The sequence below is a fragment of the Thermobia domestica genome, chromosome 7 (genome assembly GCF_964235325.1).
Source record: "Thermobia domestica chromosome 7, izTheDome1.hap1.1, whole genome shotgun sequence".
Classification (NCBI taxonomy): Eukaryota; Metazoa; Arthropoda; class Insecta; order Zygentoma; family Lepismatidae; genus Thermobia; species Thermobia domestica.
In genome coordinates this window covers 242,127,318-242,189,908 of record NC_137460.1, presented here as the reverse complement: position 1 = coordinate 242,189,908, position 62,591 = coordinate 242,127,318, and the positions used below count along the sequence as shown (strand labels likewise).

Below are 62,591 nucleotides of genomic sequence, written 5' to 3'. Positions count from 1 at the left end.
ATTTTCTAAATGCTATGTTTAGTGAAGTACAAATCTACTTGAACAATAAACTGATTTCATTTCCGTCACATAATCATCCATATCGTTCGTACATGGAAAAACTGCTCAATTATAGTGATGGAGCTAAAAATACACATTTACAAACAGCAATGTGGTTTCAAGATACGGCTGGTCATATGAACGCAACCACAAGTGAGAACAAAGGATTTCAACAACGCTATGAACTGACAAAACAAAGTATGAAATTCGATATGATTGGACATCTTCATTGTGACATTTTTAATCAAGATAAATTTTTAATTCATGGAGTGGAATTACGTGTGAAACTTATTCCTGCAAAACCAAACTTTTGTCTCATGGCCGGTGAAAGTGGTGTCAATGCAAAAATCAATATTCTAGATGCATCGTTGCAGGTGAAAAAAGTCAACATTAGCCCTAGTGTCAAATTGGCACACAATAAAATTTTACAATCTACACCGGCAAAGTATCCTCTGACAAGGGTTCAAATGAAATCATTTACCATCCCGAAGGATATACAATCCAAAACTATTGATAACCTGTTTATGGGAACATTGCCAAATCGTATTATTGTAGGATTTACATCGAATGAAGCATCCAGTGGAACTATTACCAGCAATCCATTTGAATTTCAACATCTAAACATTAATTTCTTTACACTGTACGTGGATGGAAAAGCTGTACCTTCAAAACCATTGCAACCCAACTTTGAAGAAAATCTCTACATTTCATCGTACCACACATTGTTCTCAGGCTCTGGCATACATTTTACCAATACTGGAAATACAATTTCAAGAGCCGACTACAAGAATGGATATACACTGTTTGTATTTGACCTAACTCCCGATTCTTCTGCTGGAGATTGTCACTATTGGAATTTACAACGACATGGAGCCATCCGATTGGAAGTTCATTTCCAAGAGAAATTAGCAGCACCTGCAAACTGTATTGTGTATGGAGAGTTTTCCTCACTCCTAGAGATCGACCACCAGCGCAACATTATCGTGGACTTTTAAATTACAAGGTACGTATACGTTATGTATCATTTCCATTCACGATGTTGAATACATTAAAATTAGCTAGTGCTTTAAACGGTAGTCCATTGTTCAGAAATCATTTTACCGGGGTATTTGTAAGCGATGAGTTGCCCTCACGGATTTCTCTACCTCTGGCAATCATTGTAAATACAGATCCATCTACAAAACTAGGAAGCCATTGGATAGCAATTTATATTGATCATCGCGGTGTTGGAGAATATTTTGACAGCTATGGCCTTCCTCCTTATGTACCACAACATGTTGCATTCTTAAAACTTCATTGTATATACTATAAATATAATAATAGCCAAATGCAAAGTCTTGGTTCATCCGTATGTGGCTATTATGCTTATTTTTATTTGCGCTGTAAAGCCCAAGGAAAATCTCTTCGTGAAATTCAATACTTGTTCACAACAGTACCCACGGTTAATGATCGTAGACTGCTGCAATATACCTTCCAGGTAATTTTATCATATTTATCATTGTAAGTGTATTTGTTTATCATCATCTATTTCTATACTAATCATCTTTTTCCTCGTTCTTTTTTACAGAATTCACAATACGAAGCTTTGCAAACGGGTGCTATGCTGCAAAACATGGAAACAAATCATTACAATCAAGAAGAGGAGGCAGTCTAATGAAGAAACCCAGCTCAATATACAAACATTGTCAATAAGAAAGAAAAAGAAGAAACTAGAAATATGAATAAAATACAATTTATGCTTATTTATGTATTTTATTGTCCATTCCATATACAACGTTATCAGATTCTCCTAAAGAACTGTGCGATATAAGACGAGAACCCTGGGCAAAGTTTCCACCTAATTCCTAGAGAACATTGACCAGGGACCTCGTCGCGCATCAAAACCAAATCATCGATCACGTGACTGTACTACAACCGAAGGGTTATACCAAATTGAAAGGGGATACCCGTCCATACCTTATCAAAGAGGATACATTGAGTCAATAACCGAACACGTGGTTGTACTTAAAAATTTGACAATAGGATCACCGAAACATATTGAGGTCCTGTACTATAATACCAAATGTTTAAATTGAGCATTTTCCAAAATTTAAGGGGTGGGCCAAGGTACCCCTCCCGGGGTGCACCAATGTACCTATGTCTTATGATATGAAATAGATCCCTGTAATCATATAAGGTAATAGGACCTCATCAAAGGGGGATAAAATGTACCAAATACCAAACACGTGGTTGTACTAAAATTTTGGCAAATTTGTACCCCTAAAAGGGAACGAGGTGGACCACCCAAATTTATAGTGATCTATATTAGTGTCCTATACTATAATACCAAATGTTTAAATTGGGCAATTTCCAAAATTAAAGGGGTGGGCCAAAGTACCCCTCCCGGGGTGCACAAATGTACCTATGTCTTATGATAGGTAATGGACCCCTATACATGACCATATAATCATATAAGGTAATAGGACCTCATCCAAGGAGATAAATTAGGTCGAAAACCAAACACGTGGTATAACGTATTGCTTACGTTTATATTTTTGGCAATTTTTTTACCCCTAGAAGGGAACGAGGTGGACCACCCAAATTTATCATAATACATATTAAGGTCCTGTACTATAATACCCAATGTTTAAATTGGGCAATTTCCAAAATTTAAGGGGTGGGCCAAGGCACCCCTCCCAAATTTTTCAAAGGGTGCATTAATATACCCATGTCTTATGAAAGGTAATGGACCCCTGTATACGCCCATATAACTATATAAGGTATTAACACCTCATCCAAGGGGATAAATTAGGTCAAAAAAACCCGAAATTTGAATTTTTGGCAATTTTTTACCCATAAAAGGGAACGACATAGACACCCAATACTAATAGAGGTACATACTGTGGTCCTAGGCTACCACACCCAATTTTTAGATTTGGCAATTTCCAAAATTTAAGGGGGGTGGTCCTATGTACCCCTGCCAAAATTTAGGGGGTGGGCCAAGGTACCCCTGCCAAAATTTAGAGGGGGTGGTCCTATGTACCCCTAGGTCATTGACCCCGGGCCTTGGGTCCCCTCATTAAAAATAATCAAAAGTTCGGCAGAGTGACGCCATTACTACTGAAGCGATTAAAGTGGAATGCCTGATAATTTAAGATTCCTCATAACTCCAGTGAAATTCAGAAAAAAAATCTCTGAATTAAGTAAGAAAAGGAAAACACAAAATACATTTTGAGGGTAACTCTTATAACCATTACGTTATTATAAGATTAATGCTACTTCTGAAACTGATTTGATTGAATATCTATTTGGATAACGAAACCACTTTCATAAATGTTTTTCAAAGTATCAAGTTTGAGAAGAACGAAGTTTGTCTTCCACTGTTGTTCTCTCATTGCTCATAGATACCAGGGATGAAATAATTGGTCGAAAATCACGCGGCCGCTTCTTACATCAATTCATGAAGAAAATTAGTTCCAATATTAGATACTTTAGTTCAGTATTTAAAAAAAAAATAAAAAAACAGCCTCTTGCAACCATGCGTAGCACGTTTTAATACTTACACTTGAAATAAAAATATGACTGGATAAAGGCGATTGCCTTTGTCTTTGAATTTCATATGTGAAAAACAATATAGGGCTTTTCAGATAGAGGAGGGGGAGGGGACAAGTTTTATTAAACAAGATCGTACATCTGATATGTTTTAACTATAGGCAACTTGTACCTGCAGGCTAAACTCAGTCTTCTGAAGTCAAACGACAAATACCATTAAGATGTTCAAGAGAATAACGTATCAGCATTATTACACACTACCGACACAAAGATGCCACTGGGCTCCCAAATTTCAAAATTATATTGTTTGTGAAAGCAGTTAGTAGATTTAATTCTTTATCACATGATGGCTAGACTCTGAGAGAAATTCAAAGCGAGTCCACGGGAAAATTCTTTCGTCATAAATAAACGTTGTACTACTTAGAATTACTATAAAACCAAGATATCAATTGGAAGATGGTTACAAAGAAATAAATTTAATAAAAAAGTTAAGACATGAATAACTAATATTTACCCTCTTTTACGCTCTTGGTTCAATTTAGCTGTATTTATATGCTTTGGACATTTGAGGTAGAAATGAATAAATCGAGAACCGTTACCTACTAACAAACACAATAAGTAAAACCTAAAAATACTGCCCTAGGAGTTATAATTTTTGCCAAATTAACTTCCTGCCATTCCGTCCTTCTGCCATTTCGTCCTCCTGCCATTTCGTCCGCTGCCATTTTGTCCTCCTGCCTTTATTTCCTGCCATTCTGTCCTAAATTCCATTGTCGTGGCTGTTGTTGAGTGGTGAAGTGACGGGCTTGAGCCCTTGCCTTCCATGTTTATTGCGGCAAGACAAGTTTGTGAGTGGTGTAACTGTTCTTCGGGGCCGAACTGTCGCTGGCTCTGTGCTGGTCATCTGGGATGTTCAGGGGCAAGGCATCCTGTACAAATGTCTTCTTGGTTCTTTGGTAGCGATGTTTTCAATGTGTGGGTATGCAGAACATCTGACCAGAAGGAAGCTGATTGTTGTTGTCGGACCTCAGTCAGCATCGGCAGGTTGAGATCTTCATGAAGTTGAGCCAACTTAGTGTCCCACGAGTGGCCTGTGATTGCTCTCGCAGGTTTGTTCTGAACCACTTGCAGCTGGCGGAGATGTGTTTGTGGTATGTGGCCCCAGGCTTGGTGGGTGTACAGTAGTACCGATCTGACGCACATCTTGTAGACGTGAAGCTTGGTTTCATGGGTGATTTGGGGGCTCAGGAAGAGCGGAAGGAGGGCTCGGAAGCGTTGTGTCGCCTTCTTCGCTGTCGTGGAGAGGTGGGGGATGAAGGAAAGTTTCTTGTCGAGGATGACTCCGAGGTACTTTGCTTGGGGGCTGAGTGGAGGTTAGTACCTTGTAGGGAGAGGTTGAAGGGTCTCTGCTTTTGTTTTTTCTAAAGTCCACCAGGGTGGTCTTGTTGGGATTTATCTTTCCTGTACTTCATTTCATTCTCCTGTACTTAATATGTGCCCTTGAGTGGGCAGGCCAGTTTTTTTAAACATTCTTATTTCCGGAGAAAGCCACGAAATTCATGTTCGGGAAATCACTATCTCAAGGAATAATCACGGAGCCACTAAAACATCCTTTGAGTTCAGTTTGAATATTATATTATTTTCTTTTCAATTTTTAATTTGCTGAATTATATCCTGAAACAGAAATGAAAGCAAGTAAATGTCCTGTCCCATATTTTGGCTCACTTCGAACATTGTATGCCACATACTATTAAACATAACTTTATATTTTTAAGCTACCAAGAAGAGTACATAGAAATGTCATAATGTCTTTGTTATTTTTTGATATTTTGTATTATTCTTTATACATGTATATTTTCTTACCTATTTTTTCGTAGACGGAGTCTGCTTTTTTTCAACTCTCTTCCCCCAATTATTATTCAAAATATAAATGATTAGAGCTAGTTGCGTATTTACGATTTTCTTTCGGAGAGGGCTTTGCTAACTTTAGTCCTAGAAATATGAAAATTCTGCAAGATATTTCATTTACTTTAATAAAGTGAATAAAATTTCGGGAGGCTTAAACCCGGAAGCTCTCCAAAATACGTCACTGATTACAGCAAATTGTATACTTTCTCGTTAAAATGAATGTCATCGTCAACACAGTATTTTCTTTCCTGCAAGAACTGTGCAGGACAGCGCATCTGATATATCTCGGAAACTATGTATGTATTAAATCATGACACCGCCACGCCTCTGAAACGAAAGTGAATATTTAATTTAAATCTATAAGTGACTATGCTTTCGTTTAGAAAGAAACTTACAAATTAGGGTCCCAAAATCGGCTGTGCATTAGCTGGGAAACAGATTTACAACCGCTCCCCTCCAAACCCGGTTCACATGCGTCTCATTCTTGGAAATAAAATTCTGGTCACATTGAGGATACGCTCATCTTCCAGGAAGCAAACCTCCCCTAGCAAGCGATCCTTCTGGATCCGCTAGTGGTTAAGAACATTTTATATTACTTCTTTACTGTTCATTTTATAAATAAATTACTTACGGTAGTGGATTCGAGGAGCCTCCTTTGGGATGACCTGCTACCTAAAATAATTTGGGATTCCTAGGGTTAACCTAGTATCTGGAGGTCTTTTCTTACCATTCTTCACAAATTCTGTGTAGATTTGCCCAACAGAACGCATAGAAATGCGAAATTTAAAAACAACTACTACACTGATTATCATAATATTTCAGTTACATTGACAGAATCCATTACCGTATAAAATTACGGGCGTTGTGATATGCAGAAATTTTTTAATACTGTAAAGGCGGATTTTCATGTGTCCTTTACCTCCGTGAGTTGCGAGCGATTGTGCTAAACAGCCAATGAAATCACGCATCGGAGATGGCGCGCTACACTCGCGTCAGAGTAGAAATTTGTTCAATTCTGACGGAAGTAGCGCGCGTACACTATTGTATTCACTGACTAACATGGCGGAGGTAAGAACAACGTTTGAAGAACTGCTCGTAGAACAAGTAAGAGAAAACAAAATTTGGACAACCTTAAGTACCCGAAATACAAGGATTCAGGATTAAGGACAAAAACATGCCATCAAATTGCTGAAAATATTGGTATCGATGGTTAGTACTTTTATATTTGTGTAATTAATTAATCTACCGGGAACAATAGATAGTTCATACAATAACTGGTATGTACAAATTATCAATCCCTATATAAAATATAAGCAATGTAATTTGAAACATGCTTTAGTGTGATTTATAAATATTTTTATTTGTTTTATAAAATTTATCCGGATCGGATTTTAATTCAAAGAAAAGGTTCCTGTATATTCCGTATTCTCGTCGATGCTGGAAAATGGGGTGAACCCACCAGTAGTAGTCCCCCCGTTATGGCGAACCGAGTCAGCAAAAATTTCTCGATTCTGATTGGCTGAGAGAGGTCACGTGACGTTAGGCCCCGCCCACGCGGGAAATTCAAATTTTCAGGTCACGTGGTATAACGTCATGAGTCACCCTGCGGGGAAATCCCTCATTCTCTTTTATGACTAGGATTTTTGAAAATTGTTCCCTTTTACGGGTAAGATGAGTGCTTTGATACCTCATTCTGATTGGTTGACAGCTGTCACGTGATTTTAGACCGGGATATTTGAAATTCGTTCCCTTTTACGGGCAAGATGTGTGATTCTGATTGGTTGACAGATATCACATGATTTTAGACCCTGCGATATTTGAAATTCGTTCCCTTTTATGGGTAACATGAATGCTTTGGTACCACGCTGATGATTGGCTGACAGAGGTCACGTGATCTTAAGCCCTGTGACTTTTGAAATTCGTTCCCTTTTTACGAGTAAGATGAGTGCTTTGATACCTCGATTCTGATTGGTTGACAGAAGTCACGTGATCTTAGACCCATGGATATTTGAAATTTGTTCCCTTTTATGGGTAACATGAATGCTTTGGTACCACGAAGCTGATTGGTTGACAGAGGTCACGTGATCTTAGGCTCTGGATTTTTTAAAAAAAATTCGTTCCCTTTTACGGGTAAGATGAGTGCTCTGATACCTGATTCTGATTGGTTGACAGATGTTACGTGATTTTAGACCCTGGGATATTTGAAATTCGTTCCCTTTTATGGATAACATAAATGCTTTGGTACCACGATGCTGATTGGTTGATAGAGGTCACGTGATCTTAGGCTCTGGGTTTGGTATTACGATACTGATTGGAAGATAGAAGTCACATGATTTTAGACCCGCCACACGGTGAACAGAATACGTGGGAAAACCCCCTCACTCATTTGTTTCCATTTTACGGGTAAGATGATTGCTTTGGTACCACGATGTTGATTGGTTGATAGAAATCGCATAATCTTACACACCACCCCAATGCTAGACATTCAGAGTGCTATGACGACGATCCACCCTAGACCTGGATTTTTTTTAATGGTTATCCTTTTTGGTACCTTAAAGTTCCCATGGAGGGTTCAACCCCATCCTTAAATAACCCTTTTATGGTATCATGATATTGTACTGAAGTTTACATTAAATATTATCGTTCTCTTTGGCAGATAAGATGATTACCAGCTTTTTTACCTTGATGGAGATCCTGTCCTTGAATTAGTAGCCTATGTCTCTGGAAGTAACAATGGTGAAAAAGGGGTGTCGCTTGTAGATTTCTTATAACACATTGTTGTGAGTTTAAGCGATTTATTGCTCAGTAAGCGCTTCATTAATGGAAACAGTGTTGCCAGATTTTTCTTACCTAAACTGCTCCGATTCTTTTCGAAACGGTTCCGCAGAGTACAAGAAATTTTAAACTAAAAAATTTTTCGAACTAAAAAAATTTCAAAACTAAAAAAATTTTAAACAAAAATTTTCAAACAAAAAATTTTCGAACTAAAAATTTTAAAACAAAAATTACAAAATATTTTCGAACTAAAAATTTAAATAATTTTTTTTTAACAAAAAATTTTAAACTAAAAACTTTCGAACTAAATTTTCAGATCAAAAATTTTCGAACAAAAAATTTTCGAACCCAAAAAAATTTCAAAAAATTTCGAACCAATTTTTAAAAACAAAAGTTTCGAACTAAAGATGTAAATCACATCTAAAAATTTTCAAATCAAACTTTTTATCGAACTAAACTTTTAAAATTTTCGAACTAGAAATTTAAATTAAGTTTAAGAAAAAATCCTAAGAAATGTTTTTTCAGGAATCGAACTCAGGTCTTTCAAACCAAAGATGTGTATGCTAACCGCTTAAATGAATTAGGTTTTAATCGATCTTGGTGGGTTTCGAACCATGGTCCTTGAAAAGGATACACATATACTTTAAGAAAATAAATCTGACAGTGTAACGCTTCTCAAATCAAACTTTTTATCGAACTAAACTTTTAAAATTTTCGAACTAGAAATTGAAACCAAGTTTTAGAAAAATCCTAAGAAATGTTTCTCCAGGAATCGAACTCAGGTCTTTCAAACCAAAGATGTGTATCCTAACCGTTTAGCTATGAATGAATTCGGATTTAATCATGCTTGGTGGGTTTCGAACCATGGTCCTTGAAAAGGATACACTTATACTTTAAGAAAATAAATCTGACAGTGTAACGCTTCCGTTCGTGGATTAAAATAAAATGCTGATAGACTTCTTTGTGTGACGACATAGAAGCACATATGATTTAAAAAATGCAAACGTCAGCGGATCGTATTACTTTAGTTTTACTACGAACGTGTCAGCATGATTCATGAAAAAAGCAAACATTGACATTCTCGTATGGAATATGATGAAAATGAAATGTCGTCACAGTTACGACAAGTAGTGACATGTAGAAATCATTTGGGATCGGAATTGCGATACTATTGAGAAACGTGAATGACGTCACGATCGATTGTTACACATCGTTTTGGTTCGTGATTCATGACAAAAGCAGCGAGCGTTTTGATTGGTTCGTTATGACATCATTTTATAAATTTCCTCGTTTCTGATTGGTTGACGGTGACGTCGTTTTCACAGCGACCCAAATAAAAATCTAAATTTCATTTTTCAAATCCTACACCGCTCTCAACTATCGTGTGAGAAGGTCTGTTCTTGAAAAGTGTCTTCATTTAAGAAGCTTTACTGCACCGACTTTTTGTTCATTGAATTTGAGGTAAGTTCAGTGAGATTTTATTTTTCACACAAGATTCGAAAAATCATTTTTATTTTATATTTGTGGGGGTGGATCACGAATACACTGTTTTACTTTTAGTACGAAATATTTAGACTATGAAGAAATTAGTGGAATGGGAAAGTGGAAGTACGAATCAGGAACCCCCACACATTAGAAGTAAGCACGATAAATGATATGGTTTAGCGTCCCTTCAGCGAGCACCCGTCGGGAATTGAACCATGGCCAGAAAATGTGTGCGCTTAGTTTTGAAAAGAATACATTACAAAATTTCAGAAACTATGCCTGAGAACAATATGGTTCGATACCCTTTGAAAGCATTAGCGGCCCCTTCAGCTTAACGTGATATTCGAGCAACCGCCCGGGATTGAACCAAGGCCAGAGGTGTGTACGTCAACCATTTAGCTTAGTTTTGAAAAGAATGTATGATAACGCATGAGAATATTAAATTTCAGAAAAGGCTTGACAACGCTCCGACGTGGGAAAGCAAACCCCACCGAGGATTGAACCAGGGACTTCCACGTTAGAAGCATGTACGCTAACCGCTTAGTCACAATAATAATAAAAAAATACGCTATACAGATTTTGTTTTGACAATTACGTATGTGTAACGTTAATGGTTGGTGAATCTCTTCAACTTGCAAACGCATCATTTAAAGGTCGTTGTGAGTAGAAAAATGCTTACGCGTACTTTATCACATCTCAGTACTGTTGAAACATTCATTCATTCATGCATTCTTTTTATCACTATAGAATGGTAGGTCAGTTACATGCTGATGTAATGGTCTCGAGTTTGACAGCAATAAAACACACATTTCAGTAACATAATTATTTAAAAAAAACTTTGATTTCTAGTACATGTGCTTTCATAATGAGATTCTGAACGTCACCGCCAGGAATCAAACTCAGGACCTTTACATGAATTGCTTAGTTAAGAATTTATCATGAATGTTATGATTTCCTGGGCTAAGCGGTTAGCATACGTGCCTTTGGCGTGGGAGACCAGGGTTCGATTCCCGGCGGGGAGCTCATGTGGTTCGGATTCCACGTTAATCGGTAGGTCCACGTCTCATATAGCCTCGCTGCTGAAAGGGACGCTAAACTAAAAAATCAAAAAATCAACTCAAATTCACACTGCTCAATTCCTTTTTTCCCATTACATATTTGTTTTACCGTACCTGTTTGTTGTTTTCATTTTTTAATCATGGTCGAATCGGGTTTTACTGTTCGTAATGAAATCACTCGACATTATAGACGATTTATGTACGTTTATGTATTATGAGGTGTGTACGTCAACCATTTAGCTTAGTTTTGAAAAGAATGTATGATAACGTGTGAGAATATTAAATTACAGAAAAGGCTTGACATGCCCCGACGTGGAAAGCAAACCCACCGAGGCTTGAACCAGGGACTTCCACGTTAGAAGCATGTACGCTAACTGCTTAGTCACAATAATAATAAAAAAATACGCTATACAGATTTTGTTTCGACAATTACGCATGGGTATCGTTAATGTTTGATGAATCTCTTCAACTTGCAAACGCATCATTTAAAGGTCGTTGTGAGTGGGGGAAAAAAATGCTTACGCGTACTTTCTAACATCTCAGTACTGATGAAACATTCATTCATTTCATGCATTCTTTTTATCACTATAGAATGATAGGTCAGTTAAATGCTGATGTAATGGTCTCGAGTTTGACAGCAATAAAACACTCATTTCAGTAACATAATTATTTTAAAAAAACTGATTTCTAGTACGTGTGCTTTCATAATGAGATTCTGAACGCCCCGCCAGAGAATCAAACTCAGGACCTTTATATGAATTGCTTAGTTAAGAATTTATCATGAATGTTATGATTTCCTGTTTATCAGGTGATTAAGATTTTTTTTCTTCTTTTCTTTTGTAGTAAACTCACGCTGTATAATTCTTTTTTTTCCCATTACATATTTGTTTTACCGTACCTGTTTGTTTGTTTTCTCCTTTTATTAACATGGCCGAATCGGGTTTTACTGTGCGCAATGAAATCACTCGTCATTATAGACGATTTAACATTGAGGGCAGAATGCTCGAAGTTCAATTCAACGCACCGCCCGTAGGAACCGATATCATACAGTATGTACATAACAGTTTCCAAGCAATGCTGGACCATTTGTTATCCAATGTCGACGATGAGGCGATGGTTGGTTTATCGGTAATATCGCCACGGAATACCAATAAACCGTTTTGGGTGAGTTTTCGCCAAGCACGAAACTTGACACTGGAAACGATGTGGGCCTCATTCGAAAGAGTGTTACAAAGTAACAATGCATTTCTCCTGCACGAGCCATTCACCGTTCATTTTCATCGTGTGGATATTCCAAGAGGATACGGATATGGAGATCGTTTAGCACAAGGAATACTTCAAAATGAAGAATTGTTACGTTGCAAGCGTGGGATTGTACGTGTAAAAAATCAAGACTCAAGGTGCCTGGCGTACGCCCTTGTTATTGCTATTGGCCTGAAAAAATACAAGAATGTAGATGTGAAACGACATAAGCAGTATAAAGATCAATCGAAATGTATTGTGGACGATGAAGTCGATGCGTTATGTTCAAATGCAGGAGTCAATTTGGATCATGGTGCCAGTGTAAATGAAATTCGACAATTCCAGGCATACCTCAAAGAATATAAAATTACTGTGTATACTAGTTTCACAGGCCGTGACATCATGTACGAGGGGCCCAACGATGAAAATCGCACTCCCATAAATTTGATTTGTTTGGCTGGCCATTTTGACATCACCCAATCTTTAACTGCTTGTTTTGCAACCAAGTTCTACTGTGAAGTGTGCCATAAAAAGTATAGTAAACGTAATGAGCATGTGAAAAATTGTCCTGTAACATGCTCCAAATGTTTACAGAGACCTCTATGCGACAAGAATCAAACGTCGATATTTTGCAACGACTGCAATCGTCAATTTTACGGCGAAGAATGTTTTAATAATCATCGTAATATTGTATATCATCAAGGGGAACCTGTATGCAAAATGGTGAAGCAATGTACTAGATGTTACAGAGTATATTCTTTTGTGCATACAGGACAACGACTTCATGATTGCAATGAGATCTTTTGCAATGTTTGTAAGAAGATTGTTCCAGGATCCCATCAATGTTTTATGCTTCCCGATCGCCAATGCTTGAAACCTGGTGTTCCTTCACTCATGCACGCAAAGAAAGCCTTGTTGATATTCTATGATATAGAATCTATGCAGGACACGAATATTGGCGATAATACGTATGTACACATTCCAAATTTATTGGTTGCACAACAAGTATGTTATGCATGTGTTGAAAACGATAATATCCAGCAGTCTTGCAGTACGTGTGGTCAGCGCCAGCATATTTTCCAAGGAGAGGATCCAGTTTATAATTTTCTTCAGTACTTGCGGGAACGTCGTCCCAATATAAATAGGATTTTCTGTGTCGCGCACAATGCTAAGGGATACGATGGACATTTTATCCTAAAGGCTATGGTAGAACAATGTCAATGGAGACCTGACGTCATATTAAATGGAACCAAGATACTGAGTTTAACGTTGAATAATCTGACGTTCATTGACTCGTTGAACTTCCTACCTATGGCATTAAGTAAATTGTCAAAAGCGTTCAATTTACCCGCAACCAAAGGCTACTTCCCGCATTTCTTCAACACCAAGGAGAATCAATCGTATATTGGACCACTTCCAGAAACAAAGTATTATGGTGCAGATGAAATGGCCGTCGAAGACAGAAACAAGTTCATGCAGTGGTACAATGATCATCGTAATGACACGTTTGATTTCCAGAAAGAAATTCTCAAGTATTGTATTCAAGATGTCAATGTACTGCGACAAGCATGCGTTTCGTTTATGACGTCATTTGAAGTAGAAACCAAAGTGAATCCCTTCTTGGAGACGATCACGATTGCCAGTGCTTCCAATTTAGTATTCCGCCGGAATTTCCTTAAACCCAACACCATAGGAATTCTACCGGCACATGGCTATCGATGGAGAAGTACCCAATCGATCGCTGCAATGCAATGGCTGGCCTACATTGAAAAAACCGAAGAAAAACAAATCTTACATGCGGGATTCCGACAAAAAGAAGTGTTTATTGCGGGATTCCATGTTGATGGCTACTACCAAGATCCTGAGACGTTAGAGGAGCACGTCTACGAGCATGCCGGCTGCTTTTATCACGGGTGTAAAGTATGTTTTACTACAGGCCGTAATCAGCCCATCTACAACAATCCAGAAGACACTATGGAATTCCGTTATGAACGAACGCAAAGAAAAAATGCAAGACTGCGTGAATTGGGGTACATTGTACATGAAATGTGGGAGTGCGAATTTAATCAGTTCTTAAAACAAAATCCTGCAATGGCGACGTATCTGAAGAATCACCCGTACATGAACCGCAGACCATTAAATCCAAGAGATAGTTTTTTTGGAGGAAGGACCAATTGCGTGAAATTGTACCACCAAGTCGACGAAAAAGCGGGGGAAGTAATAAAATATTTCGATATTGTCTCGCTTTATCCTTACATCAATAAGTGTGCTAAATACCCTGTAGGCCATCCACGAATTTATCTACAGGGTGATGAAAATATACCACCAATAAATAAAGTCAATGGTCTGATCAAAATGACGATATTACCAAGTCGCCATCTTTATCATGGTCTCCTGCCTTACCGATGTAACAAGAAACTACTCTTTCCACTGTGTGCTGCGTGTGCCGAAGAAATGAACCCAGACCCTACAGCAACGTGTACACACAACGATCAGGAGCGATGCCTCACTGGAACATGGGTATCATATGAAATCCAGAAAGCAGTAGAATTAGGATATCAACCAGTGGAAATTTTTGAAATTTGGGATTATGACATTGAACAATATGATCCCATCACGAAAACAGGTGGCTTGTTCACGGAATATATCAATACATTTTTAAAATCAAAAATGGAAGCGTCTGGCTGGCCTAGTTCCTGTGTGACCGAAGAAGACAAATCAAAATTCATACAAACCGTCCTGGAGCGTGAAGGTATTGCATTGGATTCGTCCAAAATTGAAAATAATCCTGCACGAAGAAGTTTATCTAAGCTTTGTGGGAACTCTCTATGGGGAAAGCTTTGCCAGCGTACAAACTTTAGCCAGACCACAATTATTGATCGGCCGGAAGAATTTTATGAAAAACTCACTTCCCCCGACATTAAACTCCATCAAATTGTACCCATCAATGATACGATGTTGTATGCGTTCTGGGAGTACAATGAACATGTGCCTGTTCAAAACCGAAACACCAATGTCGTGTTAGGTGCATTTACAACATGTCAGGCACGTCTGGAACTGTACAAGTACCTGGAAATGTTGCAGGAACGTGTTTTATATTTCGACACGGATTCTGTAATATTTACGGAGAAGCCCGGGGAGCCAACCATTGAACCTTCAACGTACTTGGGATGCTTATCGAATGAGATGGAATCTTACGGACCACGAGCATACATCAAGACATTTGTCAGTGGAGGACCAAAAAATTACAGCCTAGAAATATACAATCCGGATACCAACGTCACCAGTTACATATGCAAAATTAGAGGATTTACATTAAATTACAATGCAGGACAACAATTAAATTTCAATACGCTAAAAGAAATGATTACAAATCAATGCCGTGGACAAGTCACCATCACTATCCCCCATAAGATATGCAGGACCAAAGACCATACCATCGTCACACGCAAAGAAGAAAAAATGTACAGTATCCGATACACAAAACGTCGATTTAAAGAATTCAATTCCTATGATACGGTTCCGTACGGGTACGTTAAAAAACAGAAGATGGAACTGGAAAAAGAAGATGAAGAAGAAAAAACTGTAAACACCCAATAAGGCCACCATTTCTTCTTTTCCTTTTCTTCTTTCCCTTCCTTAACCACAAAGCAGCAACACCAAGAAGAAAATGAAGTACCCACAAGAGTTCATAAACCATCAACACAACCATCAGTGGAAGAAATGCAGTCATCTCGTATCCAAGGAGGAACCTTGACCATAAAGGAGCAACACCAAGAAAAATGCAGTACCCAGAAGAGTTCATAAACATCCATCGGTGAAAAAAATGCAGTGATCCTGTACCCGAGGAGGAAGATGAGCCTAAGCACATCCATCATTTACGAGTAAGTTTTATTTCTCTCTTATCAATATTGACTCATTTTTATTGTTTCAGAAAAAAAAGAAATTCATAAAGTAATCCGTCGTTTCTTCTTTTTCTTTACAGGATACGGCTACAAGATTCGAAGATGATGACGCGTCCAACATATTCATTAATTAGATCCTGTATTTATTATGTTAATAAACATGTATAGGAAGACCACATACCTTTCGTTAAATACAACAAGTTGAAAAAAAAATGTGTTTTATTATTTCTTGAAACCCTGAACACTTGTTTTCAAATCATGGTAATCTTGAAAATTTAAGGTGGAAAATATATTCAAGATTTGGTTTACATGATTTTGTTCGAAAAATAATTAAAGAATTTTTTAGTGTCCAAAATTTGGTTTTTAATTTAGTTCAAAAATTGATTTGAAAACTTTCAAATGTGGTTTACATCTTTAGTACGAAACTTATTTTTAAAAATTGGTTCGAAATTATTTTTAAATTTTTAGTTCGAAAAATTTTTGGTTTGAAAATTTAGTTCGAAAGTTTTTAGTTTAAAATATTTTTCGAAAAATTTTTAATTTTTTAGTTCGAATTTTTTTTGGGTTCGAAAATTTTTTAAATTCCTTTTAGTTCAAAAATTTTTTGATTTGAAAATTTAGTTCGAAAGTTTTTAGTTTAAATTTTTTAGTTCGAATTTTTTTGAAATTTTTGTTTCAAAATTTTTTAGTTCGAAAATTTTTTGTTTGAAAATTTTTGTTTAAAATTTTTTAGTTACAAATTTTTTTTAGTTCGAAAAATTTTTTAGTTTAAAATTTCTTGTACTCTGCGGAACCGTTTCGAAAAGAATCGGAGCAGTTTAGGTAAGAAAAATCTGGCAACACTGTTTCCATTAATGAAGCGCTTACTGAGCGTTTAAAAAATCGCTTAAACTCACAACAATGTGTTATAAGAAATCTACAAGCGACACCTCTCTTTCACCATTGTTACTTCCAGAGACATAGACTACTAATTCAAGGACAGGATCTCCATCAAGGTAAAAAAGCTGGTAATCATCTTATCTGTCAAAGAGAACGATAATATTTAATGTAAACTTCAGTACAATATCATGATACCAAAAAAGGGTTATTTAAGGAGGAGGTTGATTTCCCCGCAAGGGTAAAACATGACGTCATACCATGTGACCTGTTCACCGTGTAGCGGGTCTAAGATCATGTAACCTCTATCAGCCAATCAGTATCGTAGTACCAAAGTACTCATCAAAGAGGATACCCAAATTTCAAAATCCCAGGGTCTAAGATCATGTGACCGCTATCAACCAATCAAATTCAAGGTACCAAACCACTCATCTTACCCATAAAAAGGAAACGAATTTTAAAAAATCCCTGAGCCTAAGATCACGTGACCTCTATCAGCCAATCAGCATCGTGGTACCAAAGGATTCATCTTACCCGTAAAAGGGAACGAATTTCAAATATCGCAGGGTCTAAAATCATGTGATATCTGTCAACCAATCAGAATCACACATCTTACCCGTAAAAGGGAACGAATTTCAAATATCCCGGTCTAAAATCACGTGACAGCTGTCAACCAATCAGAATGAGGTATCAAAGCACTCATCTTACCCGTAAAAGGGAACAATTTTCAAAAATCCTAGTCATAAAAGAGAATGAGGGATTTCCCCGCAGGGTGACTCATGACGTCATACCACGTGACCTGAAAATTTGAATTTCCCGCGTGGGCGGGGCCTAACGTCACGTGACCTCTCTCAGCCAATCAGAATCGAGAAATTTTTGCTGACTCGGTTCGCCATAACGGGGGGACTACTACTCCACCACATTTTCCTAACATACTTCTGACGGCGGCGTTTTGAAATATAATATATTCCAGCTAAAACGATAGCTCTCCTTCGGGAATTCATTATCACAAACTAAAGTCGCAAACTTTCTATTTTACGCATGCGCATTAGCTAGCGAGTAGTAATTTGGCGCAATACACGCACGGATGTATGAAAACGAAAATAATTTACGATGAATACGCTACATGTGATGCTTCCGTTCTAACGCGGGCATGAAAATCCGCCTTTACGGAGCATCCCCTGCATAAACGTAACAAAATCGTTACGTGGTGAATATTTTTTTTCTACAATACTTTAAAGGGAAGAAAAGTTTGATTGAACTCTATTCTGATAAGTATTGATTCCGATTGATAACACAAATGAAAATTTTAGAGACAAAATTCAGTGCAAATCATTGAAGCTTTTTAGAAATTAGATATTGGAGTAGCTATTTGACTTTGACGTTCGTATAAGGACCACATTCGAAAACGGTGTGCGTTAAAGTAACGCAAAATTTACGGTTTAGATGGTTATAATCGGCGTAGCAGTTATAAATAGTTTCATGCATTGCATTGATTTAACTCCAGCTAATTTGCAAATGCTAGTACGGCATAACGCTCTTGAATAAAGCAAATTCAAACATTTGTGCTACATTTCAGATTATTATACCTAATTTCTAAAGCACCTATTGGCAACATTGTGCGTGTGTCTGTTCAGCGTTGCCAACATGTAGGATATCTACAGGATATCTATCGAATCGTACTATAATTTTGCTCCAAGTACGATATACGATAGCTGATGTACAATAAAAGGAAAGTGTACGATAATTTAACAACTCCTACTAAGATGTAAATATAATTCCAGAGATATTTAAAAATAGAAAGAAATTTAGCTCCTTGAGTAAAAAATAATATGAATTATCCAATTTACGTGAGAAAATTACTCAAAACGTTATAAAGGCGACCAATGTCTCGAGAAACAGTAATGTAAATATTTGTACGTTATACTGTTAGCAACATTTTAAGTGTATCGTACTATAAAATCATAAAACCAATTTACCTGCTTACACATGTTTATTATTACTAAGTAATTGGTTAATCTGACCATTGCAGTTTAACATACATTTTGAATTACGATTCCGTATAAGATGGAACCTATTCTAAAATTGATCGAAACTACTACTAGTGTTTGTACTCGTGACAAGTGATGCCACTTGTAATAAAACCAGGACCCACGTACACAGGAAATCTCGATATCTAGTGGGCCAAGAAGGGAGTATTTGCTAGCTATTTGATGTAGATAACTTTTCACAAGTAAATACCTAATAGGTATATAAAATGTAGAGGGAAAACTCAGAGGAGCCGCGGTGCCTCAGTGGTAGAGTGTTCACCTCCGGTGCATAGGGCCCCTGGTTCGATCCCATCTCACACTAAGCGAACTTTGTGGTGGACAAGTGGCGAGTGCGTGGGTTTTCTGGGAGTTCTGCCGTTTCTTACCACTTTCTTCATTCCACCATTTCATTTATTTCTCATCATCACCGTCTCCTTTAGCGTACACGGCACAACTGTGTGATGCGAAACTCATAGATTTCATTTATCTTCCATTTTTGAAAAACACAAAATGTTTTTCTATAGACTGGTAAAGAATTGAACTTCAAACTTGCTTCCTATGCAGACTTTTTAGCATGGTATAGCTGAAACTGTTCGTGTTAGTTTAATAATAATAATAATAATAATAATAATAATAATAATAATAATAATAATAATAATAATAATAATAATAATAATAATAATAATAAAATTATCGTATCTTTTGTTTCCAGTCTCAGTATCAAGGTATTATTATTATTATTATTATTATTATTATTATTATTATTATTATTATTATTATTATTATTATTATTATTATTATTATTATGTTTAAGACAAAAATCTTAAGTCCTACGTACCATAATATCTTCTTATCAGGTTGGTAACACTGATTAACGTGACGCGGTGTAAGGTATGTACTCTCTTCAAAAACAGAAGCTGAACTGCCCAGAAGACTCAGCGTCAGGGCAAAACAATTCCCAAGAACAAGAACAAAACAGGTGGCGAAGATGATGAAGGTTAATGACACCCAATCATAGGAACAATTAACACGTGTACAATTTAATTCTAAAAATCTTTCCGTTGTCTAAAGGATATATTTGTATGATGTTAGTACTAACCTGATCTAACTTAACATAAACTTCACTAGCGTAAACCATCAAAATTGGGGAAGGTTCTAGATTACTGGTCCCCCATGTAGGTTAGTAGCTGGGTTGGTTTCTTTCTGTACTAAAGTTTATACATTTAATTTACACAGTATTGCAGAGCGAGCGTTAGCGAGTGAAGGCGGGTTAGAGTCCTGCAGGGCACGTTGTTTCCTGTCTTTATTACTGCTCAATGGCAAGGGGGGACCAGTAATCTAGAACCTTGCCTCAAAATTGCAGAAAATATAGGAAGAAAGGGTGCTTGTTTACTTTTGGAGCACCACTTTTGGAATATTAGATGTTAAATTCAATACTTTGCATGAAAAAACGTATTTATTTAAAAACAAATTTCTGCAAGCGATAGAATTCAATACTAAGTAATATACTTGTATTTTATGTTTATAGGTGTAGAGTTACTAGTGTAAAGTCCTTACAAGTGCTTCACTACGGATAAAATACGAGTCCATATGAAAGAAGACTGTATTAAAAACTATTTTTCACCGGCAATGTATTTGCACACAATGTACAGAAGTTGTATTTTATGTTTACAAGTGGCACGCTATTAATATCTGACAATGACCATTGCGGGAAGGTTTTAGAACACGGATCCTCCATATCGGTTAGTAGCTGGGTTGGTTTCTTTCTGTACCAGAGTTTAATTCACAGTATTGCAGAGCGAGCGTCAGCGAGTAAAAGCGGGCTAGATTCCCGCAGGGCACGTTGTTTCCTGTCTTTATTACTGCTAAATGGGAAGGAGGACTTGTCACAACTGCTACTGAAACTCGTGTCATTGGCAATGCCCACTCGATTTCACTATCCTAGAATATGTGTGTGCCCTCCTTCGCTGACGTGCCTGTTCCATTTGGACGCTCCTCTCTGAGGCTCGGGCCCTCCATCTTCACCCTGTTCTGATGCGGTTGGATAGTATTCGTGCTTTTTAGTCGCCACGCAGCGCAGGTTATTTTGTGCTTTTTGCATTGTAGTTTTCAAGCATACATCCGCACGCCATATTTATACGCAAATCATATATATTTTTTTAACATTTGTTTATGATGGCCCCTTGAAATTTAAATATGCCATGTGAGGTGTTTTCTTGTCGCCAAGTGCAAATCATTTAGGAATCAATAAGAGGAAGATTAGAGAAATCTAATTTTTGAACAATTACATCTAGTGGTGCGCCAAAAGTAAACCTGCATGCAAGAAAGTATGAATTCTAAGCAAAGAATACCCTATGTTTAGTTAAAGGGGTCCAGCTTAACTCTCGTAAACATGATAAAAGTTAACTTGTTTTTGTTAATATTAGGATAGTTAATTTTTGTTTAAGATAGCTTAGTTTCTGCTCGTGTTAACTACTTGCACATTTGTATTCATATTCCCTTATATCCAATTCCAGTAAGTTCATATTGCCTCTACAGCATTTTGCGTTTCTCATTTCTACAACATGTAGTACAATTCCATTTTTAAATGCCACAGAAATCAATTGCAATTCCGTTACTTCAACTGATTTCTGTAAATCTTCTATTCGTACGTCCTTCTGAACCGATTCAATTAAACATAATACCAAAGAATTCTGGTTCCATATATGCAGAGATCCTAATCTAATCTAAACCATCAAAAAATACAGAAAAGATAGCAAAACAATACGAATTTTAAGCAACAAATTCAGAATCTTCGAATTCAAAAATATGCTACATTTATAAATCAGGTTAGTGTTTCACGCAAGGATTTCTTACTCCTAACCGCCATCCTCAATGTCCTCTAGAATATTTTTCACGTCGCTACGTGTCAACATTCTACTTAGCATACACGAAACTTAGGAAATTCACCAGAAATAATTGTTTAAAAAATAAATTCTTTCATGATTTGCGTGTAAATACTGAGTTAAGAAATGGAACAATACAAAATGGAAACGAACTTCGGCTAAGTTGCCAACAAGAAGTACGAATGCTAGGTAACTGAGTCAGACAAATCGATTCATGTGGAGCTACGCGGCAGCTCGGGTGTGCGTCCATAGGAGGAGGAGCATCATCGACTCTGCATGTGTTCATAAACGATATTAGTGGAAATATGAGACAGAGGTATTCCCAAGAATGCTCCACCATTTTCCTACGCTAATGTGTAGTTGATGAAGACCAACCTTTTTGTAGAATCGAAAAATTAATTACAATTTCGCCAATTTGTATTAATATTAGGTTAGGTTAGATTCTAAACTTTTCACACCTTTCGTCTAAACAGAATTTTTTTTCGTATATTAAGACAACTAGAGAAGTTTGACGTTTCCCCTTTATTTTGGGGTATCAAATTTTACATTGGAAGAATATGGTAATATTGGAAAGGGGTTAACTGCTGTATCGTCGACCAATTTTAGAAAAACTACCAGATGTATTGTAGAATATATTTTGGTTTGTGAAGAAGAATGAGTGAATGTGAGTTGTGGGGAATAGTTGAAGTTAAGGAAATACCTGTTGTTAGTTGTTTTTGATGTTGCAAGCATTACCATAAGTGAAGGCAGAAGGGACTATTTGGCGGAGAGTTACATTTGTTACGATTTATAGGAAAGGCAGAGTGGAAATAATGCGTAAATAACAAGCTGTATGTTTGAGTTTTCTCGAGTTCCACAAAAATGAGAAGTGTCAGTTGATTTTGTGTGAAAGCCATGGTCTGCTAAACAGACAAACAGTTTGGCGTAAGTGTAAAGATGAATTGCAAGTGCACATACGAAGAGAAACAACTTATCAAACCTAATCTACACGTATTCTAACCTTACTTAATATATTTTGATACTTTTTTTTTTTATGGTATTTGCTATCTCTCCCAAAGGTGTGCAACACATAAGTCATGGGTTTTATGACATAAGTGTTTTTCCACTATCCTCTTTTATGCGTATGCTCATCACCGCTGACGCACCCTTTCGCGACCTCTCGGGTCTCCTTGCTGCGCTCCTGCACTTCGTTAAATAGTGTTTGTGCTTTTCACTGGTCTTCTAGCAAAATTTTGTTCGTTTTTTATGCACTAGTTTGTATGACCCATGTCTTCAATGATGAGGAACCTAGTATTTTGAGGGAGAAACTACATAATATTCACTATTTTCGTATTTTCCAGTGATACAGCAATAATGCAATAAATTGTGCATTACGTACTGCATAAAATTCACAAAAAAGTAAAAAAATTAACGACACATACATGCAAAAACGAAGCAGGTGCACTACATTTTCTTTGCTGTATTTTACTTATATATAGTAGCTTTTTCTTTTTTAAAAAAACGTCAGCATTTTCACTCCACTATATTGTGCCGATTCTTAATGTGAACACTTCTCAGAAAAAAGATCGAAGTAAGTTTAGAGTGCAAATATTTGAGGTTCACTTTTGTGTAAAGTGTGTTTCCCTGGCATAAGCCTATAATTGCATAGTTTTGAAAATTTCCTGGATGGGTCCACTCCTTTCTACAATTAGTCGCTTGCAAATAATTTTCATAAATTCAAAATGAATAGTTTGCTGCAGGTAGTTTTGTTTTACAATATGCAGAAATTGAGGAAAACCATTGAAATGTGTGAAATACTTCTCCATCAAAAACATAACCGACATTTTCGCTAAATTCGTCTTCCAAATTTAGGGGTATGACATCGTCGGGCATATTTTCTCGCCATTTCTGCCGTAAGACAACATGCATGTTACTTTCCAAAAAGAATACCAACAAGAAAGTAAGGAACATTTGCGTATCGTCCAGTAACTAAATTAAGTTCTATAAAATCTAGGGTATAATCCAAGTTTGGTAATTCCGTACAATTGTGAAGGGAAACAAATTTTGATTTCAAAACCACGTTTTTATTTGTGATCGAAATCTCCGTATATTCGACCACTTCAAAAACCAATACAACGAAACAACCAAGAAATACCATAAGTTACTACCAAAACAAACAAAAAAAAAAAAAAAAAAAATGGCAATTAAGTATTGAAAACCAAAAATACCGAGAAAAGGCAAGGCCAGTAAATTAAAGAATGCAACAACGACAAGAAAATACATTTAACTAGAAATTACTAGCACTACATGTATTTGAGTAAAGATAAAAGGTAATTTTTTCTTTAAAATATTACAATACGTCTTGAAAGTGTTATTCGTTTATTAAGTGTAAAATGTATATAACATTGTTTTTATATTTCATTTCACCCTTTAAATTACTGGGTATTTTTGGCGAAAATTGGATACTTTTGCTTAGACAAGTGTAACTGCGTAAATTACTTTCATGCAGGATAAAAAATTGAAAAATATACGCAGATCTATTGTTAATAAACCCTGCAGGTATCGCAAAAATGGAAATTTGGATAATTTCCATACCGAAAATTTGTTGCATTGATTGCATACGTGTAATGCAGAAATTGTAGCAGGGTAATGGTTTGTACGTCTTACGATTCGCGTAGGACCACGCTTTGATTTCTCGTAACATTTACACTAGAATCAGGGCTCTAAAGGCAACAGTACCAAAATTCTTAGAAGTACAGTCTATTACGTAAAAAAAAGGTGTTTTTAAAAGGCTGGGAACACTGCAAAAAAATTTGTTTCACGTAATAGACTATATTACTCAAACGGAAGAAGAAGAACCTACCACGAACGCGTATTGCGTTCTAAGTTCGCTGCTGAACTTGTAACCTACAGCAGTTGCAGCTTCGGCAAGTTTATGTTCCGCAATCCTGAGTCTTTACCTGCAGGTGGCTTGTGTATATGGTACATAAAGAATGGGGTTGTGTGTAATGAGGTGCGACAGATTGTTGTTTCCAGTGAAATCAAAAGAATGATGTAAATATTTCTTTTGCGTTTTTTTTTTTTTTTTCACCATAAGACACGACGCATAAATACGTACAGTTCTTTCTAAAGCATTACTTGCAGAGATAAGGTTATAGGAGAAACGAATATCGGGCTTTTCTTCTTTCTGCATTTGGCCTGCCACACAATATTACGAACAAAATTTACAAATATGAATCTAAAACACAAACGCATCCAACTTCCCTTTCTGAAGAAGCTCATTGTAATTGGTATTTTTGGTAACATTCGCAACCTAGCAGTCTACTGGCAACATTCTACCCAACAGTGATGTCGAATTACAAAAAGGAGAAAAAAAAGGTTCACGTGTAGCCACAAAACTGCTGGTTAAAAGAAAGCCATTTAAATGTGTATACAACAATCAAAACAGGCACGATAGTTTGTAAGGTCCACAACGTCAATTTGACGTCGGTTTAAGTTTAAGGTTTATGAAATATAAGCTAGTAATGAAGCAGGCAAATTTTTTTATGGAATTTTCTGTTCTCATGCAACATTGATTGCAGGTTGAGAATTCGTAACTTCATTTAAAAAGAAAATGGGAAAAGGGAAAAATAGTGTTCGATTAAAGGTACATAACAATATATATCAAAAAAGGTAATTTCGGCCTATAATATACTCCTATGCACTGTAGAAGAAAAAATGTATGGGGTTTTACTTTAACAAAAGAGTGAATGAGAAAATTCTGGATATTGTCCAGTATTTTGATATTTCGATATAACTTCGTATATTTTTGGTATTTAGATATATTGATATTTTGGTGTTAGTAGTAGCAAAATTTTAAAACCGTGGTTTCAATATCTTTAACATCCCTAATATGACCCCAAACAATCCACCCACTAACTCAATTTCACCTGAAGTGGCGTTCTCGCTTCCCGCTCATATCTTTTGTTAAATCGAGTAATATTTTTCTTCTTTCTTTCAGATTTGTTTGTCTTCCTTCAACATTGAGTCTTGAATATTTCAAATCTCCAACTTCAACAGTTTTTGTTAGCAAATAGCATTTTCATTATTTCAATTGTACGTATAATAATGTTGAAATTAAAACAAAACTTTCCTACTAAAGTTGAAATGGAAACAAAGAACAAGTCATTTGAAAAATGTAATTATAAACTATGTACTAATAACACTACTGATCGTAAAAATATTCTTAAAGTACTTTTGAAATGTAAGAAACAAGAAAGTGCAGCGAAAGGAGAGATAATTGCTTCAAAAAGTAATGAGAATGACAAAATATCAGATTGGAAACTAACTTCCAAAGTAATATGTTTGGTCCAGCGTCTATCAACAGCTGAAGTAATTGTAAATGCTAAACGTTTTCATAGTAACATCAAGCCAGAATCCACACAGTTTACACAGAACACGGAAGAGCTAAGTAGTCAAATGTCTGCCACTATCGCAGACAAGGATGATCACGAAGAGGATGTTCAAGAAAATTATAATCGAGAAGCAGGTAGCAATGCTAGGGACTGCAGGTACGTTTAAATGCATTTATTTCATCAGAGTTATGTTTCATACAAATATTTCCAACACTTGCAATACTTTGGTAAGTATTTTTTTCCTTTACGTTGAACTCAGTTAATGGAGTCGAAGAAATTTAAACACACAAAAAACGCAACCTAATCTTTAGTTTGTATGAGATGAGACAGTTCGATAGTAAAAGAAGTATCCAAACGACGGTAGGTTGCTCTTCTCATTACACCAAGCATTGAGTGTTAGGATTGAGTACTCACATGAATCTGAGTAATGTCGAGCGCAATTTATTTCATAAAAAGATGCTCGTAAGTAATGCGGTTACTCAGTAACAAAAATAAACCAGTCAATTCCCAAAAGACAACGTAATAAAAGTATTCTGAAGGACTAAGTGCAATAAAAAGTATGTTTATTTTGGTGGCATAAAATTCGGTAATATGTTTTTTATTATAGGGAACAGTACCTAACTAGCTAATCTATTACTTTCGCTCTCACTCATGATATAAAAGCTCATACTTTTGTATTCATTTCTGTGTAGGTTCTGGAACTTATCATTATTTTATATATATATATATATATATATATATATATATATATATATATATATATATATATAACACCCTAGTAAATAAGAATGCCAAATACGAATTACTCGAAGACATTCTGGAGGTTTATATATATATATATATATATATATAGCTAACGTCACGTATACCGTGATCTGCGGTTAATTCTGGTTTCATTGCACGTTCATTGTATCTGTCCCTGTTCGGGAAGGTAATTTTTATAACGGTCCTGGTAGTTGTCGCTATTCGGGCGCCATTTTTATAACGTAACCAGTTGTTAGTGTCAGTTGTTCGGCCGTTAATTTATAATATGTCCGTGGTTAGCATGAAACTTCAACCAAAAAGTCTCATACTCACATCAATTGGAACATGTGGTTAGACCAATAAAAAGCACACATTTACAACCCACTACCTTCTTCTGAACGTTCGTAGCATATTTGCAGTGATATTGAACTGTTCACAAGATTCGAGCCCTTAATGACAACCATTTCGATGACGAGACTATATAACATAAAGCATGTGTGTGTCAGAATAAATAATTTCGAATCATACTTTATTCTGATAAACACATTAATAGGAGAAACCCAACTTCATTCATATTATGAAGTCTAAATTCATATCATAACACCATATTTCAGAAAACAACGCAATCACAATTTTAATTATTGAAATATATGTATTTCGAAACATAGATGTTTTCAAAACATAGATACTTACTTCGTTTATTTATTTATTTATTTAAATTTTCTATTCTTTACGTGTGTGATATGTAATCTCAATTACATATATTGTGAATGCATGATGTGATAATTCCACTAGTATTAAAAAAATGTAACGCAAAAGAAGTTTTTATACAACTTTCATTAAATTTTAGATTAGCTCAAATTTAAACACTTGTAATATTAAGTATAACTTCTTTAATCGATGAGCCGGCTTAAAAATTCACTATCGATAATTAATCACTGCACACACACACACGTAATTAGGGAATGTGGGGGTGGGGGTTATTATGCTGATTCCCTCTGCTTCTTCTTTGTGTTAAGCGTTTGCTTCTAATGGAGATTCCCATGATGAACTATATTTCGATTTATTGGAAAATATTTCTTTTTTTAAAATTTAATTAATGTGTATGATGCGTAGTCCATCGTTTCTCCATCAAGTTGCATGTAATCGGATTTCAACGTTTTGTTCACCTATTTAAATACACTCATTTCCAAATATTAATCGTACTTTAACATCACCACTTAATAAAGCAATATTTATGCTAAAGTTTTTATCGGATTAAGAATTAATAATGTATTTTTGCTTTGATACTTGTTACGACGGGAAACTCCGTCCTTCACACACCATGGAGCACGCTGCATCACTTTTTGGGCGAATCACTAGCATTTGTGAAAATTATTAATATTGCACTATACACATATAATCCACTTTTACGATTGTTTTTCACTTATCTGACAAAGTTTCACTATATAAAGCTTTAAAATGCGTACAGATGGTCTTTGCTTTTCATAAACTATGTTTTACAATTAGTTATGCTGTCTTTGTTCTGCAAGCGTAAGAGGATCACGCCTACTGCAGTTAATTTGTAGAGTGCTACGAAGAAGAGTGATGCTTTGCATCGAACAAAAATTCTGAGCTGCGAATCAGGAGCCTCGTTCCACATGAGATTGGAATTTCTGGGATATAGTGAGTGATAAAAGGAAAGAGGCGTTGGGGCATCCACTTATACACGGAACCCTTCTGTTTATTCTGATTGTTCTAATATTGATGTTGTATGTCGTATCACAAACGAACTCCTACTAGACCAGAAATTCAGCTTTTGTGAATAATTTATTTTATTATATGACTTAATTAATTTCACTTGTAAAGTTTTGTCTCTCAGAAGTTTGTATCTTATAACAGTGGGTCTTATCATATTACCTTATGCCGCGCGCAAAGTTTATAGATAAAAGAGCTTTTCTTGCTACTTTTATTTGCCATTTCCCCGTAAAATGATCTTTTCTCTTAAAGAACTCTTCCGTCTGTTCTTTGAATACTGACCACATTACGAAGGCCACGGTGGCTCACTGGTAGAGTGATCACCTTCAGAACTGGGGCTCTGGTTCGACCCCAAATCCGTAATTAGCCATTGGGATTCCCACTCTGATTAACATTAAAATGTTAGCGTTCTTTAGTGTTTTCTTCCTTTTACCGCGTAAAATTATATTCAATCACATATTACATTTAACTAAATAAAAAATGCGTAAGAAATATTAACATTTATATGCTCTTTTCCTTAGACATCGACAACATTAGGTGACGCTGGTCCACAGTGGTTGCGAAGAGTGATAGGTCATAATAGTTCAAATAGGATTCAAGTAGATATCGAGCTTGCAAGGGAAACATATGAAATGGTACGCGTTGATCTGCATTTGTTACATATCGTTGGAAAGGTTACGAGTACACCACACATGTAAAATATCTCGCTTGAATGGGGCCTGTAGGGGCCTTCGCGACCATTTGAAGATCCTAACAAAGCACGATCTGTAACTACAGAAAATTTGGACCAAATAGGAAGCTACGATATAATTGTTTTAAGATGCGGTATACATATGTTTAAAAGATGGCTGAATACGAATCAGACATCAAATATTTACAGATCAAAATGGCAGACCCAACATGGTGAACACAAATTACAAAAAATAAGCTATGGATCGGAAATTAGGTGTATAGAGATATTCGACTTCGCTGTGTATGAATCTGATTCCAAAAGTAAAATTCAAAATGGCGGATCCAAGATGTCGGACAACACGCAAGACATTGCTATGGAACTGGAAGCGGGAGATTTTTGTGATCACGGAGTACGAACCCAATGTTAAAAGTGCAAAATTTAGTTTGACGGATCCAATATGGCGGACAAAAATGAAAAGTAAAGAACGGGCATGAGCCTGGGCTCCATCTGGGTCTCGTCTCGATTTCGGAAAGCTCATCTCAGTCTCAAAGCCGAGACCGAGACGAGATCGGGACTAGTCTCAGTATTATCCGTATTATAGGGAGCTAGCTTGTTTACCAGCGGGAGCTGAGGTAGACGGGAAAATATTTCAACATTTTTCTGCCTGACTCTTGCGACACTCCCTTTCCCTCCTATATGCCAGTGTTGCCAAGGGTAAAAAATTGTCACATGAATGTCATTCTGGAGTTAGTGTGAGTTGGTTATTTCTTGTGTACTGTTGTAATTACGGTTTTGTTGCTTATTATTTATTTAACAATGGCTTCACAGCGTAAGAGAGGTCAAACTATACACGTCGAAGCTAGAGAAGTAATAAGGAAGGTAATAGTGCAGTGTGACTAAGAAGCGAGGGAGAAAAAACTAAAGCATTTGTTATCGCAGCCTGATTTGCGTTCGTCCACGTATACAGAGATCTCTGTGCGAAATATGACAAACATACGGAAAGAGGGACTAGTTATATAGTTAGGACCCAATCTCCACTGCTACGTTATTATATCGTTTTCATTGTAATACATATCCTAACGGGCTGTGGGGGTCCTAACGGAGAGTATCTCACAAGGCATTCGACTTAAGGAGATGAAATTCAGTATATTAACTCTTTATTACAAATAAACAGAATAAGTCCTAGTATCTTTTTAAAAAATTTATCTTTTTAAATTTTTTAAATTTGGTAGAGCGTTCACCTCTGGTGCTTGGGGTCCCGGGTTCGATCCCAGGCCCCGCCAAGTGAACTTTGTGGTGGACAAACACCGTGCTCGTGGGTTTTCTCGGGGTTCTCCCGTTTCCTCCCACTTTCTTCATTCCACCATTTCACTCATCTCTCATATTCACCGTTTCCTTTAACCTAACCGGCATAACGGTGGGACGTAAAACAAAGATTTCATTTCATTTCATTTTTATCTTTTTAAATTCTCATTTATGGGGAGAGCACCTTCTATATATATGGGAAATTGGTGGTGGAAATTATCGGAAACGATCGATGTTAGTTGAGAAACACAAGCTACAGTGCTCAGTATTTTATATCCACTGTTTTCTCTTATAATAATTTCTGAAGCTTGAGTTTATTATATGGAGCGTTCAGAGCACAAGGCAATCAACAAATAAAGTTGTGAGAAAAATAGACATAAAAGTTTGTACTGTAATTTTAGTTACATGGAGTCTCGTACGGCTTAATTATATGAAAAATTTTACACTTTTTTCCTTTGCGTTAGTCTACCTTCATTTGAGACTTCCAAGTTTCATCCACCGAAAATTAGTGTAATTCAACAAGGAAATAATTATATATGACAATTGAATTGAAATTCATCGTAATTTGGTTATGATATATATCATATGATTTATATCGCAAATATCAGATCCTTCGGTATTTTAACTGGTCAGGGAAACAACACAATTATTCCCCTAAAATATGTTAAATCGCCTATATGCGTGATTTTTTACATTAGGGTGTCTAAAACAGTTTAAAAAGTATAAAAAGAGAAGTGCCCAGGGTTGGGCTGCGCTCTTTTTTAATTTGGCTAACTGAGTGTTCCTTTGACTGTGCATATTCGACGATAATCGTTTTGGATCGGATAAAATGCAAACGTCATGTAATTTTATAACAAACTGACATGCTCCTGTTCATTTTATTTTATAGTTCACTTTCTAATGATCGGCGACAACTGGAAATTTAAATTCATACAATTGTATGCACTCATTTCAAGATTTTTCGCTTGATGATATAGAGGCAGGGGTTACTCTTGACCCCTGGAGCTCACTTTAGGAACAATTCATCCCGAACAAAAATATAAATTAATAACCGCATGCACATGATTGGCGATAGTTCGTGTTGGTCCCTTCCCGATTCTCCGCGACGCATCGACGAGCGCGGACCAAAACAAAGTCCTCGCTGCTACAAGGTGGTAGCTTCAATACCCCGACTCTAGACATCTGTTTAGACTTTACGAAACCCTGCCACTAGTGGCACACTAGCGGCAATCCTTTGAAACGTCGCTACATCGACGATGTACATTTACCAGCAACTGGGACACTAGGTGTTCGCGCGTTTACGTCATGGGGAATGCATAAAACATAATGTTCAAATCAGTTGTATAAAAACTTTCAATGATCTATGTTAATCCTAGGAACACGAAGGTATTTTTGGGTTACATTAAAAAGCGCGGGATATGCGCCTCAGAGGACTCCTGCTGTTCGTAGGGTTAATTAGCAACAAAATGCAACCTATTCCATAAATATATTGATATCACGAGCAGAATCCTACAAACCCAGGCTGGATCTGAACTCTGTGTCCGGCCTGAATCTTCAGTCGGGAAGAGAACGGCCGGGCACAAACGGGCCGCGCTGTAAACGAGGAGGGCAGAGACCAGGCAGGGCGTAATCGGCCTCAGAACAACCAAGTCTGATAAGTCATTGCTTCAGTATTCAACGGGAAATAGATCGTCGTAACATTGCAATGTCTATTTGTCCTTGAATGGGAAAAACTTGTAAAAGGTCACCCAAGGTTTTATTTTTAAGCTTATATCTCTATTCTGTCTGTCTGCTATTTGTACTTGCTCTGTCCGTATATATATTGTCATGTTTATAATACATCTCAGGGACGTAAAAGTCTTACAGTACACTCATTAGTGGGTTACGAGTAAGAGAGAAGATAGCAAACTGCTCCACCATACGTAGTACTAATACTACAACTGCCAATACTACTATAACTATAATAACGAAAATGAAATGAAATCTTTGACTTTTACGTCCCACGATTATGCCGGTTAGGCTAAAGGAGACGGTGATGATAAGTAATGAATGAAATGTTAAAATGAAGAAAGAGGGAGAAAACGGGAGAACCCCGAGAAAACCCACGCTCACGGTGTTTGTCCACCACGAAGTTCACTTGGCGGGGACTGGGATCGAACCCGGGACCACAAGCACCAGAGGTAAACGCTCTACACTGAGCCACCGCGGCCCTATTATGACAACGAATACTAGTGCTAATTCTATTACTGCTACTGCTATTACAAGTAATACTAAACAAATGAAATGAAATCGTTAACTTTACGTCCGACGTTTATGCCGATTAGGCTGAAGAAGAGGGTAACGATTAGGAATGAAAACAGTGGAATGAAGAAAATGAGGAAAGGGAAGAAACCCAAGAAAACCGACGCACACGGTATTTATATACCACACAGCTCACTTGACGCGAGCTGCGATTGAATCAACGACACCATGTACTTTGTTGTGAACGTTCTACTGCTGAGACACCGCAGCCCTAATACTAAAAATGTACAACTACCACTACGAAGCATCGATTCAAATTCTACGAAGACCGGTCATAATTAACATTTCATCGATTTTTGTGTAATTAGAACATAAATTTTGTACTACCAAACATGTCAACCCTTACACAAAATCGTAGCAGGTGTAGTATTAGCATTACTCCTAGTAGAAATAGTAGATGTAGTGAAGTAGTAATCGTGGTAGTATTGGTAATAACAGTAGTAGTAGTAGCACAGTAGTTTACAGTCTCAATACAAACAAATTACGATTAACGTAGGCCGACAGTTTAGCTCCCGATCCGTCTTTTGCAGTGTCCGACCCGATCCGGTCCGGCTTGGCCTGGAAATACATGCGTCCGGTTCGATCCTATAGTATTTGTGTCCGGCCCGTCCCAGCCCGAAATACTTCAAACGGGAGGGGCACATTCCCATCCGAATCGGGTAATCCACTGTGCCGCGATCCCCGCCCGTGCCAGGCTCTGATCACGAGCTATATTATGGTTACTACAGTTATTGTGTATAAATAATGTTCTTGACGCTTCGTGTCTATATCTATGGACATTGCGAATTACAAGGTGGATGAGGGGAAATTCTCTGGTAACACCGGAGGTATGCTGTAAGAACGGGCATTATTTCAGACTTCGCTTGAAAGGGGGCAAGAGCACTACGGACATAAAACTTCACGTTTTGTACTAGCATATTAGTCGACAATCGATTGAAATATATGTATTCCTAAAACTCTTGCAAACTGCTGCTCTCCTAAATGACGCCCCTGGCTAAAACTGTCACAGCTGCCCATGCTATTGTCTCCTGAAATACAATCCACCCCATTCAACATTCCGGTTAATTTCCACACTGTTCACAGACACAGAAACGAAGCGTCAAGAACAGTTTTTACAGAACAACTGTGATAACCGTAATATAACTCCTGATATAAATATATTTACGGAATACGTAATATTTTGTTCCTAGTCAACATTGAATATTGCAAGGTTTTATAACTGGTTTCAACATTTCTATTGTTTTATGCAATACAAACATTTGGTGAATTAATATTTTACTTGTAGTTACAAACCACTACTTTGTTGGTTAAACAAATAACAAAAGAGACTCGGGCGGGAATCGAACCCAGTTAATTTGCACGTGAGGTGTAGACGCTCCTCACTCTGTTACGCCGTCACTTTCTAGTGCGTCGTATCATATATTCACCGACTCGGAAACGTTAAGACGCTTTTTCTGCTCTATTTCTGGCTATTGCGCTCTTCCTGTATGTAATGTTAATAGGCACTTCTACCTCGCGAAAGATGGGCCCGAAGTTCATTTACTGGAGTCTGCTTTGCCCTTCTTAGACATGACTTGGTGTTCGCATATTTCCTTTTTACATGGTTTTGGGGATCGAGAGTTTTGTGTTTGGAACAAAGTTTCAATTTTTGATAATTTCTTACCTTTGGAGAATGTAAATCACTTGCTGTAATGAGAATATTGAGAAATAACATTATATGACAAATAGCTGTAGATAAATACACTACACAACTTATTTATTGCCTTATTTATTGCTTTTACACGATTTTCTTAATGTGTATTTTATATTCACGTATAATATACCGACGCTGTGTCAACACTTCCCAAATTTCAGATGTTCCATTTTAAACATAATTACTTATATCGTGAAGACATTATCTATCTATCTATCTATATATTATTGTAATTGTTTTATATAATTTTCATGCTTGAGGAAAATAGAATTTCATACAAAAAACTTTTGACCCACACGGGAATCGAATTCACGACCTTACGATTTGAAGTCATGCTTTTTATCACTGAGCTAGCATGGCCACTGTGGTAGGTTGCTTCTAACGAGATACCTAGGCATAATTGGATCTTCTCCAAAGAATGCTATTTGTATATTTTGCAAATTCTGTACCTTTTCTTTCTCCTTTCCCTGAATACGAGACCTAGGTTCTCTGTGATTCTTTTCATTGGAAAGGTTCCTTTATATGTCTAAATGTTCTTTTACGCATAGAAAGTCAAATGACAAACAAGCATGTGCTGACAACCATGAATATATGACACTGCAAACAACCATGAATACTACTTTCAAAATATTGTATCATTAAGTATTTCAGTCAATGTTGCCTTTTTCTGCACTTAGTAATAGGTCTTATTATATTATATTTAAAAAGTAAAAAAAAAAAGAAACTAAGCTACACAATTTTTCTCGAGTGCAAAGGTTAGCTTGGAGCTTCGAACCTGGTTTACTTTTTCCGAGGATACCCGAAGTTGGACTCGGAACAGCTATAAAGAATGGGCTCAACCTTTTTAGAACTAGGTTTACATTTAGCACAAAAGAAACAATACTATCATTGGTACGTAGCTATGTTTAAATCACATTCTTTGGTATATGCAAGAAATGCTGACCTAATATGTTAAATACAAGTAAATAGTAAATTCATTTACAACCAATCACAGCAAAGACAAATAATAGGAAAATTATTAAATAGGGGGATTATTAGACAATTATAGGCATAGCGACTTGAGATATGGAACTAATTCTGACTAATTTGTGATTAAAGATGTTACAATGAATTGAAAGAAAAATTATTACAAAAAAATTACCAGATATATATATACTAGTTATTGTATTCAGCTACGAACAACGTAAATTGCCACCATGTTTATGACTTAAATAGCAATTTCCTTCCTTAACAAAGATGTGTTCGTGGTATCCAAAAGCAACATGCATAAAATTACTTCAAGCTTGTAGCATTCCTTTCACACAATATTCTTTTCGTGCGAATCTTATCAAAGGGACACCAATAAGTCGTATAGTACTATAAATTGATTCTCTACATATTTCTCTGTGTTTAGTATGAGGCTTGAATTTTTGCCTAAAGGAATATGAGAATGCGAGTAAAACCAATATGGAAAACGAGATGATGTGAAAGATATGTTAGAACTGAATCAGGTTTTCTCAACATATTTTACACATAATTATGACTGTAATAATGCACACAATTACAGTTCGGCATGGACGAAAATTATACTTGAAGGTAAAAGAAGGAAACAAGTAAACACAAGTCATTGGTTTCAAACCTTCAAAAATATATATCTAATTCACATAAGGAAGAGTTATAGTAAAAACGTTCATCCTCGTTTGTCTCACGAGCTCCAACACACATAGCGTACGGGTCTTTAGAGTGGAAGACGCGGGTTCGATTCACGGAAGGACGTTATGTCGATCGCACACCAGGTTAGGCTATAGGTCCACATCTCATGTACCTTCTCTCCTCATCCGAACGCTACATCCAAATCGAATCCAATCCAATTTTCCTAAACTCACTGATTGTGTCTAACGAATCGGGACGGCTTCTTTCAGTTAACCATATATGTTGGTATACTGTCTCATTAAGCTTTAATCCACTGCTCTCAAACAGAAACGAGGTGCAATAAATGCAGCAGAACAATCGCATTTTTCTACATGTGTAATGTAATTAAACAAGAAAATAATCGTTCCGGCTTCTGCTCTACATGAAAAATGCAACGATACTTCAGCCGCTTCTATGTTCTCGAATGGTTTACATTTATTTTTATTCTCATATATGCAACACATGTTCAAACTTGTTTTGCTAACATTATCACATATATTTACTCCATATATTAAACAAACGAATATCTGCGAAGAATTTTGGACCTCCTCGGAATAAGATTAAGTATTCTTAAAGGATTTAAATGTTTCTAAAATGTTAGTGTTCCTTGGTACTAACTTAAAATAATGTACTTTTCCCTTTCGTGCGCAGCATGCTGTGCAATTATTCACAGTAAATCGTGAAACCCAGGTGGAGAATTACAAATGAATCAGCAACGAAAGACAAATTTACGTCTATTAGCCTGTATTACAACATAAATTCACACTTTAGCTTTTTCTGCGATAGTATTCAAATTACTTATGAACTATTATACACTTCAGCCTTGGTTTCGATCGTAGATTTGTGATGCAAATCTTGGTTAAAATATGAAGACGATGCGTGTCTCACTTAGAGATCTTCCAATTATTTTTAGTCCAGGCAATTTACAGTTGGACCTGGGCAAAATTGCAATAGAAGCTTTTTAAACATTTTTTTATTCAGGATTCATTACTGAATAACATATTCAAAATCCGACAAAATCGGACCATGGGAACACCCCCAAAAACGGTTTTCAAAATGGCGGACTATGGTTAAAGAATCTTGCGTCTATCTTGCAATTTTATTCTGTATCTCGGGTTCGTCTCATCCGATTTTCACGGTTTTGTTGATGGTGACGTCTAAAGATGGTTCCTATAGTTTAACGTGGGATCTGAACCACATGACCCCACCGGGAATCGAACCCGGGACCTCTTCACCAAGACGCGACAAGCCATCCATCGGGGACATTATATAACTACATAAGGTTTCCTAAATCATAAGGGGAAAATTATAACACTCCCAAAAATAGTATAAATTTATTCCAAATGTTCTAATATACAGGGTGACCCAAAAGTAGGTATACAGTTCCGTACTGATCTCCTGTATTTCATATCATTTCTTATTGTTATCACCTAGCTTCTTTATTATTTGTTCTTAATGTATTTTTACTTTTACCTTAAGCCCGGAACAGCCGAAGCAAATAAACCCATAAGCTACAATGTTATACTTGATCAATGCAGGGGTGTATACCTACGTTTGGGCCACCCTGTATTTCTAAATAATGTTTAATTTGTATGTTAGTTGCCTTTTTCTTAATTTGTTTTTATTATTGATTTTTGATTTTACGGTTTTAATATTTTAAAAACCAACTATTTTTGATTTGCTCTTTTTTCTGTTTTGTTTTCTGATTCAATTACACATTTAAAAATGGAGATGTCTGAATATTGTGTGATATGCAAGGAAAATTGGACAGTAGGCAAGAGGTAATTAAAATTAAACAGAAAGGAGCAGATGGCATAAATGAAGCAAGCCACAGGCTCGGAAGTGATGTTGTTGCTGTTCCTGGTATTAGTGTCCTGTTTCATGTCGGAAACGATTTACAGATTCAAAGGATATTGGTGTCAAGAAACGGCATACTAGTGATGAAACACAACCAAGAAAAAGTGCACGTTTAAATGAAGACCCATTTTGTATTGCCACTCATTGTTTGTTTTGCGATACATTTGTGGACTTTTCTTCGAAGCATAAACCGTCATCAGAGCATGTAAAAGTACGTACGTCAGAATTTGTTGAAAGTGTTAAAAAAAATGCTGTGAAAATCGTTGTGATGAATGGTCATTTAAGGTACGAGAACGTGTAGAGTACTATCTTGGTGACCTTTATGCAGCGGACTGCGTCTACCATAACACATATGTGTCAATTTTCGAACTGGTAAGAACATTCCCCGTGAATACTCTTCTTCCAATAAGTACATAAAGAAAGGTCGGCCAGTAATGAAGAACAGTACCTTGCATTCCTTCAGACCTGTTCGTACTTGGAAAATAATGATGAAGAACAACTGCTGATGGGAGATCTAATTTCAAAAATGGAAGAATATCTTGAAGGGAGTCGAAGTTGTGCCTATAATCGGAGACATATGAAGAGGAAACTTTTGAAGTATTATGGAGAGAAAATTATTATTTCTGGTGGAAGTGGAAAGGCAAATGTAGTCACTTTACTTGATACAGCCACTGAAATTCTTCAAAGTTATCACCAAAAGTCAAAAGAATGTGATATTGAACTACATAAGATATACTTAATAGAAGTAGCAGCCAAAATAATCAGAAGTGAGGTGAAATCCCTCAACGTTTCTAATGTGGATGTGTACCCATCTCCAAGTGACCTTACTGAAGAAAGTACTTTGTAATACGTACCTAAGAGTTTGAAATTACTGTTGTCAAGACTATTTGTGGGAAAGGATCCCTCTAATAAAATTGGTTCAATTGGTCAGGGCATTATGCAAGGTATACGTCCTAGAGTATTACTATGTCCATTGCAGATTGGTTTAGCTATTCAGCTGCACCACAACTTTAGATCAAGGTACCTTGTTGATTTGCTTCACAGTCTTGGTTATTGTTCATCATATTCCGAAGTAATTAGATTTGAAAGAAATGCTGCAGTATCAGGTAGCCATATCTCGTTAAATACTGCCAACAACACTGCAGTGCTTCTAGCAGCTGATAATGTTGACCACAATGTTTGTACTTTGGATGGAAAGAACATCTTTGATGGGATGGGTATGATTGCAGCTACAACCCCAAAGAACAAGATCCATCCAATTATTCAACGCTGTAAGATTGCTGAAAGTGACATTAAGAATGTTGCAGCAGTTGATATTGTGGAATACAGACATTCAAGAAGCATGCTCAGGGAGATTTCATTCAGGAAGCTTCCAATATTGCCCATTTTCTCTATAAGTAGGTTAAATCTTCTGTGAAAAATATGTGCAGCCGAAAGATCAGGTCCAAGTTGCTCAGGAGCTATGCAAACAATTCATTCTGGAACAAATGTTTCACATCCTGGTGTGACATAAATCACATTTCTTCCTATCATTGATATGGCAGCTAGTGACATGATATGTATACTCTCAACATTGCAATACCTGAACAATTTAGCACATGATCAACGTATCCCTTGTATCGTTACTTTTGATCAGCCTTTATTTTGGAAAGCTTCCCAAATTATTCATGAACAACAAGATCTCCAAGATATTGTTTTAATGATGGGAACATTTCATACTCTGATCAACCTTTTGGGTTCAATAGGCACTTTGATGAATGGTTCAGAACTATCTGAAGTACTTCAAGAAATCTATGGATCAAATGATGTGCTGCATATGATGTCTGGAAAAGCTGTTTCTCGAGCAATGCGGGGGCATATGATAGTAGATGTAGCTCTTAGTACCTTATTGGTTTCAGATGTTTTCCCTCGAAATGAAGATGGATCTCCTCATCATCTAGTTAAAGAAGCTTGTAACTTACTAGATAACGTCATAAATGGCAAACAACATGTTGAGGACGTGGAGCTATCTGGGGCATTATCTCAAATCAGTACTGCTTTGAAGGAGAAGAAGACTCACCTTCAATCTTTTTCAAGAACAAGTAAACTTTGGCTAAAGTATTTGCAAATGATCAACGTTGCACGTAACTTAATAACAGCAGATATGACTGGCTCATGGGATTTACATTTGGAATCTGTGATGGAGATTCTCCCAATAGTTGCAGCAGCTGGACATCACAATTACCTCAAGTCATTATATTTATATTTGCAGGAATCTGAAAATCCAGTTGTTCACAAAATGTTCCAGGAAGGCAAGTTTGTGATAAGAAGAAGTGATAGGGTATGGGCCGGATTAGGTTCAAATCTGGTGATAGAGCAAGTATTAATGCGTTCTCTGAAAAGTAGAGGAGGTCTGACACGAGGAAGTGGATTTACAGAGATTCAAAGAGCAACATGGCTACTTTCTATGCCTGTATCTTCAACTTATAACTTAGCAATGCAGGAATACACTAAAAGTTTGTTGGAAAGCAGTGAACAACAGAAAGAAATGAGGGAAAGTACACTAGCTATGGACAGTAATGATATTTAAAAAGTTGTTGACCGACTAGAATCAATATCCCCATTCAATTCTGGCCCAGATCTTTCTAACATTGTCACAGGTGTGATAGCTGATCCTGGAGTAAATGTTGATGAGCTGCATTCCATTGGTATAGACATCGTTCAAAAAATGATGGGTAATGATGTATTCAAATATTCTGGGAAAAGATCCGACAAAGCGAAAAGTCTAGGATCTGATACTGCTGTTGTGAGTCGAATTAATGATGATATACAAATAGATGCAGCACTTCTCTTTCAGAGAATGATGACTGTTGCTACTGGTGGGGATATGAATCTTGAAGATGTGATGTGTTATGAACTTTGTTCTTATCCTCCTGCGTTATTTGAATCTCAAAGTCTGATTAGGAAAGCTGACAAGTCTTCGATGTGGATGCAGGCGTAAAGAATTGCCATGTTCAGCTGCTTGTGGAGACTGCCAAGTCACTGATTGTGATAATATTCAAACTCGTGCTGATAATGAATATTACAGTGATGAGGATGATTCACATTAAAGTGTTTGTATTTTACGAACTTCAATTTTTTAACGCAAACATACATAATTTGAAGTAATTTTATTTAATTTAAAAGTTGATATGTGAACTCTGTTAATCAGTGTTACCTGAAACACAGTTGCTGTAGAATAATGTTGATGTAGTTTTATTTAAAATACTATTGGGTATAAACGAAAGCTGGATTAAGTTTAAAAGTTTTACTTTATGCATACAAAAGGATAAGCACAAACGAGTTATACGATTTTTTAAATGAATTACATTGTTAGCATTTTCACACATATAAAATAGTGAAGTGGCAATATTTTAATTTGAGTTTTATCAAATGATTAAATAAATAAATAAATACGTTGATTGTAAATTAACAGTTTTTTACACGAAACGGTGTAAGATAGGAGAAAAGTGTTGTTATTAAAAACTTTAGCATTAATATGTAGCTTTTATTTTAAAATTGTTTCATGTAAATCCGATTGCAGATACCCGAGGTACAGACAATTATTTAAGGTGTGTACGTAAGAAATTATGATTTTTAAAATTAAATGTTGTTTTTCACAAGAAACTGTACGAGATAGGATATCAATGCTCCTAATAAAAAATATAGTACGTAAAATGACCTTTGATTTAAAAAAACAATCGTCAAAGTCGGATTACAGGAAACCGAGATACAGAAAAAAATTGCAAGATAGACGCAAGGTTTTTAAATCATGGTCCGCCATTTTGAAAACCGTTTTTGGGAGTGTTCCCGCGGTCCGATTTTGTCGGATTTTGAATATGTCGTTCAGTAATGATTCCTGAATCAAAAACTGTTTTAAAAGCTTCTATTGCAATTTTGCCCAGGTTAAGGGTATAATTGCTCTAGATTTCCTGGACTATTTTATCCTGTTACTGTAGAGATCAACAACAATCTCCGTATGCTTTGCCCCAAACTGCCATATATCATGCATTTTCTTTTCTTCTATTTGGCTCTAACTGGCTGTCTAACCAATAGGACACAGCTTTTTTTTTTGGTGGATTGTATTTCAGGAGACAATAGCATGGGCAGCTGTGACAGTTTTAGCCAGGGGCGTCATTTAGGAGAGCAGCAGTTTGCAAGAGTTTTAGGAATACATATATTTCAATCGATTGTCGACTAATATGCTAGTACAAAACGTGAAGTTTTATGTCCGTAGTGCTCTTGCCCCCTTTCAAGCGAAGTCTGAAATAATGCCCGTTCTTACAGCATACCTCCGGTGATACCAAAGAGGATTTCCCCTCATCCACCTTGTAATTCGCAATGTCCATAGATATAGACACGAAGCGTCAAGAACATTATTTATACACAATAACTGTAGTAACCATAATATAGCTCGTGATCAGAGCCTGGCACGGGCGGGGATCGCGGCACAGTGGATTACCCGATTCGGATGGGAATGTGCCCCTCCCGTTTGAAGTATTTCGGGCTGGGACGGGCCGGACACAAATACTATAGGATCGAACCGGACGCATGTATTTCCAGGCCAAGCCGGACCGGATCGGGTCGGACACTGCAAAAGACGGATCGGGAGCTAAACTGTCGGCCTACGTTAATCGTAATTTGTTTGGAAAACTGACTTTATATGAGACTGTAAACTACTGTGCTACTACTACTACTGTTATTACCAATACTACCACGATTACTACTTCACTACATCTACTATTTCTACTAGGAGAAATGCTAATACTAGACTTGCTACGATTTTGTGTAAGGGTTGACATGTCTGGTAGTACAAAATTTATGTTCTAATTACACAAAAATCGATGAAATGTTAGTTATTATGACCGGTCTTCGTAGAATTTGAATCGATGCTTCGTAGTGGTAGTTGTACTTTTTTAGTATTAGGGCTGCGGTGTCTCAGCGGTAGAACGTTCACAACAAAGTACATGGTGTCGTTGATTCAATCGCAGCTCGCGTCAAGTGAGCTGTGTGGTATATAAATACCGTGTGCGTCGGTTTTCTTGGGTTTCTTCCCTTTCCTCATTTTCTTCATTCCACTGTTTTCATTCCTAATCGTTACCCTCTTCTTTAGCCTAATCGGCATAAACGTCGGACGTAAAGTTAACGATTTCATTTCATTTGTTTAGTATTACTTGTAATAGCAGTAGCAGTAATAGAATTAGCACTAGTATTCGTTGTCATAATAGGGCCGCGGTGGCTCAGTGTAGAGCGTTTACCTCTGGTGCTTGTGGTCCCGGGTTCGATCCCAGCCCCCGCCAAGTGAACTTCGTGGTGGACAAACACCGTGAGCGTGGGTTTTCTCGGAGTTCTCCCGTTTCCTCCCTCTTTCTTCATTTCAACATTTCATTCATTACTTATCATCACCGTCTCCTTTAGCCTAACCGGCATAAACGTGGGACGTAAAAGTCAAAGATTTCATTTCATTTTCGTTATTATAGTTATAGTAGTATTGGCAGTTGTAGTATTAGTACTACGTATGGTGGAGCAGTTTGCTATCTTCTTTCTTACTCGTAACCCACTAATGAGTGTACTGTAAGACTTTTACGTCCCTGAGATGTATTATAAACATGACAATATATATACGGACAGAGCAAGTACAAATAGCAGACAGACAGAATAGAGATATAAGCTTAAAAATAAAACCTTGGGTGACCTTTTACAAGTTTTTCCCATTCAAGGACAAATAGACATTGCAATGTTACGACAATCCATTTCCCGTTGAATATTGAAGCAATGTCTTATCAGACTTGGTTGTTCTGAGGCCGATTACGCCCTGCCTGGTCTCTGCCCTCCTCGTTTACAGCGCGGCCCGTTTGTGCCCGGCCGTTCTCCTCCCGACTCAAGATTTAGGCCGGACACAGAGTGCAGATCCAGCCTGGGTTTGCAGGATTCTGCTCGTGATATCAATATATTTATGGAATAGGTTGCATTTTGTTGCTAATTAACCCTACGAACAGCAAGAGTCCTCTGAGGCGCATATCCCGCGCTTTTTAATGTAACCCAAAAATACCTTCGTGTTCCTAGGATTAACATAGATCATTGAAAGTTTTTATACAACTGATTTGAACATTATGTTTTATGCATTCCCCATGACGTAAACGCGCGAACACCTAGTGTCCCAGTTGCTGGTAAATGTACATCGTCGATGTAGCGACGTTTCAAAGGATTGCCGCTAGTGTGCCACTAGTGGCAGGGTTTCGTAAAGTCTAAACAGATGTCTAGAGTCGGGGTATTGAAGCTACCACCTTGTAGCAGCGAGGACTTTGTTTTGGTCCGCGCTCGTCGATGCGTCGCGGAGAATCGGGAAGGGACCAACACGAACTATCGCCAATCATGTGCATGCGGTTATTAATTTATATTTTTGTTCGGGATGAATTGTTCCTAAAGTGAGCTCCAGGGGTCAAGAGTAACCCCTGCCTCTATATCATCAAGCGAAAAATCTTGAAATGAGTGCATACAATTGTATGAATTTAAATTTCCAGTTGTCGCCGATCATTAGAAAGTGAACTATAAAATAAAATGAACAGGGGCATGTCAGTTTGTTATAAAATTACATGACGTTTGCATTTTATCCGATCCAAAACGATTATCGTCGAATATGCACAGTCAAAGGAACACTCAGTTAGCCAAATTAAAAAAGAGCGCAGCCCAACCCTGGGCACTTCTCTTTTTATACTTTTTAAACTGTTTTAGACACCCTAATGTAAAAAATCACGCATATAGGCGATTTAACATATTTTAGGGGAATAATTGTGTTGTTTCCCTGACCAGTTAAAATACCGAAGGATCTGATATTTGCGATATAAATCATATGATATATATATCATAACCAAATTACGATGAATTTCAATTCAATTGTCATATATAATTATTTCCTTGTTGAATTACACTAATTTTCGGTGGATGAAACTTGGAAGTCTCAACTGAAGGTAAAGTAGACTAACGTAAAGGAAAAAAGTGTAAAATTTTTCATATAATTAAGCCGTACGAGACTCCATGTAACTAAAATTACAGTACAAACTTTTATGTCTATTTTTCTCACAACTTTATTTGTTGATTGCCTTGAGCTCTGAACGCTCCATATAATAAACTCAAGCTTCAGAAATTATTATAAGAGAAAACAGTGGATATAAAATACTGAGCACTGTAGTTTGTGTTTCTCAATTAATGAATGTTTCTCAACTAACATCGATCGTTTCCGATAATTCTTAGAAATCAGTCCACTACCAATTTCCCATATATATAGAAAGTGCTCTCCCCATAAATGGGAATTTTAAAAAATACTAGGACTTGTTCTGTTTATTTGTAATAAAGAGTTAATATACTGAATTTCATCTCCTTAAGTCGAATGGCTTGTGAGATACTCTCCGTTAGGACCCCCACACCCCGTTAGGATATGTACTACAATGAAAACGATATAATAACGTAGCAGTGGAGATTGAGTCCTAACTATATAACTAACAAAAGTAATTTCATTGAACTTTGCAGTTTGACCGTGATGATCACGCACACATAATTATATTCATTTTTTTTTATATAATCCATTCATTGCAGGTGATTCAAAAATATTCTTTTCAGTAGTTAACTCCTCTAAAATATCTCAGGCTTTGTCTCAAAAGGCAAGTAGTAAGTCCTATTGCTATTACTACAATTACAAATATCAATAACCGAAAGTGCTGGAAGCTCTTTTTCCACTTACGTTAGATATACTGATCTCAAGTAAGTAAATAGAAACAAATGAGAAGGGAAGGAAAATGGAAGTTGTTACAGTCTATAAAAACAATTCGTGTTTAAGAATCAAAACACAACTTTCTATCTTTTGTCTATTTTCCCTTAAACGTCACACATTACTATATCATTCTACAAACGAGACCAAAACCATACAAATTGACTGAATGTTTTCAAAAATTACAAATGTTATCGGTACACAATGACTTTCACCTTTTCTCTAGCTTCTGCAGAACTGCTACGTATCATTAGAGTCAAATGTTTTTAAGCTTTTCACAATGTTGCCAGATACAAACTCCACAGAAGTCTTGAAAGGAAAACGTACACAAATGCACCAGTGTTGCTACATGCTATCTACAATGCACTGAGCAGAGTGGATCGGTGGGTCAGAATGGTTCACGGTGGGTGGTGTTTCGTCTTATTGACCCACCGACCCGTTTACAAATCACGACCCACTGACACACAATCTGATACGAACTCCAGTAAATCGTAATGTGTAATTAATATTGAGTGCGCCAAAGAACTTAAATCTGGAAGGCGGAAAGGCAAATGTATGTAAAGAAATCTCTTACCTGAGCTGATGGGAAATTTCGTTTTGTACTAGAAAGATTTAACATTTAACTTTGCCTTGCTTTTTAATTTTCAAACGCTATTTTCCAATTGGAATGTTATATTTTATGAATTGTCGTTTTTCTGCTGCACAGATGTTTACTGCAATTGGCACATCTCTGAGTTCTATTTCTAAGTTATGTTCTCTTACGAAGATTGTGCTGCACTGATATAAAGGTCCTTCGTACACGGAGAAAGGTTTATAGGAAATATTTGAATCCTCCTTCTCGTAGAACATTTCTTTCGATGAAAGTTTAATGATACAAAACAGACGATACTCTATTTTTGACGTAAATATTGAAACAACCTACCCTTTCAAAAATACATCTCTAATGAAATTGATATAATTAAAATTGATTGAAGTGAGTACTAAATACCTTCCAAAACATATTGAAAATGGATCAAACGTTTTCCCGACACCGAAAACTATAAATTCGATTAAAAGTTCAGTAATTTTTGAGGTATAGTTTTCACTTACCATCTTCTCATATGATGATAGGGATGACGTTTTACTTAAATGGCATTGGGAGCGTCATTATTTCCCGGAAAGCTATCAATTGCACCCTGGTGTCAGTCGTTTTCCGTTATTTTTATGTCATTCCTACCCACTCCCATCCCTTGGGATGTCTTACACCACATTATTTAAAAAAAAAAAAAATTCACATCAGTCCACTAAGTTTGAAATTACTTCAGACGTTCTGAAATTACGATAGAATATACATTAAAATATTTACTTGTGTGTAAGCAACACTTTCGATGCTGCTCCTGTAAATTTAAAATCCGGGTGACACTCTCGTTCATACCAAAACGTCGCAATAAATATCGTTGCGATTGTAATAGCTTGACAAACCCGAACTTTTTATTCGCCACTCATTCGCCAGTCATTTGAGACATTTTTCATTCTTTATCGCTCACCATAACGATCTGGTTTGAATCGATCACATTGATTTTAATTTTAACGTCCCGTTCAGCAGCGAGGCTATATGAGATGTGGACCTACTGATTAATGTAGAATCCAAGCTACATGAGCTCTTGCTATGAACAGCACTTAGGTCTCCGACGCCAAAGGCGCGTAACCTAACCGCTTAGCTACAAAGGAGCTCTACGATGGAGGTTGAATTTGGACTTCAACGCTATCGGGGTTGAAATTAATATCTGCGACATCGAGAACTATGGATTCGACACTAATATCGGTCTTCTTTAATTCCTTTTCGATTCACTTCTTACCAACCCAGGATACGAATGGGAGCTAAACGTAGATACCTAAATGGTATAGGGAATGTCGACAATCAATGTAAGGCCCTTGAAAACTATAAATTCTGTACTAATATCGATCGTTTTTGATTATTTTCACCATTCTCCCAACATAGGGATGCTAATAGGTTGAACTTGGACTTAAACGGTATCAGGAGTGTTGCTATTTGTTTCGGTAATCCCGAAACTATGAATTCTACACAAATATCAGTCATTTTGAATCATTGTATATGTTACTTCCTTCCACTCTCCCTAGTTCTTATCTTCCCTAACAAAACTTAAAAGTCATCAGAACTCCTCCCCGAAAGCCGAACTTGGAGACCCAAAAGCTATGGATTCGACCCTAATATTAGTCATTTTCAATTCTATTTACATGTCACAATTTCACACACCCTTTCAGGCTGCTAATCGGAGCTAAAATTAAAAGGCATGTGGAGTATTACTCTTTATTTAATCGACATCAAAGACTATTGATTCGACACTAATATCGATCGCCTTTACTGTATATATACATGTATCCCTCCAACTCCCAATAGCTTACCCCAACAGTACTCTTTTTAAGATTGGAATATATGTAGGAAGTTTGTTTAAACTTACACCAGGCATGCTAGAATTATGATGAAACACATACACACACACGTATACAAACATATATATATAGGTTTAGATAAAGATAGATAGATATGAGACAAAAAGAGAAAGAGACCAAAGCGTCACCTCTTCCGTATGCAAAAGCATTGTAGAGTATTGAACTGAAATCCATTGGAAAGGAATCCTATTCTGCCTTCTTTCTAAAGTATAAATAACTCTATGCATGACCGTGTTGTACATATCCTGTTTACGTGGTTTCGAGGATCGTGAGGTTTGTGTCTGCAACCAAGATTCGATTTTGGATAATTTCTGTTTATACCCTCATATTCTTTTTACTTTTCAAGAACTTAAATCACATACGAATATTGAGAAGCAACGTCTATATGACATATAGCTACAGATAAATACAACATACAACTTAATTGCTATTACATGATTTTCTTAGTTTGGTTTAATATTCACATATAATATACTGATGTTGTGTCAACATCTCCCACATTTCAGATGTTACATTTTAAACAATTACGTATGTCGTGAAATGATTATATATATAACTGATTTATTTTGCAATTATTTTACATAATTTTCATGATTGAGGAAAATAGAATTTTATACAAAATACTTTTGACCCGAACAGGAAACGAACTCATGACCTTACGATTTCCAATCACACTGTTTATCACTGAGCTAGCATAACCACTCTGGCAGATTGCTTCTAATGAAATATAACTGGAGCTCTTACAAACAATGCTATTCTTATCCGTTACAAATTCAATGATTTCTTTTTCTCTTTTTAACTTTACTATGGATGCGAGAACTATGTTCTCTGTTTCCTTTCATCGGAAAGGTTCCTTTTATATATCTGAATGTTCTTTTACGTATGGAAAGCTAAATTACAAACAAGCATGCGCTGGCAACCATGAATACATGACATTGCAAACAGCCATGAACACATGGTTTCGCAGTATTGTATCAAGTATTTCAATCAGTGTTGTTTTTTCTACATTTAGTACCAAGTATCGAAGAAAAAGCACATGTGCATAATTTTTTCCGATTGAAAAGCTTGGTTTGGAGTTTCGAACCTGGTTTACTCTTTTCCGAAGATACCCAAAGTTGGACTTAGAATTTTTTGCCGCAAAACAGCAATAAAGAATGCGCTCAACTTTTTTGGAAGAAGGTGCACATTGAATTTCAAACTAGATATATTCATACATTTTCAATGGAGTAGATTTCTAATATATTCTTGTATAGTAACGCCAATTTCAGGATTAAGTCACTTTCAACTATGCTCAAGGAACACTTTTCCGTATTTTTTCTAAAATCTTAATTAGCACTGTTCGTTCTACTTCTAAAAGAAATATTTTCACGTATCATATTTGCGAACGAATTTTTGTAGGTTAATTTGACTCCTTGTCTAATTTTACACCCTCCATATTTCTCTGTCTTATTAGTGGTATTTTATCGTGGGAGACCCGGATTCGATTCGCGGCGAGAGTTCATGTAGTTCGGATTCCACATTAAACAAGTAGGCCCCGTCTCATAAACCCTCGCTGCTGAAAGGGACATTAAACTCAAAGTCAACTCAACTGGTATTTTATCACTACAAACAATGCTATATTTCACATATGGGTTGGTTCATACATCCTGTGATGGAAATTTTGGTAAAGTTTAGGGTTAAGGAACGCGCTTCATTCAGATACGCCCCCGATTGTTTTGTATTACTCGTTAGTCTAGTCATCAACAATTTCCGCACCCAATTACATAAATGTAGACATACTAGAGAAGGAGTGGAAGTCTGATGAAGACACAGTTATTGTGTTGAAACTGTTACGCGATACTGTTTTGTACATATTATCACATAGCCTTGCTCAGTGTATTATTGTGTACTAGTACAAAATAGAAACAAGACCTGAGAGAATAGTTAAACGTAGACATATATCCTATGAAATGACCTTTTGGAGTATGAGTGATTAAAGGTCACCTAGTATCTGGTTAAAGCTTCCTGTCTGATCAATAAGGCAATGTTTTTTTCCTTTTTTTTGACCGTTTACTTCTCGGTACTTGAATTGTTTACAATTTATGACGAGAACTCTTCTGTTCACTTCCGCTTTATCTATGGTTTATTAAAGCATTAGGCTACATGTATTTTACGATTGAATTATTATCTTTGCTTATGCAACAACAATGTTTGAACGATACGCTCTGCTGTTTTCGTGAGTACCGGACTACGCTGGTACTTGCGTAGTCGGCGTGTAAAGTTGTGAAGATTTCTTCAAAAACTGCTAATCAGCTTACTGAACACGTAACGGGCGCACTACGCTTTCACGACTGTACAAGCATACTCTTGTCGATGGTAGTACCAGCTCATACATTACACTACCATTTCATATAGGGAGGGGGTAAAATAGCGCTGAATAAATATTGATAATACACGTTGTATATGGTTGGAGAAAAATTTGGTTGCGTTTAAAGGTATAGAGTTTCCTCCTCAAGCTACCCCTTGAAATCATTAGTTACCACGGTTCCGAAAGTGTAAAATAGCGATTCTAATATCGCAATGTGATCTGAAATATTGCTAACTTCTTTTCAAGGTTGTGTGCTCTACCAGAGATTGAATCAGGGATTACGAGTGTTGGGAGTAAGTGTTAATCCTTCTCCCTTAAAACGAGAACTTGCTTCTTTAAACAAAGGCATAGCAAGTTTTTACCGTGTTGGTTGAACCGAGAGGATCTAATTAGTGTATGTATGTCTTGTAAAGTACATAATCATATAGCCTCTTCTGTTTTCACATAATACTGCGGTCAGCTGGAATGTTGCTCTTAGTGAAACTATTGTTTTTTTTTTTTTATTTTTGTTTGCAGAAGAAGGCAATTGAAGAGAGAATTCATTGACACATGAATAGCATATCAATGTGACGATCTGATACGAGACCTTGATGTATTAATGCTAATCTGATGTTTGGCGTCACCCTGTTTAATGTCGGAAAACAGCCTGAACAAGGATGAAGAAAGAATTTTCCCATTTAACCCTCAGTGGTAGAGTGTTCACCTCCAGTTCTTGGGGTCCTTGGTTCGATCCCAGCTCTTGCCGTGTGGACTTTGTGGTGGACAAAAACCGTGCTCGTGGGTTTTCTCGGGGTTCTCCCGGTTCCTCCTACTTTCTTCATTCCACCATTTCATTCATTTCTTATCATCACCGCCGGCATAACTATGGGACGTAAAACTTAAAGATATCGTTTCATTTCATTTTTCTAATTTTTCGTCAATTGTCCGTTGACTGTTGAAACCGCTGGTTTTGGAGTGCAAGATACAATATAAATAAATGAAATAAAAAACAGAGTTGAGTTTAACGTCTCGTTCATCAGCGAGGTTGCATGAGACGAGACCTGCTGATTAACGTGGAATCCGAACCACATGAGCTCTTGCCGGGAAAAAAAATAGGAAATACACAAACAGGTTCCGCGGAATTTTTCTGAAATACGACTCCCTTCCACATAGCTGATTATAGTGTTATTGAGCATTTTTTTCTTTTTCAGAGAAAATCGTCTGAGGACCAGAAAACAATTCAAATGCGACTGTGATCCACTGCGTCCCATTCAATGCAATTTTATCGTATGTGGGTCACCAAGGTTTACTAGTTTGTGAAATTCCAAAAGCTAATACCAATTATCTCAACGTAAAAGAAATTTGCTCTGAATATCTAATAATTAATGTGAGTAATAGTTGCTATGTACTGATGGCAATAAATGTAGACATTGGAATAGGATAATCACGCAGCTACAGCTGTTTTTGGAACATGTTTGCTGTCAACATTACTTGCATTCCAGTAGGAATGATGAACTGTCTGTTTAGCTGGTTCAGAAGATACCTTCTCAACTGTAAACAATTCACATGCAAGATCACGTTGAGATGATTTTTCCTCCTGCGTCGCCTTCAATTAAGCTGAATTACATAACCATTGTCACATGTCCAGGCTATAGTATCATACACTTGGTTATTAACACCTGGAGAGAATACAAAATTTTCAGTAAATTATTTAGCCTCAGATGAACTAAAAGAAAATTTACTTCGATATAAGTATAGTTTATCTTTACTATACTTTATGAAGAGATCATATATTATTACACAAATATTAAAATCGAAATGTCTAAGATAAGTGAGTCATGTTACTTCCGTCAGTAGTACGAATCCGGATCGTAATATTCTTGTTCATAAATTATATAAGAGATTTGGTGACAAAAAAGAAAAAAAAACAATTAGAGAATATACAACAGGACCCTATGAAAGCGGATGATAGGAATCCAGGGTAACTTGGTTTGGTACAAGATCATACCCAGTTTTCTTTGTGAAGCTATGAGGCTTCGGGTTCTCTTAATCACAAGGTGAATTTGTTCTGTATATTACCAAATGTGTACTAATGTTTAACGGTGAAATGTATATTCTGTTTTCTGAACGAAACACATAATGTGAACGTAAATTACGTAGGAAGAGAGTGCTTTGCTTTGGCTTATTTTTCCCAAGAAGTAGAATATCATAAAAAACACATGAAGAACGGGAAAATTGCGTTAGTTAAGATAAAAATGATTGAAAATACTTTATTTGCCTGAAAAGATTTTCAAATCCTATTCTACGAGCACTTCTGCACTTCTAGACTTTGCATATGTTAAAATATAGAAACAAAGTTGTGTTTAAGATATGTGTGTTCACAGATTAATAACATTTGGTGACATCCACATGGAAAGCTAGTAAGATTTCTTCTATGTTAGCAAAACTGTAATCAAAAAAGTGCATCAGATGATTTGTCATTGATGTGTGTACATTATTTGTTAATGTTATATCATATGGCAATTTTATATATTAAGCAAACTACGCACATAGCCTGCTTTCATCCCTTAAAGCGTAGGTCTCTTGCCCAGTGGGTTTTAGTGGATTTTATATAGCAAATTTCACCTCCCTAATATAATGCACCCTTCCGATACCCATTTTTAGCGTGAAATTTAAGCTTGTTCTCTTACTCATAGGGTCCAGATTCTAATAATAGTAACGAGAGCAAAAGAGCCGGACGAGGAAAAGTTCTACCTGGAGCGTGAACTTTTATTTCAAGCGTTTCCTGAGTTAATGACAGAAAAACTGAATGTCAAGTGTACGTACTGAGAAACAATATGCAGATTTCCCTCTTAAATGCGGTATTTCCAAAAACATTGTTGCTTACGACAGTTTATTTTAAATGATATGTTTATTTGCTAAGGTTTCTCTCTCTAACAAGACAGACTTGTGTGATGATATTTGTTGACGTACATTTATAATTCTACTTCTCTCTTTATGATACCCATTTCAATGAAATTAACATTATAAAAACCCAGTTGGAAGTAGGCACTTAGTATTTTAGAAAATTTATGTCAAACAGTACAACTCTCTTATGTTGTAATGTATAACATGTTTCTTTTTTTAAAAAAATATAAAGTATGAGACATTTTTCTTGATACATCCTTTTAACATTTAAAGTAATGAGGAATAAAAACAAGATTTGTATGATGCAATTAACACCCGAGAGATATTGGCATACCCTTCAACGGTAGTGTTGCAAACCCAGTATATAATTTTGATTTCTTCGAATGACATTACCTCAGGTTTCCACAAATGTAAATTCTACGTATTAAACGAAAACGTACAGTAGCGAACTTATTTCTGTGTGTTACAAATTTAAGGCGTTCCAGTATGATAAGCTTGGAAATTCTAGATGCCTTCAACAGTAATAACAGAAGTGAAACGGTGCAATGCATACCCTGATTATCTTAGCGTGGAATTCTACAATCATAATATTAGGTATTTCTTGTGAATAGGGGAAAAGTTACAAGGAATTGGAAACTCAACGTTTCACAAAAGGGTTTAATTCCGAAAAGTACTTCGATATGTATCACATCTAACCACGTACATGTAATTGAATAGACGTAGAGGTGTTAATGTATATTAAAATTTAATACTTCAAACCATTTCGAGAATAGTAAAAGCCCTAGTAGAGATTGGTATACTGCTTGAAATGATGTATTTTGTGCAAAATTTTAAGAGCTGTTATATCCTTCCTTTGTTTCTTTTTCTCTGTAGTAAAGGTTTCTAGTGTTTTAATTGTAACAAGTTGTAGCAATTAGTAAATTCTCGGACACAAAAGTTAACTACACAATACATAAACATCTTTAGTGACTTCATACCTCCATATTCGCCTATAATAATAAGCTGTTCGTTTCATATTTCAAAATATGTTCCTTAGTATGTACTGAAGTCGGATATCGTGTATATAAATGCAGATACAGTTTCAAACAGTAAAAAGAAATCCCATAATCTTGTTTTTAAAATACAAGTGATATGAAAACACTTCGATTGCTCTAGGTTTCATATCTCTACAATATTTGAGTTATATCAGATCTCAATTTATCACTAAATACAACGTATGAATGTCCGAGAATGCATAATATTAATGATGCAAACTATATTATAAAATTGAAAGTAACTATGTTTGTGACTCTTAATCTGTTGAACGGCCCGACCGATCTCAATCAAATTTTCAGCGTAGATGCCGTTCTGACCTGGAAGTGTTTTTAGCTATTTACTTTAAAGCTACAACTTAGGGGAGGGGGAGATGGGACTAAATAACTCTTGAACCCCCAGACCGATCTTGATCAAATTTTTAATGTAGATGAGGTTAAGGACTGGGATGATTTTTATCATTTCAGTTTGACGGAGCAACGTAGGGAAGCGGATGGAAGGAGAAATATACAAAAATCAAGAAATATAAAAATAAAATTGACTGTTCGTGAATTAATTCCTTTTGAATCAACCGATCGATCTCTATCAAATTTTCAGCATGTATGAAGTTCAAACCTGGGAAGTTTTTTTACCATTACGTTTTGACAGTAGATCTTAGGGGAGGAACAAGGGCGGAGGGGAAATATATGAAAATAAATAAAACGTAATAACTCTTGAACCTCCAGACCTATCTCGATCTAACTTTCAACATAGATAAGGTTCGGGCCTGGGATGTTTTCTTCATTTCACTTTAACAGTCCAACGAAGAGGAGGGGGAGGGGGAGATATATGTAAAAATAAAAGTGACTGCTTTTGTCACTTCATCACGCTTAAACCACCCGACCCATCATAAAAAATTTCAACATACATGAGGTTCGAACCTGAGGTGGTTTTAATATCACCTTAACGGTAGAACTAGAAGAGGGGAAGGGGAGGGGAGAAATCTAGAAAAATAAATGAAACTAACTCTTGAGCTACCAGACCTATCTTGATCAAAGTTTCAACATAAATAAGGTTCGGGCCTGGGGTGTTTTCGTTATTTCACTTTTACAGTGGAACCTAGCCGAGGAGGATGGGGAGACGAAGATATATATATAAAGAGATAAAAATGAAAGCGATTGTCTATGTAACTTCACTCTTGAACTACCTGACCGATGTCGATCAAATTTTCAACATGAGGTTCGGGCCTGGGATGGTATTCACTTTGACGATAGAACTTAGGGGAGGAGATAGGAGGGGGAGATATATCTAAAAATAAATAAAACTTAATAAATCTTGAAACACCGGACCGATCTCGATTAAATTTTCGACATAGATAAAGTTCGGGCCTGGGACATTTTCTTCATTTCACTTTTACAATGCAACGAAGAAAAGGGGGAAGGGGAGATATATGTAAAAAAAAAAAGTAAAAATAAAAGTGACTGTCTTTGTGACTTCATCACGCTTAAACCACCCGACCGATATTTAAGAAAAAATCAGACCTAAGGTGATTTTGACCATATCACTTTAACGGTACATTTTAAAACAAGGGGGGGGGGAGAAGACAAATTATGAACAAGGTTCGGGCCTGGAATGTTTTCGTTATTTCACTTTTACCGTAGAACCTACGGGAAGGGGAGGGGAAAGATATATATGTAAAAAGAATAAAAATAGAAGTGACCGTCTTTGTGATTTCATCACGATTTAACCACAGGACCGATCAAATTTTCAATATAGATGAAGTTCGGACCTGGGGTGGCTTTTATCATATCATTTTGACGGTAAACCTTAGGGATGGGAGAGGGAGGTGACAAATGTATAAAAATAAATAAAACTTAATAACTCTTCAACCACCCACCCAATCTCGATCAAATTTTTAATAGATGACGTTCGGGTTTGGGATAATTTTTATCATTTAACTTAGACGTTGCAACGTAGGGGAGGGGTATGGGGAGGCGGAGAATACGTAAAAAAAATAAAAATGAAAGTGACTGTCTATGTGACTTCACTCTTGAACCACCTGACCGATCTCGGTCAAATTTTCAACATAGATGAGGTTCGAGCCGGGGATGGTATTTATGTATTCACTTTAACGATAGAACTTAAGGGAGGAGGTAGAATGGGGAGATATATAAAAATAAATAAACTTAATAAATCTTGAACCACCAGACCGATCTCGATCAACTTTTCAACCAAGATTAAGTTCGAACATGAGATGATTTTTGTCATATCACTTTGACAACATAACTTAAAGGAGGGGAAAGACATTTGCAAATGATCGAAACTGACTGAAGTTAGTGTTGAATATAAAGTTTTTGAGGTCGCTAAGATGAACAGTGACACTTCTAATGCCATTTATATCCAAGTTGAGCCCCACAGAAATTGTGGGAGGGGAGACTATATATATATATATATATAATTACCAATGTCAGTGTCGAATTCATATTTTTCGGGGTCGCTGAGATGAACAAAGATACTTCCGATGCCGTGGGTGTGAAAGGGGATATATAAAAATCATCGAAAATGACCAATATCAAGGAGTGCTTTAGTAATAGTTAAAAGTGACTCATGAAACATATTACCATTTTTTCGTAATTTAACCCAGTGAAGCGGGTAATTCATGCTAGTTGCAAGTATAATAGAGAACAATAATTCATTCCCGTTGTTACTGTGTCTTACATTCAACCGTTTTTGTGTGTCTTTTGTAATTTTTTCATTTGCTTCTGTATTAAATTTGTTACAGGGCCCATAAACTTACTGTGTACCAGAAAGCACATAAAAGTGGAAAACTTCATATATGCAAGACTTGTCGACGGGAATTTAGTCAAAGATCTCATTTAACTACTCACACTTTAACACACATAGCTGAAAAACGTCAGAAGTGCCAAGAGTGTGGAAAGACATTTAAACGAAAGTCTTACTTGAGAGCACACATGGTCATACATACAGGAGCAAAACCTTATATGTGCAAAGGTTGTGGGAAAAGATTTTTTTATAGGAGATCTTTAAAAACACATGTTCTAATCCATACAGGTGCAAAACCCTATATATGCCAGGATTGTGGAAACCGATTTTGTAGAAGCTCAGGTTTGAAACAACATATGTCTACACATACAGGTGAAAATACCCACAAGTGCGAAGTGTGTGGAAAGGTATGTCGTCAAAGGTCAACTTTAGCAAAACACATGCTAATTCATACAGGCGAAAAACCTGTTATATGCCAAGATTGTGGAAAGAGATTTCGTCATAGCTCAGGCTTAAAAGAACACCTGTTAACACATACAAAGGAAAAACCTCACATGTGCCAATATTGTGGAAGTCGATTTCGTTACATATCAAATTTAAAACAACACATGGTAACACATACAGGTGAAAAACCTCACATGTGTCAAAACTGTGGAAGTCGATTTAATCAAAGATCAACCTTAAATCAGCACATGTTAATACATACAACAGAAAAACCTGTTATGTGCCAGGATTGTGGAAGACGATTTCGTTACAGATCAAATTTAAAACATCACATGGTAACACACACAGGTGAAAAGCTTCACACGTGTCAAAGTTGTGGAAGTCGATTTAGTCAAAGATCAGGCTTAAATCAGCACATGTTAACACATACAACTGAAAAACCTTACACATGTGAACCGTGTGGTTATGCATTTAGGCAAAAAATCCATCTTTCAAGACATATATTGGCAAAACACTTGTTAAGAAAAGATGTTAACACATTCAGTTGAAAAACGTCAGACGTGCCAGGATTGTGGAAATCGATTTAGTTCACAGGTTGACTGCCAAGGTGATTTGAGGGTACTGATCCCAGGAGGCCATAAACTTCTTTTTACCTTTGGCTCAGTTATGGATAGTAATGTCACATTTTTGTCGCGATATTTTGCTTCTCCCGGAAATGTACCAATGGGAGCCGAGCTTCATGTCATGCTAATGGTCTTATAGAAATGTGTGACAATGAGCGTCATATATGATGTTCAAGAACTTGAATAGTTTAGTAATTTGATATCGAGCATAAGCACCATATATGGTGCTTATGGCCCTACAGAAAAATAAGGTGAGCACCACATATGATGCGCTTGGCAGTCAACCTGTTAAACATGAAATTTAAAAGAACGTGTTAACACATTAGAGAGCAAAACCTCACACATGTCAAGTGTGTGGAAAAGCATTTAGTCATAAAAGAAAATAAAAGCATGGATATACACAGCTAAAAAACTTTTACGCGCCAATTAATGTTGAAAGGCGCATAGGTAAAGTTCAAATTTGCAACACGCATGTTAATTTATATAAATAAAAAAAACATTAATCCAATGTTCTCGGGATTGCTGCCAGAGTGAGTTGCTGTGCTGAGCTTTCGTTACCATACAGCGACAACATCTTCAGAGCTATGTGTTGGAATGTGCTGGTCGTACAATTTATATTGTGGTCTTTAGGAATTGCTGTGTTTCTATTGGTTGTTTTTGTTGGCCAATGGCGTGCTCTGATTTTGCTGGTGGAAACTGCTCTCTGATTGGCTGATGGTTCTTTTCGTACTGAGAAGCTGGATCCAGATGTCAGGTAGATGATAACCTTCGTCTCTGTTGATGGATGGCTTGTATGAACGGATGAATAAAGATTCATGTATTTTCCTGTCCCAGAACTGTTTGCTTTTCTTTAGAACTTCAATTTGGTCCCACATGGCTGTATGATTGTACTGTATGCAGTGTTCGGCTATTGCAGATTTTTCAGGTTGTTTAAGTCTGGTGTGTCGCTGGTGTTCTTTCATTCTGTCTTCAATGTTCCTTCCCATTTCACCTATGTAAGTGGCGTTACTTTCACAGGTGATCCAAAAAAAAACATTCTGCCAAGATTCCGCAGTTTGGAATCATACACCTTAACAGATAGAGGTAAGAAATCTACACGTGCCAAATTTGTCGTGAAAGATTTAAATTTATAATTTGGGAAGACATTTGTCAATACATACAAATTAAAAGCAATATACTTCACAAGAGTACCCAAATGGGAATATGTTAAAACCACACTTGTCATAAAACATGTTAGGAAATACAATTGTGTAATCTCACATGCGCAAAAGGTGTGCAAAACGATTTGATTAAAGTCCATATTTCGCCAAAGGTATGGTAACACATCTGGAAAACGCGTAAAAAGTGCGGAAAGGTTTATTAAATTACAGCTTCAACGACATATGTTAAATGGTCTTGCCATTTTCCAGTTACCATACAAATAAATAATAGCAATATTGCAACTCTAGGATAACGTGTTTTTTTTTTTTTTGTTTGTTTGTTTGTTTGTTTGTTTGTTTTGGATAACAGTGTAAGTGTTTAGTCAATAAGACGTAATTAGTGAGTGAGCAGGCTTCGAATCCTCTTACGGTTGATAATTTTTTTCTAATTTAGTTTTGTTATGTGCTTTGGAAGGAATGTTCATAATGAAAAAAGCAAATGTCCCACAGGCTAATTTTGACTACATAAGTTTCGAAGCCTAGAAGACATGTCATTTCAACCCATGCATGAAGCGTTAGTGCGCTCTGTCTAACCAGGACAGAGAAAACAGATTGCCCAAGCACGAAGTGAAACAAAATATACGAGTTTGAATAAAACTGGTGTTGTCAAAGTTCTATGATTTCGCACGAACGATTTATAAATAAATACAAAATATACTGGCGATCAATTTCTTCTATTCAAACTAATCTTCAACAGAGTTCAACGCTTTCCATGAAATTAAAAATTATAGTTGAGGACTTATTAAATTAAGTATTTAGAAAAGTTGCTCAGATTCGTGTATTCCTCGTTTAAACTCTCCCCTTTACTAGAAAATTATATAATCTGCAGTTTAACCCATTCGTGTCCAGACAGTCTCCTTTAGCCTAGTCCGTAGAAACGGGATGTAAAAGGTACGAAGTCTATTAGTGCCCAAAATTCCTCACTAGTATTCTGAAAAGTTTTCTGTCGTCAATTTAATCCGAATGGTAGTCTGAAATATATATATATATAGAACGATCATGTCACCCAGTTCTACGAAGAACGCTGAAACATTCCTTAAGGCGCCAAGATGAGTCACTTTTCCCGTAGGAACTTTCTGCGATTGTTACAAACTACAGCGCCTTTGGTTTCTGACTGGTTCAGCATTCTCTTCGTGTGTATGGGGTCTCTGATTAGATTCCAGCTCGCAGCAAGTGATTTTTTTTTTGTCGACGAATCGTGTGCGTGGGTTTTTGAAAGTTCCCCCCTTTCCTCGCACTTTCTCCATTCCACCATTTCCATTCATTTCTCAACATTGTCTCCTTTGTTACCCGAGTTAACCTTTAGAGGAAAACTTAAAGGTTTCACTTCATGTTTTTTACAATGCCTGTATTTGGTAATTCCCAGTATTACTGGGAACTGGTTTGAATGCGAGGCTGAGGAATTCAGAGTTGGTTGACAGGTGCCCCACCCCCGTCATCAAGAAACGGTCACTCGATGGTCCTGGGCAGGGTTGCTAGTGCGCTATAAAAAAAATAAACTAATACTCACTTAATTCAAAGAGTTTATGCAAACTGTGCAATCCTTATCAAAAGAGTTTTTTTTTAATTTGCATAAGCAATTACCGTATTTGAATACATTTTGCATATTACTCACCTTCTGTATTTTATAACAACCCGCGTGGCGGAGCGGTCTAGCATTTTAGTGTTCGATTGCAACAAAAGGGTCAATTCCGCTGGGGATAGTTGAATGCGATGGTTCAAACCCCGCTTTATGCAAGAAAAATGTAGGTCCTACATTTAGAAGCTTCTAAGCTTGTTTAGAGCGTTAATTATTATTAATAAAATAATGATAATAAATATTAATTCTTATTAATTATAATTATATCTAAGAATATTCCGCTCTTTCGAAGAAATTTTGTTGGCTCTAAAAATAGCATTGTCTTCGTATAATACATTTATTTACAATCTAATTACAGAGCTTATACATAACACTTGAAATTATAAATTATATACATAATTTCCTATTAACAGTTTAGAAGTGCAATGAAGAATATACCGCTATGTGTTATGTTTAAGTTCGATTAATCATTATCACTAGAGACCAGATGATTAGGCATTAAAAACCTGGAAAATAGGTACTTAAAATTTACAAAATAGGCACTAAAATGCAACAGAAAACAATGAAGATGAATAGTCAATATAATTTTAAAAAATTAAGTCATAAATAATGTCCAAAGAATATAGAAACGTGTATACGTGGACACACGCAAATTAGACTGTGGTAACATTCTTCAGATTTTTTCTTTCTCGCTTCTTCGTCGCACTGCACTATGACCTTCATTTATTACTTCTCTAGCTTCGCTGTGTATAGTTTGCCCTCCCTTACACTGTGAAGCCATTGTCAAATAAATAATAAGCAACAAAACCGCGACCACAACAACACCCAACAAATAATCAACTCTTGAGAATAATATTCATGTGACATTTTTTTTACGACTGGCAACGCTGACATATAAAAGGAGAGTAAGGGAGTGTCGCAAGTCAGGCAGAAAAAATGTTGACAATTTTCCCCCTCTACCTCAGCCCCCGCTGGTAAACAAGCTAGCTCCCTATAATACATCCATATGATCAGTTTCATCCAAAATCATGTCCTTTGCAGCAGTGATTCTCAAACTTTCAGATAACGCGGGCACCCTATTTGAAAAGTGATCTGCGGACGCCGTGTAATGCTAACTGAACTTTCACATAGTATTAAAAAATATAATAATTACAATTACCACTGACAAGAAAAAGAGTTGAGTTTGAGTTCACCGTCCCGTTCAGCAGCGACACTATATAAGACGTGGACCTAGTGATTAACGTGGAATCCGAACCACATGAGCTCCCGCCGGGAATCGAACCCGGGTCTTTCAAGCCATAGGCGCGTACGCTAACCCCTTAACCCCGAAAGAGCTCTGACAAGAAAAAGATCAAGAAAAATAATGCAATAAGTAGTTTATTCTAAAGAT

The 62,591-nt window shown here is 36.5% G+C and overlaps 1 protein-coding gene across 4 annotated transcripts; it reads left to right on the top strand.

The window, feature by feature from the left end:
- The first annotated feature begins 19,718 nt into the window (after positions 1-19,718).
- Positions 19,719-59,905, top strand: LOC145690791 (uncharacterized). 4 transcript variants are annotated; one of them, XR_014132277.1, is made up of 4 exons: positions 19,719-19,936; positions 25,714-26,263; positions 51,866-52,041; positions 57,355-58,112. XR_014132277.1 is itself a non-coding variant. In XM_081766069.1 (4 exons), coding segments are annotated over exons 3-4 (996 nt in total). In that variant the 5' UTR covers positions 19,728-19,936; positions 25,714-26,263; positions 51,866-52,039; the 3' UTR covers positions 58,349-59,905. The 4 variants fall into 4 exon arrangements, 3 of the variants coding, with proteins under 3 accessions (XP_081622195.1, XP_081622193.1, XP_081622194.1); XM_081766069.1 differs by having other exon boundaries at positions 19,728-19,936; positions 57,355-59,905; XM_081766067.1 differs by lacking the exon at positions 51,866-52,041 and having other exon boundaries at positions 19,728-19,936; positions 57,355-59,893.
- Positions 59,906-62,591: the final 2,686 nt, after the last annotated feature.

What these genes read in the sequence shown, in the direction of transcription:
- LOC145690791 (XM_081766067.1), top strand. Translation starts at nt 25,821, where the DNA reads ATGTTGAAATTAAAACAAAACTTTCCTACTAAAGTTGAAATGGAAACA. An exon ending in AGCAATGCTAGGGACTGCAG is followed by an intron (nt 26,264 to 57,354) that starts GTACGTTTAAAT and finishes AATTTGTTACAG; the next exon opens with GGCCCATAAACTTACTGTGT.